Source organism: Suricata suricatta, chromosome 8 (genome assembly GCF_006229205.1).
Source record: "Suricata suricatta isolate VVHF042 chromosome 8, meerkat_22Aug2017_6uvM2_HiC, whole genome shotgun sequence".
NCBI classification, from domain to species: domain Eukaryota; kingdom Metazoa; phylum Chordata; class Mammalia; order Carnivora; family Herpestidae; genus Suricata; species Suricata suricatta.
The window spans coordinates 123413376-123474868 of record NC_043707.1 but is presented as its reverse complement, the minus strand read 5'-3'; the positions used below and the strand labels follow the sequence as shown (position 1 = coordinate 123474868).

The following is a 61493-nucleotide window of genomic DNA, read 5'->3' as shown; positions in this document are numbered from 1 at the left end:
ATCTCTTTTTAGCGGTTTGTACAAGGTGTGCTGGACATTTAACAGGTAAGAGGTTTTCATTTTATAGACTGAATGGAAGTGGCTGACATTTACATCTGTACTATCTGCTGAGTATGCTGATAAGTGGGCCACATCTAGATTGTATTTGGACAAGATTATCAACGATCTTTTTTTTTTAATTTTTTTAATGTTTTATTTATTTTTGATACAGAGAGAGACAGAGCATGAGAGGGGGAGGCGCAGAGAGAGAAGGAGACACAGGACCGGAAACAGGCTCCTGGTTCTGAGCTAGCTGTTAGCACAGAGCCCGACGAGGGGCTCGAACCCACGAACGTGAGATCTGACCTGAGCCGAAGTTGGAGGCTTAACCGACTGAGCCACCCAGGCGCCCCCAACGATCTTTTGTTTAATGTTTCCTGGGTTTTCATTAAAATCTTCACAGAAATCAAGAAGACTTTTTGAAACTCTACTTTTCAAATCAAAGAACCAAAGAGATGGGGGAACACATTTTTATTGCCGTGGTAGAACACATCACTTGATATACTGTATAAGGCCTGATTACTGGTAAGCTCTCTGATGGAAAGGATCAATACATCTATGATCAAAATTTCCCCTTTTGTTCATCAGGACATCTTAGTTGCAAGTTCTGAATCAGGAAATGTAACTTTACTCAGCTTCATAGAGCAATCAAGGGAGCTATAAGGTAACATGTTCATTTGCGTGGTATGCCCAAGCTAATTCGGCAGCTGCTGTCTTCCAGTGAGCACTGGTGTCTTTTTAGGAGATGCAGACATTTTTAATTGATTCAAAAGTACCGCTTATCTCATCCCAGACTTGTGGAATTCAGTCTCCATGTGTATTTTCACATCCTCTTCTCCACCATACCCAACCCCAAATTCTTTTCTGCATGTTGTACAGCATTCTCTGTTTGGATCATTTGCCTCTCTAACCCTGTATGTGTCCTTCCACCTGTCATTAAAATAACACAGATGTTTAGGCTTCTTTTGTGGTATTGGCTGGGTCACGCTGGCATTGGTATTGTGCTCTCACATTTTCATCATCTCAACTCTTAGAAAACATGGTCACAATACTCACAAAGTTAAAAATTAAACTAGCACTATCTCCATCCAAAGCACAACTGTTACTTGGGGCTGTTAACACCCGTGATTAGAATTTAAGTTGCTCTGAGAGAATGACACAATAGATACATTATGGTCAACCACAAATCATGGCTGCCAGTGTCCGTGGTCAACAGAAGGCAGATAATCACCCTATTCTTTTGTCACTAAAGATGATGTTGTCTTCCTTTTGGGGTGGAGGGGGCATAAGATGGGTGTTGTATCTCTTCCTGTCTCCCACTCATTTTCAGCATTCATTGCTGAAAACCAGGGCTTGTTATGTCCAGGAAGGGTTTCTTGGAATGTGGGATTTTCAAGGACAGTCCCAATCTGGTATGGTTAGTCAGTAAATATAAAGTTGCTTACTCTCCCATCTTCATGAGTGAGAGCTTTTCTTGTATTTTCAGATCTGCTATTTTGACATTAGCAAATTATATTTAGCTAGAGCTTCTGTAGGTGTAGTCTAAGGTAAATCAAATAAAAATGGTTAACCTGATCTTTCAGGCAATAGTTTTTTAGAAAGTTTTGTTTGGATTAATCTGGCTTATCTTGAACTTTGCATTATTTGGTACAGCTCTTCCTAAGTTTCTTTCTTTAGCTACAGGACCAGTTCCAAGACTGGCTGGCAAGTCAATGTAGGCTATTCCCAAAAAGCCATCTGCACTGGCTTTTGCTATTTCTAATAGCCCCACTGTACCTACAAAGGACAAAAATAAGCAGTCATTCTACAGCGTATCCCAAAAAGGCTAAGAATGACAAATGAAGAATGTACTTTATTATAAAAGCAATATAAAGATGCTTGCTTATGTTTATAAAATATTTGACAATCATGTGAACCCCAGTAAATGTAAAAAAGGGTGGAGACAGAAAAGAGAAAGGAAAAGTTAATTAAAAAGCTTGTATCGGGGTGCCAGGGTGGCTCAGTTGGTTAAGCTTCCAACTTGGCTCAGGTCATGATCACGTAGTTGTTGAGTTCCAGCCCCATGTGGGGCTCTGCCTTGATAGCTCAGAGCCTGGAGCCTACTTCGGATTCTGTGTCTCCCTCTCTCTCTGCCCCTCCCCTGCTCGCTGCTCTCTCTCTCTCTCTCAAAAATAAATTAACATTTAAAAAAAAGCTTCTATTACGAACTGCCTGCATTAGAATCTGCCACTGGGAGCCATTTAACAGTCACAATTAATCTTTAATCCTGAAGGGTAAGAACAATGTCCTTTAAAAATAGGCTATGGATTGTATTATACAGTTTTGCCTACTAATCAGCCAATGCCTCCCTCCCTAAAACACAAAGCTACAGATTTTATGCATCAAAGAAAATCAAATAAATTAAACGACACAACAACCTTGGTTCCTAGTTTACTCATACACTGTACCCCCACATGTAAAAAAAAAAAAGTGAACCTTGCGCCCCTTTGAGGACAAATGACTTAGGAAACCTTTCACTTAAGCAAAACGAGGTTCTGCTCTGCGACCTCTCGCTGGATCTCTTCCTCCAACCGCTGTGTTCTTTCGGGTACACCCTAGGGTACAGTATTATACCCTAAGCCATAGTACTGTTGCCCCTGAGTGATCCCTTAGTCATACAATCTTCCCGCAGAACGCTACCTGCTGCGAAAACTCGACCAGCTCAGTGAGTAACACCGCGAGTGGCGCCCATGCTTTCTCTGGTGGCGCCTTCTGGTCGGACACCTGGACCTGCTCCTCCTTTTGGGTGGCTCTGACTCCAAGTCAGAGTCGATGGAGCAAGACCAAGAGCTTCTTGGAAGAAGAGCAGGCCAGCCAGGCCACAAGTGGTTCTTGTAATCAAGACTTCATTGCTTCCTGCTTTTGAAACGGATCACTTCCCCCAAACCGAGATTCTCTCCTTAACACCGCCTCTAATCTGGATGATTCCTTTCCCCCGCCCCCACGGGATATTTGGCAGTCTTGAGACATTTTTGTCTGTCACAGCAGCAGGAATAACCCTTGCATCCTGCGGGCAGAGGTCAGGGATGCTGATAAACACCCTACAGTACAAAGGACAAGCCCCCATATATACAATGATCTGGCGCAAAATGTCAGCAGTGGCTAGGATGAGAAACCCGCCTTAAAGCAAAGGTGGTGGAGGTCGGGTGGTGGTAATCAAGCCCCAGAAGAGCGTCAGCGCAGGATTAGAACTGCACAGTACTCCCTGCCCTCCCCTGGGACTGACCCCGCCCCTCCGGAAGTGGAGCTACAGTGGGGGCGGGGCCAGGCACTGAAAAAAATAAATAAGACTTAAAAATTTAAAGCTTGGGCATTCCTGGGTAGCTCACTCAGTTGAACCTCTGACTCTTGATTTCTGCGCAGGTCGTGATCCTTTGGTTGTGGGTTCACCTGCTTGGGACTCTCTCTCTCTCTGCCCCTCCCCCGACTCTCTCTCCCTAAAATAAATAAAAATAAAGAAACAAGAGCCCCCAACAACTTAAAGCGGGGGCGGGGACTGCAAACCCAGAACCACTTTTTGCACCATGCGGACCTGGCACTTTTTCCTGCCACGCAGGCCTGAGATAACTGCAGGGCCCACAGCAGCCCTAGATTTCCCACCTCACACAGGACAGATACAAGGGCCCAACAGACGCCTTCCTGTTCGGAAAGCATGAGTCAAAGGGCAATTTCTCACACTTCTCCCGGGAAGGTGTATTTAGGCTAGGCCGCCCGAACACACATCAGCGCCAGGAGCACCTGCCTACTTTGGCGCGGGGAACTTGTTCCGGCCACCGGCCCTCCCTCTGCCCCTCCTCCTCGGCGCCGCCCCGCCCCGTCTCCGCCCAGCCCTCTCCGCCCCAGTCTCCGCCCAGCCCGCCCCGCCCCGCCCCGCCCCCTCTGCCCCGGTCTCCGCATGCGCGACTGAGCCCCGGGGACGGTGCTGCTACATCCGGGTATCCGGCGGAGGGTGGCTGTTTTGTTTTCTTGGCTGCAAACTAGGAGAAAGGGAGGCGGCCCCGCACGGCGTGACACCTGGCTCGGGACCCGCTCCCCTGGCGGGCTGGCCGTAAGTGCCTGGCGGGAGTGGGGCAGGGGGTCTCCGCCACGGGCCGGAGAGGGCTCGGGCCCGGGCCGTCTGCCCGCCGGTGCCGACCGACTCGTTGCCTCCACCCTCTGGGAGGCTGCGGGCTCGGGATGTGCCTCCCTGGACCCTTCCCGGACGCTTCCTCCGCCCTGCTGCGAGACAGCGCCCTTCCCCCGGACGTCGCGGGGTCCCTGCACATCTCTGTGGTCCCCTCCTCTAGGGTTGGAGAAACAGCTCCCGAGAAGGAGTGTCTCCGGCGGGTTCACGCGGCAGAGGGTGGCCGAGCTAGAGCGAGTCCCCCCATCCTCCCAGCCGGTGTCCACAGCCGACCTAGACTCCCGAGTCTGGGGGCGGCGGGTGCTGGTGATAAACCTGAGGAAAATGGACTCGGATGGGCTCGGGGCGGGGACAGTGAGATGAACCGAAACTAACACTAGCTGGATTGCTGTTCCTCCCAGGGAAAAACAGCGGTGAACGGTCAAAACTGGGCTTGCCTTAAAAGCATATTAGTACTGGTTACGATCTCAGTTTTTAATATCTAACGCTTAAAAAGGGGTGTTAAGATTGAACTCTTTGCTCTTTTTTAGAATATAATGCTTTTGGACCGTCAGGATTGCTGGCTACGTAGAAATTTAACAAACAGGTTCAGAGTCGCTGTAGGAATTTGGGTGTGTCTTGATAATTAGCAAATTATACGTAATTCAGGCTTTTTCTTGCCCTGAAATAGAGATAATCCGGATGAGTTTTAGGCCAGATCTGCATAGGTCAGCTCGCAGTAATGTTTTATGTAATTTGTTAGGTCGGGTTATGGTTAGTTCATTTATGGTAATTTAACAGTGGATATTTTTTTGAGTCTGAATTAATATTAGCTTCAAATTTTTGCTTTCTTTTGGCCGGAAGGCATCCGTTAGAATTAGAGACAGAGATATTAAAATGAAATCGGTGTTCTTTACTAGAAGTGACACCAAAAACCAGGGGTGGAGAAGGAAAAATAATGAAGTGAAAGGAAGGGATGTGGGAAGAAGACCTGCAGTGCAGTGTTTAATTTCTTAATCTGAGTATAAAGAATCACATGTTCTATGATAAAATGTGAATCCTAAGACATATTTTTTCATCTGACCACATGCTTTAACTCCACCAAAGTTTACCATTGTCTCTCCATTATGTTAGTGCTCCTGGATTGTAAATGTTAAAATCATATGATAACTTACTTTGGAATTAAGATTAACAATCATAATTATAAAGTTTTTCAATATTTAGATACCCACCTGTGTTCCTGTTTCTTAAGTGTACTAAACCCATCTTTGAAATTTAAAAAAAAAGTTAACATGAATCCAAATTTTGTTTTCCAAAGTTTTGATATGGAAATTCATCAAAAATTAAATACTCTGATGAAGCACATGTAGCCAGAATAAAGTATTTCACTTTTATTAAATTATTCCTGAACTGTTAATTATTTTGTAGGAACAGAAGTCATGTTTGAAGCAAGTAAATAGAAATACTTAATGTAGTTGATTTTTCTGTTTGTTTTTTTAAGTGACCTGAAAACATGTCTGGATTTCTAGAAGGCTTGAGATGCTCAGAATGCATTGATTGGGGGGAAAAGCGCAATACTATTGCTTCCATTGCTGCTGGTGTTCTAGTAAGTGTCATTGGTAATTTGGGCATTTGTTATTTTGGTGTGTTTGTTTTTATGTGTTTTGAATTCTGTATGTGGTTTTTAAATATGGACTATTTATCTTTGGCCGCTGAATTTATTTTAATAAATGTTGATGTTTTGTTTATGAGGGGGTTGAGTTACTCCATTTTAAGAGTTGACATTATGGTTTGATATTGATTAGTCCAGTGATTGGTTTCCTTTTAATGCATTTTAAGAAAGAAAAAGGTCAAAACCAGTGGAGAGAGATGATTGTACTTTTTCATAATCCAGAGTTCACTTTCTTCGCAATCTCATTAAAAAACAAAAGACCAAACAGGAATTGTACTAAAGTGTATTGCTGAGAAGTAATTTATAGTGTAAAATTTTTATTTGCATTGCAAATCCCTCAAGGCATCTGATACTTGTGTTTTATGCTCTTATGTGGTCATGTGCTCTAAATAATGGATTTTAGGGGCCCCTGGGTGGCTCAGTCAGTTGAGCGTCTGGCTTCAGCTCAGGTCACGATCACATGGTTTGTGGGTCAAGCCCCGCATTGGGCTCTGTGCTGACAGCGAGCTCAGATCCTGGAGCTTGTCTTCAGATTCTGTGTCTCCCTCTCTCTCTCTGGCCCTCCCCTGCTCATGCTTCCTCTCTCTCTCTCAAAAATAAATACTGAAAAAAATAATGGATTTTAAATAAACAAACAGAAATCTAAGTTTAGGGAAGTCTGGCTGGCTCAATTGGTGGAGCATACGACTCTTGATCTTGGGGTTGTAAGTTCAAGCCCCACACTGGGTGTAAAAATTTCTTAAAAATAAAATCTTAGAAAAAAATCTGAGTTCAAATACCTCCTCCTTGCCTAGTCTCTGACATTTATAATTTATGAAAAATGGTTATCATATATTTTTCCAAAGTAATAATAAAATTACTGTAGAGGGGCACCTCGATGGGTCAGGCAGTATTGTGTTGAATTCTTGATCTCAGGGTTGTGAGTTCAAGCCCTGCATTGGGCAGAGAGATTACTTAAAAATAAAATCTTTTTTTTTTTTTTTTTTTTATGGAGCCAAGAAAGCCTTTATTGGGATCTGCAATTCCTGGGCGAAGTTCCATGACTCCAGGAGTGGGGAGTCAGGGAAGTTGCCAAAAATAAAATCTTAAAAAGGAAAAAAAAAACAAAACAAAAAACCTCCTGTAGAAATTTTGCTTTTACAAACATCCAAAAAAAAAACCTTTACATTTTAGTCTATGAAGAAAATATCTTGAATAATACACTGAGGTGAGGATAAAAAAAGTACAAATAAAAGAGGTACTCGGGCTAGCCAGTAAAAATGTCATTAATAGAATATGGAGTTGTCTGTAACCTGATAAAAATAATTCGATTAGCCTAAAGTATTTATTTTTAAAGAGTACTCTTAAGTTTGTGGTCAGGTCATATTTGTGTAGTTTTAATGTTTTTCCTTATGTATTGGCCCTTGATCATATCCAGAACCAAATTCAGTTAAGATAAATGATAATTTGGTGTTTAAATTGAACGTAGCATCACACGTAAAAGCATCTGCTTTAACTCCCTTCAGCAAAGGGAAAAACGGAACTGCAGGGCCGTTACTTAGCTCACGACACCCCGAGGACAACTGAAATTCTGTCACCAATAACTCTCCCCCATGTTGTTTTGAATAACTTGTTTTCATTTTCAATGATAACATCCTTCTGGAAGCTTATAACATATCAGCAACAAGCCACTCCTCCTGTCTGTTAGAATGTGAATCACTGTTTTCCTTTCTCCTGCCATGAGATTATTCTAGCTTCTTTCCAGTGTGCACTATAAGATGACAGCCTTTATTACAATATTACAAAACAATGCCTGAAGTGGGCTTAGAAAAGAAGTTCGTGTTACATAGTCATTGCTGGCCGACTTAAGGGTATCTTATATCTACTCAGATATTAAGCCACGGGCACATTTTATGCTAGAAGCTGCTGGAACATTTAAGAAGATTTTGAAATTCATTTAGAAGGCGTCTCTCAGATAGCTTGCTTTCTTTTTAGCTAGTATGTTAGGAAATTACTGTAATTTCTCATTAGTGTCACTTTTTTTTTTTTTTGGTTTGCTTTAGTTTTTTACAGGCTGGTGGATTATCATAGACGCAGCTGTCATTTATCCGACCATGGAAGAGTTCAACCACTCCTACCACGCCTGTGGCGTCATAGCAACCATAGCCTTCCTCATGTAAGCGTCCTTGTTCACGACTTACTGTTGATTGCCACAAAAGAAAAATGCCTTATGTGTAGTTGAGTAGAGTTCATATTTTTAAATGTCATCAGCGTATTGGACATGGATTAAAAGTCAACTTGCAGAGGACCTAAAAGGAAAAGCAACAGTTTTCATTCCTAATCCCCCTTCCACCTCACCTCTTCCCCCAGCATCTGCCCCACCCCCAGCATCTCTCCGCTCCCTTCCTACTTCTGTTCTGCTCCTGATTGTGACTTGACTTTAGGGTCAGAAACCATGTCCTTTGTCTGAGCGCCTGTCTATTCACTTAGCCAACAAATCTTCATTAAACTTTTATGTTCCTAGGCTCTGCTCTAGGTAGAGGAAATACAGCAGTGAGTAACACAAGAGGAAGTCCATGCATTTATGGAATTTATACTCAAATGAGCGAGGCAGAGAGTAACCAAGGAGAAATAAATTTTATAAATAGCCTGCTAGATATCAGGAAGTTACAGAGCAGGGAGACAGGAGGAGGGATGTCAGCAAGGGTACAGAAATTTTCAGTAGGGTCCAGGAAGGCCTCACCAAGAAGGCACTTTCGTAGTAAAGACTTGAAGAAATGAAGGAGCTGATTGCGGGGATATATAAGAGAGGTCATTCCAGTCCTGTGGAAAAGCAGGGACACAGGTGCCATGGCAAGGTGACCAGGATGGCTGGAGCAAAGGGTCAAGGTCGCAAAAGCCAGAGGAGATTGTGGAGGCTAAAGAGGCATGAGATAAAACGTATCTGTCTCATGATTCTGCTCTTTTGCTCTTAAGAGCATTATTGGGCCAACTCGGGAACTGGAGTGAGGTCTGAAGGTCAGATGGTGGAAGTGCATCATTGATAGTGTCCCGGTTTCGAGGCTTGTATTGTCGTTCTGCGGAACTGCCTTGTCTGTGGGAAACAGACACGTTGTTAGGGTTATAGGGCATCAGGTTGGCCACTCTCAAAATTTACTTGAACCATACTTGAGAGTTTTTCTGTAAGTTTGAGATTATATGTGAAATTAGTAATACCAGAGAGCAAATGGAGATTGTTCATTTCAGAATGTGCCCAATGGTGGAGACTGACCAGACAGGGGCACGGCTGTTTGATGGAGGGCTAGAAAGTTTACTCAGGTGCTTCAGCAAGGAAAAATCAGGAGCAAAGAAAGAACCAATCACCCAAGAGCGTCTGCAGTTTTTAAAAATACTAAGCTTCTTTGGGGCGCCTGGCTGGCTCAATAGGTTAAGCATCTGATTTTGGCTCAGGTTATGATCTCACAGTTTGTGAGTTCAAGCCCCACGTCGGGCTCTGTGCTGACAGCTCAGAGCCTGGAGCCTGCTTCTGATTCTCCCTCTCTCGCTCTCTGTCCCTCCCCTGCTTGTGAGTGTGCTCGCGCTCACGCTCTCTCTCTCTCTGTCTCTCTGTTTCTCTCTCTCAAAAATAAGACATTTTAAGAATTTTTATTTAAAAAAAGACTAAGCTTACTTTAAAATGTATTTATTTTGTGTATTGGATAATGTGGTTGATAATAGAGATCACAGAATGTAATTATGAGTATTTTGATCCTTCTAAAACTTAGATTTGAATGAATAAATTATGACTTCATATTATTTAAAAAGTTAGGGATCACATAGCACCTGCTGTGTGCCAAGGCCTGTGCTAGGCACTGAGAATAAAAATGGGAAACAAAGTAGACACAGTCCTTGGCCCTCATGAAACTTACATCCTAGTGGTAAGCACAAGTGCACATGAGTGGAGAGGTAATAGATACAGATATACACACAGATAATTGTATAAAGTTTCATGTACTTCTTAGCCTGACACATTGTTTACATTGTCCTGTGATGATTAAATTTTTGAATGACTACTTTTAAAGAAAGTAAGGTTGTCTCAATTTAGAGTGGTTCTCTGTGAAAGTTAACAAAAGATTTCCTATTTGGAACATGTATCAGGGGTTTAAAAAAAAAAACAACCCAACATTTTACCACTTGAATCCCTTGGATGATATGATGTCTTCAGAGCAAAAAGCTATTGTTCAGTGAAGGATACTTATTTCTCCAGACATTGGACATTAGTACAGAATTATCACCAAAAAACTGTTTCCAAAGCCAATTTTAAGTACTTTGGGGTCGTCTAGGGACCATGCTCTCTCTGTTTTGTCACACGTGCGTGTTACAGGTTGAGTGTGTCTGACGCGCACACATGGAAAGCTAGGCAGGACCAAGCTAAAGATGGCTCCATCTTACCAAGACATAATTTTGAGGATTTCGCTCTCAAACTTTAACAAGTGAGACATAACTTTGAAAATTTTGCTCTCAAACGGTAGTAAGCGTCAGAATCACCAGAAGGACTTGTTACAACTCAAATTGCGGGGCTCCTCACCCAGAGTTTCTGCTTCAGGAAGTCTCGGGTGGGGCCGGGGAATTTTCTCTCTGATCAGCGCCCAGGTGATGTTAATTCTGCTGGTCTGGCTCTGTCACCACTGCTTAGACGGCATCTGCCTCAAGGGACTTGCTGAGGTTTGCGTGAGCCCAGTACTCAAGAGTCACGAGCCTAACCGGCAGTTTCAGGCCCTCTAGCTTCCTGGATCTGGTAGTTTGATGTCATGGGTAGTTTCCTCTTGGAGTCAAAGACCGTGATACCTTGGCTTTATTTTATTCACACAGGATTAATGCAGTATCAAATGGACAAGTCCGAGGTGATAGTTACAGTGAAGGTTGCCTGGGTCAAACAGGTAAACAGGTGTAAACGGCATCTGACTGTGTATGTACATCCTTGAGAGAGAGAACTCCACGTGGAGGGGCCGCCCGTCTAACCCCTGCAGATCGCGATAAGATGGAGGTCTGTCTAGAGCCAAGGTTCAAGGTTTCAAGGCACAAGGGACAAATCAAATTTAATCGAAGTTGGCTGTGTAGACTAGAATACACAGGGGTCTTGAGTATATAACCCCGTGCAGTAATACATAGGTGGACAGTAAAAGGCAATACATAATGAAGAATACACGCGCCAAATAGAATTTATAGTACTTTAAGCTATACCGTATAAATTATTTTCTTCTCTTTTTTGCCAACCTTCTTTGATTGGACTGGCATTTTGAAATAGTTTAGAATCCTAGTATTTGGGGTGTGTTTTGATACATACAACATAAAATGTACCGTCTTAACCATTTTTAAGTGTATAGTTCAGTAGTGTTAAATGCATTCACATCCTTTTGTAGCCAACCTCCAGAACTCTTTTCATCTTGTAAAACCGAGTAGAGTAACAGAATTTTGGTGCTTAGGTCCTCCCACTCCCTTCCCTCTCCACTGAGACTCCTGTCCCCTGGACCCCTGGGCCATGCACCCGAGGGAGGCCAAATCAGCCTGCGTGTGGGGCGGCTTCCTCGAGAGTCCAATACACGCAGAGATTTGAGGGGACATTTATGAAGCACTTTAAATGGCAAACAAAATATTACATCCATACAGAAAGGAAATCTATAAATAAATAGGCAAAATTCAGGTGACTTTTTCTTTTTTTAATGAAACAGGAGAAGCTGCAGGAGTCAGCTTCGATCTACACGCTCAGACACTCTGGTTCACTCGCTTTGTAGATGAACTTAAGTAGCAGAGATGACAGGAGCCCTGACCTGCCATAATCATGACCGATAAACGAGCAGACAGACATTAGCGGCCCGCACTGACACTAATAAGCCAGTGATGGCTAGAGCCAGAACTAGAGTATGGCCCTCACATCTCTAACATCTGTTAGACCCACACCTCTGGGGGTCCAGAGTCCATTGTATTTAATACCACATCTCTACCTATCAGCTTATGATTTTCATAATGCTCTTATGTTTTGGAGATGAAATCAGAAATCAAATACAGCATTCTGTTTGCTTTGCTTTATTGAACAGGGCAGTGTTTTCATTAAAATGTATTTGTGCTAATTAAAGAAAGTCCTCTCAGTTCATCTAAGGACTGTTTGTTTATAGCAGATCTTCATAAATATTATATAAATGTGATTTAAAACTTGTTTGTCCTCTTCTGTTAACATAATTTTGGTGGAGCTTTCCTAAGCGCCAGTCACAGTAAGTTTGAATTTATTTTGCTGCCTGACTTACCTAGTCACCTATCATTGAATATGAATTTTTTTGTTAAGTATACCCATGTTATTGCCTCAAAGTTCTCTTGGAGGAGTCTACATTTTGGAGTACAATTTCTAAAAATATATGGAGAATGAGCTTGTACATACGAAACATATTTTGTGAGATTTTTATAGGCTGTTTGAGGAGTTTTTCTCAGTATTCATATTTAAGGAGATTAATTATAGGCACTTAGAATACAGACCAGCCAACAAGAAAAAGGCCAACGTCTGCACTGATGCAAGATACTCAGCACATCTTCCATTCTTATTTTTAGACTTTAAATGGCAGTTATACATTTTATCTGTTTTAGTTTTTGCTTTCCTTTTGAAAAGTTCATTGAACTGACTGCTGCCATTTGAGAAGCAATTCTCGTAAAATGTGATTTCTTTTAAGGTGCTCGCATCTGGCTGTTCATTGGCTTCATGCTGGCCTTTGGCTCTCTGATTGCCTCTATGTGGATTCTCTTTGGAGGTTATGTTGCTAAAGGTAAGAGAAAATAGTTTACATTTTACTTCCGTGGATTACTGACGTGTGTTAAAGTTGGTTATTTTAAGTTTACGTATTTTGAGAGAGAGTGAGTGAGCACACACAGGGGAGGGGCAGAGAGTGAGGGAGAGAGAGAATCTCAGGCAGGCTCTGTGTTGTCAGCTTGGAGCCGGACACAGGGCTCAGTCTCAGACCATGAGATGTGAGATCATGACCTGAGCCAAAACCAAGAGTTGGATGCTTAAGCGACTGAGCCACCCAGGTGCCCTTGAAGTTGGTTATTTTATTTTTATTTTTATTTATTTATTTTCTATAAGTTTATTTATTCCGAGAGAGAAAGAGAGACAGAGAGACACAGAATGAGCTGGGGAGGGGCAGAGAGAAAGGGAGACACAGGATCCAAAGCAGGCTCTGTCCTGAGAGCAGAGAGCCCAATGTGGGGCTCTAACTCATGAACCAGAAGATCATGACTTGGCGGAAGTTGGAGGCTTACCTGACTGAGCCACCCAGGGATCCCAGGTTATTTTAGAATAAAGCTTTTTTTCATCTAGATGAGTCAGCTACTAGCATTTATGCCTGGGAACTCCCTTCACCCTGTGTTTTGTTTTGTTCTATTGGTATGTTTTTGGTATTCTTTCTTCTGTTTTTTTTCTTCTTCTTTCTTCTTCTTCTATTAGAGCCTAGAAGTACTGGGACACAGCTCCAAACCTTGCTTCTCTTTGGCTTCCAGAAACCTCAAAAGCAGAATATATATGTTCTCAAGCCATTTGGCACGTTTTGACTTGATGAATGATGTCTCTGCTAAGCTCCAACATCCTAGAATTAACATTTATTGAGCTAAGACTCCCTGGTACTGGGACATCCACTCCTTTTAGATAGAAAGTAATGAGTGCTTACTGCACACCGCAGTGCAAGGCCGCCCGAAAGCCAGGCCTACAGGAAAAGGCCCGCTCTTAGATCCCTGCTTGAAATTTCACCTTGAGGGACCCCGAACTGGGAACACGAAAATCCCTTAATGTTCCAGGTATAATTAACTATGCTTCTCAGAGTAAAAATATGGTGTTAATGATCTGCAAAAACAAGACCGGCAGACAGCTAATCTAGCCTATATTTTAGCTTTTTATTTCTTTGAACAAAGTGTAATTCTTGGATTAAAATCACGGGTTTCCTGAATTTCTAATAAGATCTTTTAAGTCTTATAGACAGGAATGATAGGCATTTTAAAATATATATGTTTTTGTTGTTCATATAATTTATTACTCAAACCATGTTACCAAAAATGTAGAAAAGAAAAAAGAAATCATAGCAGCCTATAATAACATACTGTTCTTAAATGTTTTGGTATATTTCCTTTGGTCTCTTTTGTGTTTTTGTGTAGTTGTAATTATACTATAAATATAATTTTTTAAAATTTAATTTTATTTAGTTTTTATTTTTTTATCAATATAATTTTGAACCCAGGCTTTTGCATTTTACATGATATTCCAAGTAGTTCTCTTGCTACTACAAAATCTTTTATTGCCATATTTAAAAAATAAAACTGTTACTGTTTTATCATGTGAATTCCATAATACTTGTTTATTGTAGGATACTGAAAACATAAAAGAGCTCAAAGAAGAAAATAAAATTATATGGAATTCTTCTTTCCTAGATACAACTGTTATTAATACAGAGACTCTTTTTGTAGAAATGTGTTTCTCTCAGAAAATTTTTAGTGATTTTTTTTTTTTCCTAAAGGCTTCTGGAGCCCGGTTATTGTTTGAGAATTATTAGCAGGAATCTGTAATTTTATAAGTTGACTTTTCTAATTCCTTCACGAGCCATTGTCACCACTCATAGGGAATATTTAATGTGGCATCGTAGTGAAGGCCCGTGCACACCAGCTGTTACAGTAATCGGATTAAGTTAAAACTGTTGTGAGAAGAAGTTGATAATTCGTCTTCATCACAACTTGGTTTGTCACATACTGGGTAATCATTGACGGCTCCAAGTATAGGAACTTATGAGGATCTCAGCCTCAATCTGGGATAAATTGGAACAAATGTTCCCCAGCAGTCTTGTTCATCTTCACTAATGGCTACTCTGTCCCTCCCAGTGTTCAGGCCAAAAACTTCGGTGCTTAAGGGATACCTCTTGTTCTCTCTCGCCCTCCATTCAGTCCTTCAGCAAATCCTATTGATTCTTCTGTTCAAAAGATCCTGAATCCCACCACTTTATTTTAGTAGGTTTTATTTTTAAGTAATATCTACACCCAGTGTAGGGCTTCAACTCACAACCCCAAGATCAAGAGTCACAGGCTCTACCGACTGAGCCGGCCACACATTACCCTGAATCCCACTTTTTACCATCTCCATTACTGCCACCCTGCTTCAATCCATTTTAGTCTCTTTTCTGACTGCCTGAAATAGTTTCCTTGTTGGTCTCTGTTTCTCCCCACCCCCTTTCCTGCCCCCACCCCCTCAGCACGGCAGCCAGAGGAATCCTTGAAATACGCCAGCTCATACGGCTTTTCTGCTCAGACCCTCCACTGGCTTCTCCTCTCTCAGAGTGAAAACCAGAGCCCTCACCATGACTGCAGAGCTCTATAGGATCTTCACACACACACACACACACACACACACACACACCCACACACACACACACACACACCTGCCCAGTTTGCCCCTCGTACTTCTCTGATCTGTCTCCTGCTTTTCTCTCTGTTGTGCACTGGCCATTCCTCTGATGTGCCAGCAGGTGCCCACCTCCCGGTGTTTGTGCCCTCTGCTCTGCGGCTTCTGCGTGGTCCCTGCCCTCACATCCTCGCCACCCTTATGCCAGTGTCACTTTGTCTTGAGGTCTTCCTGGCCACCAGTATAAAATACCATCATTCAAGGGGCGCCTGGGGGTGCCTGGGTGGCTCAGTTGGTTAAGCGTTCAACTCTTGATTTCAGCTCCAGTCATGATCTCACAGTTCACGGGCTCAGGCCCCACTCCGGGCTCTGTGTGGACGGTAGGGAGCCCGCCCGCCTGGGATTCTCTCCTTCTCCCTCTGCCCCTCCCCTGCTCACATGCACTCTCCCTCTCAAAATAAAAAAAAATAAACATTATTTTTAAAATGTCATCATTCACTACACTTCCCTTACCTTTTCCTGCTTCATTTGTTTCTCCTTACTTATTCTCTACGTTGTTTACCTTCATGAAGATGAAAATATTTTGCCTGTTTTACTTATATTCTCAGCATATTGCAGTGCTGAACGTAACATGCACTTGCTAAATCTTTGTTAAATGAAGGGATGGAGCCATCACTTCCTAAACCAGCACTAGACTCCGTCACGTGTCCTGTGTCATTGACACATACCCAACCATGGTCCCTGGAAGATTCAGTTACGTAAGGCAGGAAAACTGCTGTTCACCAGGACATCAGACACTAAATGTTTATAACTATTTTTACAGAAAAAGCCGTCGTATACCCTGGAATTGCTGTCTTTTTCCAAAATGCCTTCATCTTTTTTGGGTAAGTTTCTTTTGCGTTCTTCATCCTATTTACTGTTTTAAGTCCTTTTTTATAATTGTTTCTTTAAGTCACTTACTATATTTAGTTGTTTAAATTTACCCTGTCCAGTGCCCCTCCCCCATGTTATGTCACAAAGTGTGAAGAATGAAGCTGAGGAAGATATTTTGATACATAGGTTGGTTTCTTGCCAGCCTTGGGAACTTACACTGAATTTTTTTTAAACTGCCACCGTGTCCCCTTTAATGAAGAACTATGATTTGTGTAGATTTAGTTACATAACCCTGACAGTGTTCATTTTGCTTTATTTTTTTTATTTGCCTACATTTTTTTCTTTAAAAAGAGTGTTTACATTCTTTTTTTTTCAATCAAAATTTATTTTTTTCAGGAGTAGAATTTAGTGCTATTCATCACTTACATACAACACCTAGTGCTCATCCCAACAAGTGCCCTCCTTAATGCCCCTTGCCCATTTAGCCTATCCCCCTCCAGCAACCCTCAGTTAGTTCTCTGTATTTAAGAGTCTCTTATGGTTTGTCTCCCTCTCTGTTTTTATTATTTTTGCTTCCCTTCCCTTATGCTCATCTGTTTTGTATCTTAAATTCCTCATATGAGTGAAGTCATATGATATTTGTCTTTCTCTAATTTCGCTTAGCATAATATCCTCTAGCTCCATCCACATAGTTGCAAATAGCAAGATTTCATTCATTTTGATTGCTGAGTAATACTCCATTGTATATATATATGCCACGCCTTCTTTATCTGTTCACCCAGGACAATGTTCATTTTAAATCTGTATCTAAGTTTTCGGTGAAAGGCTGCTTAAAACCTTTTCTCCTTAAAATTTTGTTTCTGAGTGCATTTTATAGTTGTTTCTATCCGTGGTGTTACTAGAACTTGTGTGTGAGATTTGGGGTGTGGAGGAGTCCTAACATTGTCTGTCCTTCTGATACAATGACAGATTGCAAAATTGCCTAAAAACCTTAATACTTTCATCAATAATCTCTAATGTTCATTCTTCCCTGGATGCCAAGGGTCTGCCCTTTTCCCTGCCTTAGCTCCCCCCCGCACTGTCCCCCACTCCCCCCACCCCGCCACAGCTTCTCTTTATCCTTTGTGTCAGGGATTCTTAACGGTCCTTCCATGAGTGGGGTTCTGAAGATGGGGAACCACAGACATTTCTGTCTGTAAGACCCTGGGGTATCAGCTTGTTTCTGGGAAGAGAGCCTATGGCTTTTCTCAGATATGCAGAGAAGTCTCTAATCCAAAAAAGGTTCAAAAACTGCAGTGTATTGTAGGAGAGTCTATCGTCAGACTTTCCTTCTCTGCCCCTTCTTTCCCAGCCCCAAAAAGAAATCAAAGCCCCATATCTACTTGAGCCACTTGTGAAATGCTAACTGCTGCCATTCAGTAACATTCAGCAGTGATATTCAGAGTTCTTCCTTCACCAGGAGTTCTTTCAATCTTATAAAATCAGTTTGGAAATAAGAAAAATGTGAACTTAGGGGCGCCTAGGTGGCTCAGTCAGTTAAGAATCTGACTTTGGCTCAGGTCATGATCTTGCGGTCTGTGAGCTGAGCCCCTCCGTGCTGTCAGCATGGAGCCTGCTTCAGATCCTCTGCCCCCACTCCCTGCCCCTCCCCCGCTGGGCCTCCCTCCCTCCCTCTCCCCTTGCTTGCTCTCTCTCAAAAATTAACTTAAATTTTTTTTTTAATTTTTACTTATTTTTGAGAGAGAGAGAGAGAGAGAGAGAGACCGTGTGAGCAGGGGAGGGTCAGAGAGAGAGACACAGAATCCAAAGCAGGCTCTAGGCTCTGAGCTGTCAGCACAGAGCCCAACGCAGGGCTCGAACCCACGAACCATGAGATCATGACCTGAGCTGAAGAAGGACACTCAACCGACTGAGCCACCCAGGCGCCCCTAAAATAAACAAACTTTTTTTTAAGAAAAGAAAAATGTGAACTTAGATGTGGCAAGATGCACGTCTTTGGGTCATTCCTTACATCATAAAACTAGTTGAGAAAACCCAAATGAGTTAAACAACCACAACAAAAAGTAAAGCCACTGATTTTGTGCAGAAAGTAATCATGATCAAAGTTCATGGAGCAATTATTATGCGCGAGGCACCTTTCTTAGCGTTTTACCCCTCTGTTCTCAGCTAATCCCGGCACAGCTCTGCAGGGGGGCCCTTTGTTATCCCCAGTTTGTATGTGGGAGCAAGCCCAGGGAAGTCAGGGTCCTCGTCCAAGATCGTCTGGCTAGCACTGAGGCTGACTGAGTCCAGGCTCCAGCTACCAGGATGGTGGCTTTTGAAATTTGGGGTGAATTCAGTTGGCGTTTCCTCCTTTTGCTGTCCACCACCAGCCGAGTAGCGTGAGTTCCGTTCCCCTCCCGCCCCGTCCTTTTAGAGCATAAGTAACACTGTACTTCAGAAGCGCGGCCTGAGTAAACCTCACTCCTCAGCTTATGAAATAAAATGTGAGCGCCTTCGTTGTTTTGTGGGGCAGTGCAGAGGACGGCGTTGTGATTAGGATTTCTTTTCCTTTCAAGCTGCGGGGCCGAGGCTCGGGCACCGGTAAAGCCCCAAGCATCCTGAGCTCACTACTCCCCATGCGGAGAGGTGCTCGGAGAACTCCGTGCCCCACAGCTGCAGCCCCAGCGAGGTGGCGTGAGGTGTGGAAGCAAAGCTCACCAGGGAGGGGGCTTACTGAGAACCAGCCAGGGGAGGCAGACGGCAGCCTACTTGATCGTCATTTCCTCCGCAGTTCTGATAAAGGATAAAACAAGTTCCACCTTGAGATTCTAGAGGAGTCACTCTGTCATAGGATCAGAGGATGGAGGGGAAGATTGTCAGGACCCGTGAATGATTTCCAGTGAGGGAAGCAACACAGAAGTTCCCACAGCAGTTTTCAGGGGTCACAAAACCTTGGAACCCAGTCATCAACTTGTCTCAAATTATGATAAAGCCTTTCTATAGGCAACAAGTTTGGTTAGTTTCTCATTTCGTACTGTTGTCCCTGTTAGGTCTCATACTGAGTTTGGGTTTTTGAAAATACTATAAGCAGAGTGAAATCAAATTCAGCAAACAGGCACCGGTACTAGGATAGTTGTGGCAGATTGCCTACCCTTCTGATTTGTAACACCAGCACTCAGCAACAGCTGAGAAATTCCGGTCTCAGAAACCAGACACAGACGTCCGTACCAAAGGTGACCATCTGACAGTGTAGGAGGGACTGGCTTTTGCCCAAGAAACTCTTCAGATTACAACTTCCATCTGTTGAGTAGTATTGTGAAGTGTGTCTCACTCAAGCTCTCTGGAGGGTAGAGGCCTCATATTCACCAGAAGAGCAGAGACCAGATCACTTTTGGGAGCATTTAGGAAATCCTTTATAAAGAGAAGTTAACATACTTGCAAGAGAGTGTATAGAAATTTCCTGGTTGCATTTTTGCTTTCATCAAAAACCACTCAAGTGTTTACTTTTCTAAGGGCAAATCCATCATTAGGATTGCAGGCCTACCTTAAGTCTACACTGGTCACTGGGAAACCGAGGAGAAGACAAAATGGAAACCACCATGTGCCACTGGTGTCTGCTTCTGTCTTCGGTTTCCGCCTCATGCTTGCCCCCCGCACCCGAGGCCTGTGGGACCTGCCTCTGAACGGTCTCAGGCTTGTTCCCTTTCTGTCCATCTCTCCTGTTCGGTCACCGCCATCCCGTCCTGAGCAGGTCACCTCCCTAATTGGTTCCTCCCTCGAGTCCAGTTTTCCTGTGTCACTTTTCCTTCTAGAACCATGGCTCTCATCCTGTCATTTCCCATCTTAAAATTTGTCACCACTTGGAGTGGTCTCCAGAACTCAATACTCGTGGCCATCCAGCCAAACGCTGTCCACAGTTCTGCCTTATTTATCCTGTACCATACTTTCTGCCTTATTGAGCCGATGTTTAAAAATCAAGAGATTTTTTTACATTAAAATCTGAATATTTGGCTTTTCTGCAAAAACTGGAAGATCTGATGATCCTGAGCCTTGCATTGCAACAATCAGCTGGAGGCGATTATTGGGGAGGTAGGGGTGCAGCTCCGCACGACCCCATTTCACCAGTGGCCCCTGGAGTAGAGCACACAGGCTGGCACCTGCCCTCCTGACTCACTTAAGACACATAATGCCCCTGTGGGCAATGTGCCGCCCTGGTCACTGTGCTCACCAAGTCCCTGCTACCTCCACTCCCTGTCTTTCTGATCTCGTAAGCTATAATCTGGCCATACTAGTCTTGGACCCAGACAGGTGTCTTCTTATGCATGTCCTTGCGCTCCCGCCCTCTTAGGGTGAAAGCTTGAGGACAGCTGTAGATAGTTCGCACACCTCAGCCGTGGGTTGTGAGTCCTGCGTGGGCCTGTCCCTGACGCCCCAGCCTCCTGGGCTTTTCCCGAGGCCCCGTGCCCCTTTATTCCTCTGGGCCTCTTCATCTGCCGTGTCTTCTCTGGAAACCTCCTCCTTCATCAAACTAGCTCCTTTCCCTACCAGTCTCCGGGTCAGACTCCTGCTTACTCTTCAAAGCCCATCTCAAATATTCCTGCCCCTGTAACTCCTTTTCGGACGCATTCAGCCTGGACAAATTCGGTGGGTTTCTGTGCCCCCTCAGCATTCGGCACGTACACCTCTTCCCCCTTCCTCATGCCGCTCTGCCGTTACCACGTGTGTCATCGAGAACGTGAGCAGCTTGAGGGCAGGGATGCCACAGCTCCCGTCCTTATGGCCATGGCATCTAACACACGTACACTCGAGAAAGGCCTGCTGAATGAATGTGACAAAAATCAGACATAGGATGGTGACATACTAAACATTGGCTAACTTTTTAAGAGTGACCTGCATCCCCAGCACTGGAGGCCAAGGAAGTGGTGGAGTTGGTGGTTAATCGGACACGATCAGTGTCTGTTCTGATACGTCCCGTGGCTTTTTTCATAAAACTCGTCAATTCTTCGCTGCTAGTTGCCCACCATTCTCCACATCTCACATACTCGTTTTATGCCCAAACCAACTAGATGTGATGTTTCTCATTTCATTTGCAGAGGACTGGTCTTTAAGTTTGGCCGCACTGAAGACTTATGGCAGTGAGAACATCCGGTTTACTTCTGCGCAGCGGCCCTGCATGCGTTTTTTACTACTCACTCCCAGTGTTTTGTAACGCCATTTTCCAAACCCAGTTTTGAGTGTGGTCTCAGCTTTAATTCGTGTTAATACTAAAATCATGAGAACTTCCTGTGTAAACAACAAAAATCTATGGCGGTATGCATTGGACTTACTTCTAAAATGTTGGAAGTATGCCACATGAGTAATTTTTATTAAGTTTTATCATGGTATAACTTGTAAACACATGTTACAGAAGAAATTATGGATGCATCTTAGGTGAGCATTTGTCATCAAAACTGCAATTCAAGTGCTCTGAAGATGTAATGTGTCTGTGTAAGTGTGGCCTCTTCTGTGTCAGATGTTAAATAAAACATCAACATTTTCATGTTTTTAAATCTGCGCAGTGGTCAGAATTCTTTCTTGCTATCCTTTGTGTTTGGTTTCTACAGTTTTGCCAAAAATTCTGTGAACATTTCCGCGTAAGAAGCCACTGAGGGTCTCCCAAGGGGTGAGTGAACATGTCAGAGAGAGAAGCTCCTGATTTCAGCCACGAGGTTGTCAGAAGTGTCCCCTGAGTGCCACTGACGGGGGAGTGGGGGCCAGCAGTCACTCGGCTGTGACACACGGCCCTGGCGGGACGCAGTCACTCACTCCACATCCACCATTGAAGGAAAGAGGAAAAGGATAGAGACTTGACACTAGGCTTTGCTCAGGCGACAAAAGTTCTTGTTGGTTTGACAATCAGTTGGATTCCAAGTTCCATCATATGTCTGTACTGAGCCACCGACCTCCAGACAGACCAGCAAGGTCAGTTAGAATTACAAACATGACCTCCTGAGAATTCTCATAGTCTGTTTCTCTTTGGAACCCTATTACCTGTCAGGCTCTCCCCGAATCCGATGGAAAATGGGCGTCTTTTTTAAATGAACAAGTAACTACGGGATCCATGTTCTTCAGAACTACAGCTTGGAATGTTTTCTTTCATAAGCTTGCTACAGTTAGCCCTTCCTGAAACACAAACTCTCTCTTAGATGACTTAAATGTGTGGCACTCTTTTCTCCACCAGCCACGTGGCCTTCCAGCACGCACGCCTGTAGCACTGCCCCGGCACCCCCCACCCCCACCCCCGCTCCCCCAAAGACACGGCCGCCGTGCTGCCGCCGCCCCCACCCAGCCACTCCCCGCGGCTTCTCAGAGAACCGGAGGGCATCTTAGAGGTGGAAGGTCCACCTTCTCTTTTTACAGATGGAGGAACCAGAAGGCGGAAACTCCAATTTCTCAAGGTCGTGTGTAGAACTGGTTTTTAAATCTTGAGACCGTGTGTCTCCACAGTTGACCACAGCATCGTCCCCTGTGCTCAGGGAATAAGAACTACTTTGTGAAATTGCTGGGATAGAAACACAGTGTCCACATTATAGGCCTAAATATAAGTGAATTTGTAATTTTTCCCTGTTTTCTATCATCTGCCCTGCCGATGTAGACAAGAGTTCCCTGGGTAACACAACGTACTTTGTTGAGCATGAGAAAGAATCTAAGAATTGTCAATAAAATTGAACACAGTACTGGGCCCCCTGGGTGGTTCAGTCAGTTGAGCATCCAAGCCTTGATTTTGGCTTGGGTCATGACCCCACAGTTCATGAGATCCAGCCTCTGACAGCACAGAGCCTGCTTGGGGCTCCCTCCCTCCCTCCGTCTCTCTGCCCCTCCCCAGCTCTCACATGTGCACACTCTCTCACTCTCTCTTTCAAAGTAAATATTAAAAAAATTAAAGCAATGAAGTAAAGTTAAATGTGTATGTTTAAAAGAAAATATTGAACCAATACCTTAACGTGTCTGCACCCAAGAAAATACTGATAGCATCATCTTTAATTAAAACAGACATTTATTTTAAACTATTATGAAATTACCATTTAAACAAATTTTAATCTTTTTTAAATATCAAATTTATCTCTGACCTTGTCTCACTGCATGTAAGGAGACTTCGCTGTAAAGAGTATGTGTCATTCACAAAAAAAGGTGAGCAACAATGAAAGGAGGCTGTCTCGACTTCGGACAGGACTTCTCTTTCTCGGATGCTTTTGCTTAAAATCCAACAGCCAGATGAGGAAACTGTAAAAGCAAAAGCAAACATCTTTATTACAGAGGAGCCCTTAGACTTTTAAAATTTGGACACATATGGAGTCTGGTCTTTGGGAACTTACAGGTGGACCAAAATGCTGTCTCCTCACAAAGATCTTAGAGGGTCTTTCATAAAACCTGAATTGGAAAAGCTCTTAGATCCCCATTCTTAAAGCTCTTTACCCAAGTCGTGCATGAGTAGTGATCAGCTTTTGTTTGAATGTCTCCAGTGACGGAGGACACGCTACCATACAAAGCAATCCATTCCATTTTGCAGACAAGTTCAAATTGTGAAGCATTTACACAGCATTGCCCACTGGGCCTCCTTAAATTCTTTGGAGAAACGTAGAAAAAAAAATAGTTTTCTTTTTCTACAGGACAGTCTTTGAAGTATTTGAAGACCATCCTTAGGTCTCCACTGGGTCTTCTCTTCTGCTCGCTGAACATATCCTAGGTTCTTTGTGCCATATCACACCCGCCGTCCATCACTGTGCACCGAGTAACATTGTCACAGAATTCTAGAACCGGAAATCTGAGCAGCTAACGTTTATGGGGTGTTTTTTCAGGGAGCCGTGTGCCACCATTTCACACACAGTATCTCCTTTAAATACTTACCACCACCTAGTGAGGTATTACTCCCTCCATGTCAGAGAAGGGGGCACTAAAGCTCAGAGACCCCAGGACACGAGGTGGTAGAACCCAGATCTGTCTGACTCCAGGACGTGGAATTTGAGCCCATTTTACAAACGAAGAAACTGAGCCTCCCCCAAAGAAGGAAAGTGACTTGCCTGAAGGCACTAGGCTGCCAGTGGGTGAGCTGGGACTTGAATTCAGATCTGCGTTACAGAGCACTGCTCTTTTTCAGGGCCCCGCTCCAGGAGGAGAGGAGTTGGTTGGCAGGCTCCTAATCTGTTTTCCTCCTTTGCTCTAAAAACCGCCTCTCCTCGTTTTTGTTGAACAAGCGTTTGTTGGATCCTTACTGTGTGTCTAGAACATTTATTTTAAATCAGAAGCAGGGGTGATACCCGTGCACGACAAGGCCAGGTTTCGAGAATTTTACATAAAACGGCAGGAGGAACTCTTCACACATTCTGAGGTATTTCCCATGCTAAATCAGCGCTGGTGTTTATGTTTCTTGGCAATGAAATCGTGTTAAAAATAAACTGCAAATACTTGTTCCAAAGCCAGTGGATGATCTTCAGCATATCTGCACTCATTTCAGAATCCATCCTATAAGCTTAATCTTATTCTACTCAACTCTCAAACGGGATCTCTACCTTTTCCCCACTGAACCTTCTGGGAACTTCCAACTGCCTGAGGGCAAGTCAAATGGCTCCAGCCTACCTTTCCTCCTTCCCTTCACTGACTCTCTGCTGAGCGGGTGGCTTCATGCTCCTCTGTTCTTGCTCACAAGCTCCCCCTTGCCTGGAATGTCTTTCACTTCCTGTCACTTAACCAAATCCAGCACAACTCCAAGCTCTGTTTTCCCGGACCTCCCCAGACTCAGGATCTTCCCCTCCTCTCCTCCTTCCAGCGGCTACTGCCACGGTCATGTCCTCAGTTCTGAACAGAGCTGTGCACATAGAAAGATCCTGTCCCTCCACGGGCCAAAAGCCCTAGCTTCTCTGAGCCCCTCCCCGCCCCCAGTACCCAGAACAGGGGCTTGCCTGCGGCAGACTCACAACAAAACTCTTCTCTGCAGAAAGGTTAACTGTGGGATTAGTTTTAATAAGTGGATGTCAGTGAGTCCTTGTGCTTCAGGAAGCACAAAATGAAATCCATGGGTTATTAAATTGAACTAAAAAGTTGAAGGAAGGAATTTATTCACTTAGGGCAGGCACAAGCCACATGAAATATTGTGCTATGAACTGAATTTTTCCAAGTCAGTATCTGAGTTAGGTTCATTGTCATCTATCGGAAGACGAGACTAGTATATGCAGTTTCTTGAGACTTAGAACTATTTCGCTCAGATTTGTCTCCCTGGTTCTTCACACAAGCTCTGTCATGTATTAGGTAATACCTTAAATGGAATTAATTAGTGGATAAATGATGAATTGGTAATGGAGCCATCCGAGGACGGGACAGGGGGCCTTCCGGAAATAGCGATGTCCCATTCCCCAGACCGCCAGGCACGGTCTGGGCAACCAGCGGAGGAATGGCCTTCCAGCCCCCAGGGGTCTGGTTCCCTCAAGTGCATTAGGACATTCAATGATGCTTAAAAGTTCTTTCTGGATGTTGTACCAAAAAAAAAAAAAAATCACCCCTGGATCTATCAGCTTTGAAAGTTTGAATTCTTGCCTCTTTAATGGATATTTGGCTTTTCAAATGAAAGCTGTGTTATACTTCTGAGTACATGGCTCTACTCAGCTGTAAGAAAGTAACTCAGAATAGCGGGGCGAGGAGTCCTCCACAACTGCCCCGACACACACCCCAACACGCCCCCCCCCCCCACACGTCGGAGCCAAACACCAGTTCAAATCCTCCTTTTCCATTTACTTACTAGCGCTATCATTTTGGACAAGTTACTCCACATCCTTGAAACAGGGATCCTTACTCTTGGGCACAGTTATTGTGAGGATAAAAGTCAGATAACGCTGAAAAGCATCTAGCACAAAATTGGAAACTGGAGGCTTACAATAAATGGTAACTATTATGCTTACGCATGCCTTTGTGGTTGGCTAACCCCCCATTTCACATCCACATGGTGTTTTCCAATTTGCAGAATATAATGAGAGACATTATTACCTCGTTGGGTCTTCCAAACAACCCAGTGAGATTCCCACTCTCATTTTACCAGTGAGAGAGGTTGAGGAACTTGCCTACGTGACACCTTGCAGAACAGGTCCGCATTCATTGTCCCACGTCACCTGCTGCTGTAGTAGCTAGTGGGTGGGGGGCGGTTCCTTCAATTTCCTTCATTAAGCCAATATTGCAACTCAAATAACTGAGCTGGGCATCTGTCCTGTTTGTGGCATATCTGGTTAATTAGCAGAATGCTTGGCATACAGTAGTCACTCAGTAAATACTTGAGCAATGAATGGATGGGTTAAACCAGTTTTCTGAGTAACTCTTTAGCTAGATTACCCTGCTACCACCAAGGGGGCAGGAGCACTTGCAGGGACTGGGAGGGACCGGCTGGAGGGAAGAGCTGGTACAAGATGAGACGCTTTGCAAGCGCCCGCATAATGGGGGACCTCACAGAATGATTACGCTGATGAAAAGATGCCAGACATAGAATGTTCCATGTGGTTCGTTTTTATAAAATTGGAGAAAATGTAAGCCAATCTCCTGGACAGAAGGCAGTTTGGTGGTTGCCTGGGGACAGAAAGGGGCAGAGCAGGGAGGGAGTGGTTTCAAAGAGGCATGAGGAAACGTGGTGGTGATGGCTTTATGGGCATATAAATATGTTTAAATGTATCAAATTATATATTTTAAATATGTGTTCATTGTCAGTTATGCCTCCATAAAGCTGTTTGAAGAGGAAGAGAAGGAAAGAGAAGAGAGAAGAAGGGAGGAAAAGGAGAAGAGGCCAGTTCTGTTTGGCCTCTACAAACACTCATGCCAAGGCCCGTCCATTATAAGGCTGGGTCTCTGTCCCTTTCATGACCAGTATCTTGGCATGCCAGGTGGAGAGAGGGTCAGCTTGGGACTGAGGAGACCTGGCTCCTGGCCCTGTCTCTGCCACTCACCGCGGTCGGATGCTGGGCATTAGCCTGACCTGTGCGCCCCACCCTCCCATGTATAGTTCTGCAGAGTTTGCCCAGTCAACCTCGGCATCAAATGGAAGTTACCCAAGGTGACACGTATCAGAGTTCTTAACCAACTGAGCCACCCAGACGTCCAGTTCTCAGTGAAATGTAAGTGTGGGTCAAAGGGAGGAGGCAGTGGGGTCACAGGAAACGAGCCCTGACCCTCTTTCTAGCCTAGTCGCCATAACAAATGCTACGCGGGCCACAGAGACCCGCAGCGGCAGCTGCTCTGTTTGAGCTCCCTGTTCGTTGGCTAAATGATCCCAGACTCCTATAGTGTAAGTTTCCTTGTGGCCACTAGCTAGAGTTTCTCAAGAGCTGTGTTCTAGATCAAGCTGTGCCACACTTTCACCGGGGAAACTTGGAGGGTCATGGCTCCACTCAGTGCGTCTGTCAGATGCGGGGAACGGACTTGCCGGCCCCCGCCGGTCTTCTGGCCCTTGCCCTGCAGGATTCTCCCACCTTCATGTCAAACTGTTTGCCTACTTTGATGACTCCACATGGGAGAAGTATGGCCAGCGGCCACTCTCACATCTCTGACCCTCCATGACGTTGAGAATCCAGGGAAACAGTAACCTTTACCACCTCCCCAACCCTCACCAACACACGTGTACACACGCGCACCCATGTTCTGTTTTTATTTTGTTCTCACAAACACCAAGTCAACATATGAACAGATGGAACAGATATCTTTTTGGTTCATTCAGTCAAAATCTATGACATGAGGTAAAAAATCTTACCTTCCAGTAAAGTTGGTCATCAAAATAGTTAGACATATGAGGTCCTTTCCATATTTTGAGGTTTAAGACCAAACCTGTTAAAATTCATAATTACATGTGAAACGTTTAGAGCACGGCATTTGTTATCTCAAAATTAATAAAAATATCCTATGCCAGCTATGGTTACCTCCACAAAAATCCCTTCTTTTCTACAACCAGGAGACAGACAAATTGGAGCGCTGTCCTTCCTGGACCAGCTTAGTTAATTCTATAGATATCTTTTTAAAGAAACTGGCAAGAGCAATTATCTCCAAAGGATTAACATGACAGTGAGAGGTACGCAACAGCCATGGAGCTGACCTGCTTCTCAAGACAGAAGAGCGGAGAGTGCCCCTACCTAAATGTGGACCCATTTAGAACACAGGAGCACCATGGACAGCAACTCCAATTAGGTGCCCCTGTAAGTCACCAGCTCCAATAAACTCTCCATGACCTCAGCTCAAGATTCCACTTACATAGTTAGGAAAGTAGTTTATACAACTTGCTTCTGTGCCTACTCTTCTTTCCACCTGTCCTGCCCCTGCCCAGAGAGCGTGGCCCTGTGCCTCCCTCCAGCTGCACAAAGTTGGCTGCATTTCCAAAGACACATGAAGTGACTGCTCCCCTTTTCTTTTTTTACCCCCATGTTTGTTTATTTTTGGGAGAGAGACAGAATGCAAGCCAGGGAGGGCCAGAGAGAGAGGAAGACACAGAATCCGAAGCAGGCTTCAGGATCTGAGCTGTCAGCACAGAGCCTGACACAGGTCTCGAACTTAAGAACTGCGAGATCATGACCTCAGCCGAAGTCAGATGCCTAACCGTCTGAGCTACCCAGGTGCCCTTATCTGTGTATTTTTAATGATGGTTGGTCCTCATGTATTAAATAGTAAGATTAACAAGAGTAGGCATGTACTTACTCACATTTTCCTTTTGTAGGGCACGCCTTTAACTGATACTGGTGGGGGCAACTAGCGCCCTTCATTTAGCTAGAATTACTCAGAAATGACCTCTAACACCTACATGAACATTCCAGATAGCTGAGCCTTACTCATAAGTGATGAAAATCCATTCAAATTATACTATATTTTCTTGTCTTACGAGACAACACTAAACACATTTAGACTTTTTTTTTTTAATCGGAACTATTGTGAGGAACATCTGTTTATGAAATGCACTATATAATGCAGAGAACGTATACATCTGCTGGGCTTGTTGGCTTCTCTCTCAGCAGCCCAAGCTTTACACGTTCCACCGTCTGGCTTTAAGAATTTCTTTTCTTCTGTTAGGCTGTATACTTTGACCTCTAACTTCTACCAGCGTCCTTACCTCTAGAAACCTACCCCACCTCTAACCTGCCGTTTCTAATCTGCCTGCACTGGGAAGCCCAGTAACCATGCTTGATAGGACTGTTTCTTTTTTTTATTAAAAAATTTAAAAAAATCTTTTTTTAATGTTTTATTTATTTTTGAGAGAGAAAGACAGTGTGAGCAGGGGAGGGTCAGAGAGAGAGGGGGACACAGAATCCAAAGCAGACTCCAGGCTCTGAGCTAACTGTCAGCACAGAGCCCGAGTGGGGCTTGAACTCACAAACTGTGAGATCATGACCTCAGCCGAAGTTGGACGATCAACCGACTGAGCCCCCCAGGTGCCCCTAAAAACATTTTTAATGTTTATTTATTTTTGAGAGAGAGACACAGAATATGAGCAGGGGAGGGGCAGAGAGAGAAGAAGACAGAATTCAAAGCAGGCTCTGAGCTGTCAGCACAGAGCCTGATGTGGGGTTCAAACCATGAGATCGTGACCTGAGCCAAAGCCGGATGCTCAACCGACTGAGCCACCCAGGTGCTCCCATAGGATTGTTTCTTAAGTAAAAGGAGACAGGCCCCAAATCAGGGGCATCTATATAAATAAAATTCTTGGCTTAAGGGAGTCAGTTTGGTGCTATCTTGGCTGCTTAATGACCTTTCCCCTTCCACTGTTCACGTTTTTCTTATTCATCAGCTTAAGGGTTAAAGGCACATGGAAAGAGGAGCCCTCACTGGTCTTGACTCCTAAAGGGACACAATGAGTGTCTTTTCCTCCATTCTCTTGTTTGACTCCAGTAAAGTATAAAAAATAAATAAATAAAAAGGCCCTCCCAGGTATTTTATAGGACGGTGCACATCAGCGTCACTTTGTGACTACTAGTGACGATGGCGAATGGTGTCAGAGTCCAGATACAATCAAGATGCTGAGTTAATTCTGAATTAAAAAAAAAACGGGGCACCTCGTATTTTCACTCACTAAATCTGGTATCCCTACTCAGGATTGGACTGCCACCATGAAGAGGCTGCCAACTTACATTTTTTCTCATCTGTATGTAATTAATCACCTCGGCTCTGATGAAAGTGAGGCCAGTCAGTATATTAAAGTGACTCTAGTCAGTCTTGCTGTCTAAAACCACCCAGGCCATTCCGAAAAGTACCTTCATATTTGTTTTGGAGCAGAAAAGCAGCCCAGTGATTAGTTACCATGGCCCTTTCGTTTTGCATAGAAGCCTCCCAAGGCCCAGGCACAGAGAGAACAAACTGATATGCCTGAGGCCATACAACTCCTTTATGTCTGTTAATGCTATTTTCTCCCTTATTTGGCATTCATTTCCTGCTAAGGGAAACAATATATGAATGTCTAACCAATAAAGCTGTTTGCTTGTAGAATAAAGGCGAGCAGTTCTGGACAGAAAGTGTCTTTTCACCTAGCATATAAATAAGACTGGCAAGTTAGGAACGCCCTGAGGTTCTGTGCTATTCTGTGATATTGCAGGAGCAAAAGCATACTTCAGTCCTCTGTTTAAAGGTTTCTAATGGCTTCCCATCTCAGAATGATCTGGCTCCTTCCTACCACTCTGTTCTCAACCCCTGCCACTCTCCCTTCACTATATCCATATCAGCCACACTGAGCACCCTTTGCTCCTGCCTCAGGGCCTTTGCACGTACTCTCCCTTTTTATGGAATGCTCTCCTGCCAAATAAACACATGGTAGGTCTTGTTCCCTCTCTCTGTTCAGGTTTCTGCTTAAAGATAAAGGGAAGATAGATCTTCCCTTCCCATACTTTTAAAAAATATTTATTTGAGAGAGAGAGACTGAGCAGGAGAGAGTCAGAGAGAGAGTGAGAGAGAGAGAGAGAGAGAGAGAGAGGGAGGGAGGGAGGGAGGGAGGGAGGGAGGGAGAGAGAGAGAGAGAGAGAGAATCCCAAGTAGGCTACATGTTTATTAGCACGGAGCCTGACCTAGGGCTTGATCTTACAACCATGAAATCAGGACCTGAGCAGGTATCAAGAGTTGGATACTGGGGCGCCTGTGGGGCTCAGTCGGTTGAGCATCCGACTTCAGCTCAGGTCATGATCTCATGGTTTGCGAGTTTGAGCCCCGCGTTGGGCTCTGTGCTGACAGCTCAGAGCCTGGAGCCTGCTTCCGATTCTGTGTCTCCTCTCTCTCTGACCTTCCCCTGCTCACTCTCTGTCTCTCTCGAAGTAAAATAAAGATGTAAAAAATTAAAAAAAAAAAAAAAAAGAGTCGGACACTTATCCAACTGAGCCATCCATGGGCCTCACCCTTCCTCCCCTTCTAGGAGAGCACCCCACACTCACACTGACTCTGTGCTCCTCTACCCTGAGTTACTTCTCTTCATAGCACTTATCACCTCTGACATAGTAAATATTCTACTTGTTTGTTTATTGCCACGCCTCCACTAGAATATCAACCCCATGAGATGAAGGAACTTGTTTGTTCACTCTTGTGTCACTAGTGCCTAAGAATAATGTCTGGCCCATGGTACATATCAAATAAGTATTTGCTGAATGAAATAATGCTGTAAGTATTCTCAGGGAACAAAGGTAAGACTTTTGGCAGAAGGGTTTCCTTGGCTTTCTGCACAAAATTGGGTGAAGTCACCAGCCCTGGGCTCATGAGGCGGCAGTGTCACCACTCACCCCTACTTATAACCTCAGGAATGTCTCTCACTTTCTCTGGCCCCCAGAGTCCACACCTACAGCAAACGGCCTCTGAAGGCCTTTCCAATGCTGAATGATGAGATTCTGTTTTGTTGTTAATCAAGGTCTAGCACTTTGCCTCACTTGGCTGGAGCTGAGGCAGTCCCGGAGAAAGGGATGGGTACACACGTCCAGCCCCGGGGCAGGCGCACTCTGGACCCGGGTCCTGTGCCCTGCAACACAGGGGCGAAGGGTGGGCTCATACTTACCTGTCAAAAGACCAATTATCAGACCCATAGCCAGGGCCAAGCTCAGGGCCCCAATGTCCAAGAGCAACTGGTATTCAACCCTAGAAATGACAAAGCAGAATGCAGTCACACTGAGGCATGAAACTGCAGAGATCATTGGGGTCAAAAAGGACTGTCTGCGTCAGGAGCAATGCTGTCAGAAGAACAAACGTCCCCTCCCCAGGCCTCCCCCCCCGCCCCCGTCGTGTTCCTGCAAAGCCACACAGGCCTGTAAGAAGGGAAGGGGGGATTCTAAGATCCTCTTTGGCTTACTTCAATTCTCAGAACTCACGCATGATGAACTAGATCAGGAGGCAGAAAACCCAAGTTCAAGTCCAAGGACTGTCACTAGCCGCAGAGTCATTTAACCTTTCTGAGCCCCAACTTTCCTTCCTCATTACGCAATTAAAAATAAAATGCCTTTCCATCAGGGCAGCGTGGAGTGTAACTTGCTAAAAGGCTCATCTCCCTTGCCCGCCCGGGTTGACCACGCTTCCCTGTCGCTCCAAGACAACCCAGGGACTTCACTTTAAGTGAGTCGGTGGCCTAGGAGGACATCTGTATGCCTTGCAGGAGAGAGGCCTTTCTTAAACAGAACACGCCAATGCAAAGGGAACAATGATAAACTGGACTGTAATAAAATGAAGAACTTCTGTTCATCAAAATGTACCACTAAGAAGGCAAAAGATAACCCGCAAAATGGGAGAAGATATTCAGATATCTGTATGTGACAAAGGCCCTATGACCAGAATTCCTCCAAATCTATAAGAAAAAAAAGACCCAACCAAAAAAAATGGGCAAAAGAGCTTGGATGGACATTTCACAAAAGAAGATACTCAAATGGCCAAAAAGCATATGAAATTGGTCTATTTAATCAGTTATTAGGGAAATTAAAATTAAAACGGTAAGTTTGAGGGGCTTCTAGGTGGTTCTTAAGCCTCCAACTTCGGCTCACGACTCTTAAGTTCAAGCCCCATGTAGGGCTGTCTGTTGTCAGCTCAGAGCCCGCTTTGGATCCTCTGTGGCCCCCCCCTCTGTCCCTCCCCCACTAGCGCTTGCACATGTGTGATCTCTCTTTCCGAAAAATAAACATTAAGAAAATAAAAACAAAATGATAAGTTTGATGTCTAGGAGCACCTGGGTGGCCCAGTCTGCTGAGCGTCCGACTTCAGCTCAGGTCATGATCTCACGGTTCGTGGGTTCAAGCCCTGCACTGGGCTCTAGGCTGACAGCTCAGAGCCTGGAGCCTGCTTCAGATTCTGTGTCTCCCTCTGTCTCTGCCCCTCCCCTGCTCACATTCTCTCTCCTTCTCTCAAAAATAAACAAACACACACACACAAAAAAATAATAATGGGGTGCCTGGGTGGCTCAGCCAGTTGAGTACCCGACTTTGGCTCAGGTCATGATCTCATGGTTCGTGGATTTGAGCCTCACATTGGGCTCTGTGCTGACAGCTCAGAGCCTGAAGCCTGCCTCAGATTCTGTGTCTCCCTCTCTCTCTGCCCCTCCCCTGCTCACACTATATGTCTCTCTCAAAAATAAACGTTAATTTTTTTTTTAATTTAAACATTAAGAATAATAGTAAAATGGTAAAGTTTGAGCCTAGGGACACCTGGGTGGCTCAGTCGGTTAAGCATCTGACTCTTGATCTCAGCTCAGGTCTTGATCTCAGGGTTGTAAGCTCAAGCCCTATATTGGACTCTGCACTGTGCAAGCCTACTTTAAAAAAAAAAAAAGAGATAAGTTTGATGCCTAAATGGAGAAAATTAAAAAGACGAAAAATACGGGGCATCAGAGAATATGTAGGGTAAAGGGAACTCTTGGGTCCACAAGTGAAGAAACCAGCACAGACTAAGGCAGCAGACTGGAAGTTTCCTCTAAAAGGGATCATGGGAATACTACAATCTAACAATTCTGCTTCTAGGCATTTGCTCAACAGAAGTGCATTTGTATGTTTAAAAAAAAAAAGTGCTAGAATGTTCATAGCGGCAACACTAGGATATTCATAATAGCTCCAAACTGGAAAGAACCCCAATGCTCATCAGTAACGGATACATAAATTGTGCTCTATTCACACAATGGGACACTTATTGTAACTGCGTTTCTTGGATCCGGGTATTTGTCTGCTTAGCGCTCATTTATCACAGGGCCCAACTAACTGCTGAAATTATTTGCTCCTTTCTCTTCACAAGTCAGCTTTCACGAGCGTGCAAAATTCATATCTTAACTCGCCCAACCACGAGCTCTAATACAGGCTTTGTCTTCCGGCCCAATCGGAGACCTCCCCTCTACTCATTACCCTACAGCTACCAACCTGAAGACAAAGCCTCAGTTCCAAACCCTCTCTCCCCCTCTCCCTCTCCCTGCTGCCCGGTCCCTGCCTGTGATAATGTTCTGCGGAGCCCAACGTGGTGGTACGCCATGCCTCTCACTTCCGGGAGGACTGTGAGTAACCTTCAGCGTTCCCTTCAATGACATTGACCTCACCGTGTCATCGGTCATCCCTATAAAGTAAACCCAAGCACAACTCAACATTATCCCCCAAGGAAAGCGAACCATCATCTACAGAGATATGGGAGGTCTCACAACAGTGGAGTAAAGGCCAGGCACGCGAGAGCACGGACTCCCGTGTGAGCTCACATACGGGAGGGACAGAAGAGGGCAAAACCTGATGGAGGGTGTTAGAGGTCAGGTTCACGGTTGCCCTGGGATGGGAGAGAAAGGGGTGCTGGGTGCTGGTTCCGTGGGCCGGTCAGAAATCTCATCAAGTGGCACCCGTATGATATTTGCACTTTTCTGGATGTGAACGACACTATGAGAAAGGTTTTTATTTATTTTTTTTTTTAAATGTTTACTTAGAGAGAGAGAGAGAGAGAGAGAGTGAGAGAGTGAGAAGCAGGCTCTGTGCTCATGAGTTTGAGCCTCACATCAGGCTCCAAGCTGTCAGCTTGGGATTCTTTCTTCCTCTCTCTCTGTCCCTTCCCCACTCACACTCTGTCTGTCTCTGTCTCTGAAAAGTGAATAAACCTTAAAAAAAGAAAAAAAGGCAAGTCTGACTCCATGAAACATTCTTCCTCACCATGACCCAAACTGCCAGCGGTGGTAAAACAGACTCGGCTGGCTCAGGCCTGATTGACCTGCTCCGCCAGGTCCCCTGGAGGAGCCTGACAACTATCTGCCTTTGCCCTAAGCTGTCCTTCCTGGGACGAAGACAAGGCCTGGAGAGGTAAGGGCTCTGCGGGATTTATTAAACCAGTCTGCCCACAAGTATTTGCCGAGGCCCACCCAGCGCCTGGCTCTGGATGCGTGCGCCTCAGCGAAGGGATCATTTCTTCCTGAGTGGGTGGGGTTGTGCAGGCGATAAGCCAAGTGACTTACCTGGTACTCTTGGTCCAGTCGTCTTGAAGCGTTATCAGCACAATGTGGGCGATCTCCCCAAGGAGACCCGGCAAGCCGAAGGTGTAGTACACGCCGCTGGTGTCATGGAGGTCCAGCATGTTGTTAAAACGCATCTAGAACAAACGTCACGTAAGCGGATGTACGTGCAGGACTGGGACTCTCTTCCCGGGTTTTCCACAGACCCTTGGCCTCCAGGGTCACCCAAAAAGGTGACTGGGCTCCCTCCAGAAGCACTTCTCGGACCTACGTGTGCCCAGGCCTCACGAGGGGAGCCTGTTAAACTACAGAGGCACATCCGATGAGCCTGGGGCCTGTGATTCTGCATTTCTAACGAAGTTGTGCGTGATGCCCCATTGATCAGCCTCTGAGAGGGGAGGGTCCAGCGCAGGCCTGATAACTCTGTGTGGTGACAAGTCCGTCCTGTGTGTCGTAGCGTGTAGAAGCACCCCTGGGCTCTCCCTGCTAGATGCCAGGAGCATCCTGCACAGCGTGTCAACCAAAAACTGTCTGCGCATAATGTCAGGTGTCCCTGGAGGGTGACTGAGACCCACTGGTCTAGACCAAATGTGACTGCCCTCACAGGGCAGGCCTAATGAGATGAAAAGAATCGGCCTGCCGCTCCAGACTTATCCTCAGCACTCCCTCCCCTCCCCCACTTAGCCTTCCAGAGGGCCCTGAGCCAACAATCATGGAAACAAATGCAAACTCGAACAGGCTCGTTCCCTCCTTAGGACCCTCTTTGCCTTCAGAATAGAAATCCCGGCTCCTCGACCTGCCCAGGGGATATACCTGGGTATCTCCCGTCTCTCAAGACCATGGTCCCACCACACTTCTGGGTGAGCCCAATGGTTTGGTGTCTTTTCTCCCCATGGAGTCTTTGAGCACACGGTCTTCTGCCTGGCTAACATGAGTCATTTGTCAACACGTGCCTGGGACCTCCTCCGCTGCAGGAGGCATTTCCTGATCCATCTCAGGCTGGATTATGAGACCAGCGTCCACAGCAGCAGCCCTGTGGTGCTGTGTTTATTTGCCCATTTCCCTCACTACCCTACAGCCCGGGAAGCAGGAGCAATGTCAAAACGTATATACTGAATGAGTGAACGAACAAACGAACCAACACATGGAGGGAGGCAGGAAGGAATGAATCATCTCTGAATCACTCCCACAGTGAGAGAGTCAAGGAAATGGTGGAGATGGCCGCATGGCCGCCCAGCCTGATGAGGACTCGTTCTGCAGTGCTCGGCGGTGCATCCCACCTCTCATAATCGGGCCTCGACGCAGAAGAGCTAAAAGACATTTATTCTGGTTCCAAAGATGAGGAGCAGACTCCCCCGTAGCTGGTCAGATCAAATGGTCGGTACACCACCGCCACCCCCCCACCATCTTGGATTGAAACCACCTCCTTGAGTATCCATTATTCATCCAAATTCAGCTTTTTAAAAGTCTGCTCCTTTTTCTTCTACGAAGCCTTCAAACACATGAAGGGTTGTTGCTCCTAAATATTTTTCTTAGAAGTGTATCAGAACCAAGTGGCTATTTTGGGGGATTCTGGTGTTATTAGTACCTGCTGAGTATGGCAGGAAGAAAAGTCCATCTGCTTAAGAAGACGAACTAAACAATCAGAAGTGGACGGGCGTAGGTTGGCCCAACACCCTTCTGGCGGCTACCCCCCCTCCACCCCCATTCATGCGGCTCATGGGCTGCAGCCACGTATGTATGTTCTGCTCCAGCCCCCCTCACCCCAGCCCAAGCTAAACGAACGAGCCCCTTCTCCAAAACACTTGGCAACAGGGCCGAGAGATTCCACCTGTCTGCTTTCCTGAAGAGCAAGACTGCATCTCCACCATGTGGAGCAGGAGGAGCAGAGGTGAAAGCAAGTCTACAGAGTGAGGGTGGAGCAGATTTCCAGGAGAAGCAAAGAAAGAAGAAGGGCGGGGACTTCCTGGGCTCCTCACAACACTCCTGTCCCTGGTGTCAGCCATTCTTGGGTCCCCAGCAGTGCCTGAGCAAACTTGATAGATTGTTATTTGCTCCCCAAATCCTAACAAATGCACCATCCAACTCGGGTGGGTCTCTGACCCAAGCTTTGAAGCCAGCCTGAGAAGCGGCCGATGCCTGCCTAAGTCAGCCCGTGGCACCGCATGCCGGCCCACGGTGCGCCCAGGGGCCCTGGTGGTCGAAGCCAAATCAGGGTGTTGGTTGCCCATCTCTTACCGTCAGGCTCAGAGCTCCTCCGGTGGAAATGAGTCCGGCAACAAGGCCCAGCACCATGGCGAGCCAAGGGGACCTGATCAGGTAACACGAGGTACCCACAGCCACACCTCCGGCCAGTACCGCATTGTGGATATGATGCTGCAAAGACACAGGTTGTGGGCGAGTGAAGTGAGGCCCAGAGAAGGCAGCATCTTGCCCAGAGTTACTTGGTAAGTGGGCAGCAAGCCACACCGTAATGTCTTCCCCACTTCACATCCCCTCCTCTCCGTTGAGACTACGTGAGCTTCGTCAATGGTCTTGTCTTACTCCGCTTCTCCGGCTCAGGGAGCCGTCAACCCGACTGGGAGGCATTGAACTTGAAAGTGCATCCTAGTCACTCTCCCACTTGTTAGTGATGTGTCCCTTGAGCACCTAACCACTCATGCTTCAGCTTTTCCACCAGAAGAATGGAGTGTTGAAGGTACTTACTTAACATGGTTACTGGAAGGTTAACAGACTTACTACATGTAAAACTCTGAGCCCCGGGCCTGGCTTGGACCGTGAGTAAAGACTCAAGAAATATAAGCCATTATTACTGCTTTCACTTTTTTTAAATCATTATTATTGGGTACTTAGTGCTTCTGCCACCCTGTACTCTGGACCTAGCTTAGTAAGCTAGCCCTTGTGGGGGTCCCTGGGGGCTCATCAGTTAGGTGTCTGACTCTTGATTTCAGCTCAGGTCATGACCTTATAGTTCATGAGTACAAACCCCATGTTGGGCTCCATGCTGCTGGTGCGGAGCCTACTTGGGATTCTCTCTCCCTCTCTCTCTGTCCCCCATGCATGCACTCTCTCTCTCTCTCTCTCTCAAAATAAATAAACTTAAAAAAAAAAAAAAAGCTAGTCCTTGTCCCTGGGTCACATTTCTGCCATGTCCTTTGTTCCTCTCGAACCGGGGGGTTCTTGCTACTTCGCTCTGCTCCCCTCGACTCTAACCAGGTCTTGGAGCTCTGGGCCCTGGGGTCACCTTCTGGCTTCTCTGATCTTCTGGCCACACCTGCCTCCCTGGATGTCCCCTCTTTGTCTGATCCTAGACTCCCTGTCACTGTGGAGGTCCCCCAGAAAGACACTCACACCCGTTGGTGTTTAACCTGTCACGCATGGCCACATTCTGTCCACTCCAGGCCTTGTTGTCTCTCTAGACTTTCTCCCACAACCTCTGGTTGGCCGGCCCCATACCTGATCTTCATGGGAAATTGTTTTTGTGTCTTTAGCTCTACCTTTTCACCTGTCTCTTCCCCCAAAACTCACACCCAGACCCCCTGGCTACACTGGTAATAGTTGGGTATGTTAGCCATGGAGCACTTTACCAGCATGGTCTTGTACTTCCCTCTTTACATATGAGCCAGTGTGGCCCAAATGTTTAAGTGGCTTGAGCACGGTCACAAGGCTAGAGTGACATACGTCTTTACCTCTGCTTCTATTCATTCCATTCTTGAAATTTCTTAGGGGAAGGGGAGTGGCTGAGTCCTACTCTACCTCTTCTGTTGACTCTCGCTCATGGTGGCTGGCTTCAGTAACTAGCAGAAACAGGTTTCACACTTATATCTGTTTGATATCAACACTGATAGATTTAATCACTGCTCTCAGAGAGCCTTTGATCATTTCACAGTCTTTACACCGTACTTCCCATTTTGGTAAGCCAGTGCCCTTCCCCAGTGCTCCGTGACACTGCAGACAAGACCAGGTCACTTGGCATAGTCTTTCCCACCCTGTGGGAACAGGAGGCATGAAGATGTGTCCAGCCCTACAAGACCCAAGTGCTGCCCAAGGGGCAGCCCCCTCCTCACCATGTTGATCTTCCCTTGGGGGTGAGCCAAGGACGACACCGAGATGGCCGTCACCGTGCTGACCGCAAGAGCATAGTAGGTGTTGAACATGGCATTCTTCCTTTCGTTCGGCAGCAGAGCAGAGTTGAAACTTGGCCAGAATATCCACAAGAAGAGGGTTCCTGCGGGCCAGAAAGAGTCATTGCCAAGAACCAGCACTCCTACTTCAAAGTCTGAGACTGTTGGGGGGCTTCCTGGAGCGGGCAAGTCTCAGCCTGGTCACTTCCTAGCTATGTGACTTTGGGCAAGTCATGTCTTCTCTGAATTCTCAAGTTGGTAGGGCCCAACTAACATACTTTACGGGCAAAATAATGAAGGCCCAGAGAGTTGAAATCACCAACTCCCAGGCCTCCTGGGCCTGGCTTATGAGGGCCAAATGCTTATTTTGAGAACGTAATGTGCCAGTTTCATCTGGCCTCATAGCCGGCTGCTGGATCACCTGCTGCCCAGCCCACTCCCTGATTTCCTCTCAGCCTCTCCTGGGAGTCGGGGTTCCGCATTACTGCGGCAGCTTGGCAAGACCCACCAGCATTCCCGTTCTTTTCCTCTCCCTGTCCCTCTCTCCACTGCTGGCCTCCCCTTTCTCCACTAATCCAGTTCCCTCCCTTAACTTGAAGACCAAAGGACTGGGCAAACCGACTGCAACTCAAGTACATGAGTCTTCCCTCTCCTTTGGATATTAATGAAGAGCATAGCCCTAGAAGGGATTGCGAATCCATCCAATACTACTCCGGGAAATGAGTCATCGTGGAGGGGCTCTGAGCCCTGGCGGGCTGGTGAAGGAAAGAGAGATGTTTCCCCAGAGCCGCCCGGCAACCTCTCGCTCACTCCAGAGGTGAGACATCCCCTGCTCCCCCACACCCCATGCCCCACCTTTGTCCTCACCCAGCATGCCGAACAAACTGGATCTCTTTTCTGTCTGATATTTCTCCATCATTCTCCCATGCAGAGGCCTCCGGAAGCTCCAGGCCACCATCAGCCCAAAATAGGCCGCAAACACGTGGATGTGCATCATGTTTACATGGTCGTCCTTCTGCAACAAAGGCAGTGAGTACTCACAGCCGCCGCCCAAGGGCCAACCCCCGGGAGACAGTTCTGAGCTTCACCTTAGAGGTGTGACTTGGAGTCATGAGGCTGGCGGTTGGCGCTTACCCCGCCCAGCAGTTCCTCCTTCAGAGAAGGCCTGGGAGTAACCCCGAAGTCCTTCCAGGGAAGCTGCTGGTTGGCCTTATCTGTAGCTCTTACATGCTTTTGGCTGGGATCCACTTAAGTCGGCAGAAAACCACATGGACATGCACCCCCACCGCTTCCTACTTTTTGGCAGAATTTATGGAGAGATGAGTGATTTAAACTTTGCAGCATGAAGCAGCTACACATTTTATAACACTGAACTAATAATCTTTCATAAATTCTAGACATATGCTAATTGTGCCTTACGAATATCAAAGTTAGTCATCCTTAATAACTCACTCAGTGGACCACTCGTAAGTCCTGTCAACTGTGCCTTTAAAAAATTTCCAGAATGGGCAGCGTTTGTACCATCATGACTCACTGACCCCGCCTTGATCTAAGCCCCACCAGCACCACGACTTCCAATTATTGCAATCACCTCCTAATAACTGGTCTCCCCATTGTCCCCCTACTGACTCCTCTCCACATGGTAGCCACAGTGACCCTGTGAACATCTACGCACATGGCCATCTGTTTTCAGAATCTTCCAGTGGTTCCTATCTCGCTCATGTCCAAGTCCACGTTCTTGCTATGACCTACAAAACGCTCCGTGGCTTGCTCTCTCCCTAACCTCCCCGACTTCACCTCCCGCTCCACTCCTGACCCACTCTCCTCGCTCTTCCTCAGACCCACAGCTGTGCTCCCATGTCAGTCCCACTTCACACCGGCTTTTCCAATGCCTGGAATGCAAGGTGGAAGGAGTGAGCCACCCCGGGTGCAGGCAGTAAGACGGTGCACTGTCTGGAGAGAATTTAGAACATGAACAAAAGTGATTAAAAGTCTGTCCGCTTCTTATTATCACCAGGTGCCAACAATTCTAAACAGGGTGGGTGATAAAATACTCTTGGAAGAGGCAGACCACTCCCACCGCCCTGCCCTTGACCCGTCTATACTCAAGTCGCCCACGTGGCTTTTACACCTGCTTCAGGTCTCTACTCAAAAACTGTTCACTCAAGGAAACCTTTCCCTGGCCACCTTATTAACATCTTATCCCTCTCTCAACTCTTCATATCTCCTTTCCCATTTTCTTTTTGCTCTATAGTATTTAACACTATCTACCAGGCCATCCCGTTTGCCTATTTGATGGTTTACTGGCAGTTTGTCCCTCTGGAATGGAAGGTCCAAGCAGTTGCATTTTCCCACTGCCTAAAAGACGCCTGGTACATAATAGACATGGAATAAGCATTTGTGAAATGAACGAGTGAATCGTAAGGATACATTCACACATTTCACTCACACATGAAAATGAAAGTCTGTGACAGTCTCTTGTAAAACCTGTTTGAGGTCCCCCAGGAATCCAGGAACCACAAGCCGGGATTGTTGGCAAGTGGAATGAATACTGTACCCACTTCTCCGGTTGCCTCCACTGAAACAGCGCTGGTTGCTGCCGCTAGTTTCTTCCACCCAAGAACCCAGGCTGAACCGAAGTTTCGAGGTGAAGCGGCCAACTCTCAAAATCTGTACGAAACCTTCCTGTGCACCAACTAAACTAGCGATTCGAAGCCGCAGAGAAGAGCGGAGATGGCCTCGAATTACGGCGACCTTTGAAAACAATCATTACGAGGACCGCGACAAAGCAGGAAACGGTTTACACGGAACTGCACACTGCGCGGACAGCTGGTCTGGGAATTTACCTCTTCTCTGAACTAGCCACATGTTTACTCTATGACCAGCCTACGCTGGCTGCAGCTGATTGGCCCAGAGTAGACATGTGACCACAGGAGCCAATCAGATTCTCTCTTACTGGCCCATAGACCTGGGACTAGTTGAGAGAGAAGAGAGCTGTTTCCTGCAGGATCTGGGACTTAGAGGCCCGTAAACAAAAGCGGCAGGAGAGACCTGTTCTCCGCTAAAGAGGAAGCTGATGTGCACTGAAGTTAGAGGGATAGAGAAGAACGGAACCAAAAGATGGAGAGCATGAACTATACCTGGGGTCTTAGCGACTCCTCATACCCAGTTCCAGTCCTGGGACTGGCTGCTACCCTTGCCCTGGGTGGTCCTTGTGTGACATTCCCCTCTTTCTGTGTAAAACAGCCCCAGTGCGGTTTTCTTCCTCGAAACCAAGGCATGGGAGTGAATCCTTATGGTGAGCAGAGAGAAGAAACAAAATGGAAGTGTGCCTGGGTGAATCCCTGAGCCCATAGTGATGTAAATACATAAAAGCCTGAATGGAGGAGAAGAGAAAATTCTTTCTTACAGCAGAATGGTAACTAATGGATGTGGAAGGGAAGGTGGAATTAGGAAACCAATATTGGGGGTGCCTGGCTGGCTCAGTTGGTAGAGCCACACTCTTGATCATGGGGGTATATGTTTGAGCCCCACCTTGGGTTTTAGAGATTAGAGATCTCTAAATAGAGGCATTTAAGTAATACATGATTTAAGTAAACAGAGATTACTTAAAATCTTTTTAAAATAGAAAAAATACTGGCAATCATCATAGTACTGTTTTAGATACACACACACACACACACACACACACACACACACACACACACGGAGGCCAAAACCAGTGGGTAAAAAGTTTGATAAGAAACAGGATATTATCTTCCTACAAAATGTTTATTAATTATAAAGGGGAAAATAGTAACTTTGCAATGGAAGAGCCGGGCATCTTAACGGGTGATCAGAGTTAACATCCTCAGTAATGGGACAAATTGACAGCATGTGTCTCTCAATACTCTGCACAGAGTAGGACACAACATCGCTTCTGGGTAATTCCTGCCAAAAATGCATGCTCTCCAACTAATCATGAGGGAATCCTACACAAACCCACATTCTACAAAATAAGTGGCTTAGCAGCAGCGTTGGTGGGGACCACAGCTGCCTTCTAAAGTTAATGGCTTATCACCTCAAAACATGTCTGGTTCATGAGAGATAAAGACTAAGAAACTGTTCCAGATCAAAGAAGCTGAAGGAGACATGAGAAATGAATGCAAAGTGTGATCCTGGACCGAAAAGAAACATATATATACACATATATATGTATGTATATGTATGTATATATGTGTATATATATGTATATATATATTTTAAAACTTTGCTGTAACAGGATATTATTGGGAAAATTGGTGACAGTTGAATAAGATAATAATATTGTATTAATGTTAATTTCCGAAGTGTGTTAACCTAACAGCCGTTATGTAATAGAATGCCCTTATTTATAGGAAATACACACTGAAGTAAGGGTTAAAATAAAGTCCTATAGACAGATGAGGAGAACCAAAAAGTAATAAATAGTAAGAACTTCCTATCAAAATTTCCAATCTAAGCTGTTTCTTCTCCCTCTCCAAATGTCCCCAGCTCCCTTGCAAGACCCGCCTGGGGACTCTATGCTCCTTGCTGATTATCTGCCTTCCTGTTGGTTACTGAGGATTTCAGCACCTGCCTCACAGTCTTTCTCTCCGTCACTCCTCCAGGTCATCATCTTGGTCCGTCCAAGTCCCTCTCTCTGTTCCTCGACCCTTTTTCTTCTAATATCTTTTTCCTGCCTTACACTTCTGTCACCCACATCCCCTGTCAAACCTCAGACCTTATCATCACAGCAACTGAGCCACCTCCGGTTAAAGCCATTAGGTTGCTATGTTTAAACATTTAGCATAGATCATGCTTCTGGAACCCCATTTGGGCCTGTATTATTTTAAATCCCAGAAAACCCAACAAATGGGAGGTAGTATTCCACACACACCCCGCCTCTGGACCCTTCCTTTCCCAAGTCCCCTCCTCACAGCACTGTTACTCACAACGAAGTACTTGGCTTGGATCATCCTCATGACGCCAAAGGCTGTCACCTCCACCAGTGCCATCAGCACCAGCTGCACCAGGTTGGCCTTGCCTAGAACGGCACCCGCTGAAATGAGCACAGACATGGCGCTCATGGTGGCCAGCTTAATACTAGGGGAGAGAGAGAGAGAGATGGCTGAAAAGGATCCCCTCATTCATTCGTTCACTTATTCCCTCATTCGATAAGCCTGGTGCTGTTCAGGAAGCTGAGGACATGATAGGAGAACAAGAAGACAAGATTCCACCCCCGTGGGGACTGATGATGCTCCACCTAGGGTCTCCCTGGGCTCCTTCCCCCATCAGGGGGACATCAATACCTGAGAAATTGATCCACACATACTCATCCCTACTGAGGACACTCTGATCCCCAGTGTAGGAATTTCTTGTAGGAAAGTCATGGTGAGTTACAGAGGCTGATTGTTCCCTCAGGGCCTCCTTCTGGGGTCTGACAACTGGGGTTCTGCTCCCCCAGCTTCTCTTCTGCCTTCAACTCCCAAAGATGTTCAATAGAGGGCGCTCTTCCCCTGTGGGCCTGCCTGCCAGTCAAGCACCAGCCTCTCCGTGGTAGTGGAGCCTGGGTTTAGAAGTAGGACAAGCCTGGCTTCCAGTCCCAGCTTTTCCCCTTAAGCAGCTATTTAATCTCACTGAGCCTGTTTCTTCCTCTGTAAAATAAGAACAATGATGCTATTTCTCTTGTGGTAGTGCTGTGGGGAGTAGGAGTATTTGTACGTGTGTGTCTAGCACCGTGATTGGCCCAAAGGACTAACTCAGGAGTAGAGGTCTGCTTTATTAGCGCTATTACTGACTACTTCCTTCCCTTGACGAATGAGCAAGTTTAGTGCGGGGATTGAAGAGGAGAAAACAACTTGTTTTCAAGGTACTTAAGATCCAGCTGAGGAGATGGGGCTGACACCGTGAGTCTGTCCACGGAGACTCTCCATGATATCACATGGCTAGAGGGATTCACTGGAGGGAGAAAGCAGTGTGGACTGGGTTCATCAGGCAGGGCTTCCTGGGGGAGGTGGCACTGAGCGGAACAATCCCTGGTGGTTAGACCAACCCACCCTCCCCTGGGCACCTTGCTCAGAGACTCCTTCCTCTCCCTAATGCTACCACCACCACCACCACCAGTACAAAATAACACAATTTATTGAGCATTATGTATAAAAGGCTTGCAACCACACCCCCTCATTTAAATTTTAATCTGGGGTGCCTGGATGACTCAGTCGGGTAAGCGTCCAATTTTTGATTTCGGCTCGGGTCATGAACTCACAGCCTTTGGGCCCGAGCCCCATGTCAGGCTCTGTGCTGGCAGTGTGGAGCCTGCTTGGGGTTCTCTCTCCCCCTCTCTCTGCCCCTCCCCTGCTCGCTCTTTCTCTCTCTCAAATAAATAAACATTTAAAATAAATAAGTAAATAAGTTCTCATTTTCTAAGTGGCACTCGGTAAGTGGTGCTAGGGTACCTCCACATTCCAGAACAGGACACTGAGACTAGAAGAGGGACTCGTTGGGCCATAAAGCTAGTTAATAACAAAGCTTGAGGCTTTGGATCCAGTTGGCCTGGATCCAAAGCCTGTGGTCTGAAGTCTGGACACAGGCTCCTCAGCATCTGCCGCCAACATAGTGTCTTGCTTAAGGCTCAAGGACTTCAGAGAGAAGGTCAGAAGAGGACCGAGGGCCTGGGAAGGAGTCTCATGGGGCTCAGGAATTATTTAGAACAGGAGTTACTCAAAGTTTCACTGCAACTGGTCGTGTTATGTCTTTTGGGTGAGTGGTTATTTAATTGGCAAGGGCCTGTTCCAGAGGACAGGGACCTCTGGGATTCCAGACCCTGGGGGCCAGTTGGCATGGGGCAGGGGTTGAGACTGGGAAGTGCAGTGTTTGTGAGTGCAGTCTCCAGTCCAGCCGGCCTAGGTTGGAATCCGGACTCAGCTACTTCCTGGCTGTGTGACTGTGGGCAAATTGCTGAACCACTCTGTGTCTCTATGTCCTCGTCTATAAAGTGGAGGCAAGGCCCATGAAGCTGTAGTAGGGGTAAACTGAGCTAATGTCGGTCAAGCACAATAAGAGGGTTGGTTCTTGCCTCTCTCCCATGGGAGCCCTCCCGGACTTTTCAAACCACACCACTAAAAGTATCACAACTTTCAGGGTTCTTTTTGTTTTCATTTTTGTTCCAATACCCATTTACAAAGTCTTCACTACGTGAGGAAAACAAAGGACAAAGCTGAGTGGGACAGGCCCCTGCCCTGAAGGGACTGGTCATCGGTGACTCAAAGCAATTCTGTGCCAAGTCAGGCTGCACAGCTGGGGGGAGGCCAAAGAAGAAGGGGGGGGCACTGTACTGGAGGCAAGCCTGGGCCCCATCCCCAGAACCGGCCCAGCCCCTGGAAAGGTCAGGAAGGAGCTCTTTTGTTCAAATCTGGGAAGCCGGTCCCGGGGGGGGTGGTCACAGCTGGGAAGATCCCAGCGGTCAGAGGCGGGGCAGGGAGTTCGCTCAGGCTGCAGATGGCTCTTGTCTTACTGGATTGAGTCAAGAACAAGTTGGTCCTTGTGGGCGTGGCACTTCAAAAGGAACAGCCCAGAGATGCCTGGACGGTAAGGTGCAGGAGGCTAAAGGTCTGAGTGACATTAAGCCAAAGCAGCAGAAACGCCAGACCAGGGCCGCTGCTGTCAGAGTTCCTCCAGAGAGTGCTCTTTGCCTCTTCCCAGATGTTTCTTGGGGGGCTGGGGCAGGGAAAGATCGAATCCCCATGGGGATTAGCCTAAAACTTGTTAGAAGTAAAAAACGTGGAGGTTTTATCCAGGGTCACTTAACCGAGTGACCCTTGATAGATGCCTTATGCTCTCTGAGCCTCTCTTTCCTTCCCGGTACACCAGTTAGGCCCCTGCTGAAAGGGTTAAACAAAATACTGTATGTGCACTGCCTGACCCAGTGTCTGGCTCATGGGAGATGCCCAACAGCGGTGCTCAGAGATGCAGTGGGTCTCAGAGCAGAAGACGGCTCGGCCTGGAGAGCTGGCAGGTTTCCCAAGATGTCTAAGATGGTTTTTATCATCATCTGGGCAGGACAGAGATTCAGAGTTGGATAAAACCAAAAAATAATTTTCAAGGTAAGTTTTACCTAGTTTCTGCTGTCATGTGCTAACGTCTTTTTTAATTAAAAATTTTTTTCCTTTCTTTTTTTTGGCTTGGCACCATGCCCAACGTGGGCCTTGAACTCATGTCCCTGAGATCGAGGTTTGCATGCTCTACCAACTGCTCCTTCCTAATCAATAATCATCGCATTCCCCATATAACCATTATTCGGACCCCAAGCAACATGGGGAGTTTTGCTGCTTCTTAGAATTTCGTATAAATACATCCAAATGGATCCACGTTAATTTAAAGGCTTGCTATTTCTTCTTCACCAACATTTGCTGACTGAGAGTATTTCTTTATTTTCAAGACACTGTGCTATTTCTATTTTTTTCCCTGTAATCTCTATTCAGTTTTCTTTGAACCCATGCTGCTTATGTCATACTCAGTAATAAAGAAAGGACGTGGGTAGGGCTGGAGATCTGAGCCCACAGTTGTCAGAGAAAATACAGGATTCCGGTTCGATTTAAATTTTAGATCACCAGTGGATAATTTGTGGATGTATATGCTAACATTGCATGGCTTCAAGGGGACAGCCCAGCTATTCTAGAACAAGCTCTCTTGGGCCCCGTACCCTCAGGGATCCCAAAAACGATCCGGCCACTGTCTGGTTACCTGGACAGTTTGATGACCACTTTCTGGGGGGAGAGCTGCTCCAGGAAGCCATTTAGCAGGACCGCCCACTGCACCGTCAGCGCCAGCAAGAACAAGTTGAAGGCCATGCTGCTCCAGCCGTATCTCCGCAAAGACGAGTTGATGAAGCCAAAGCCAAGGGCCATCATGATGGTGACATCTTGCAGGACTGCCCAGGACCAGATATGGAGAAAGGAGAAAGGGAAGCAGACAAGATGGAAAGTTGTATGAAATTGGAATTTATAGAACTTAACAAATCAGAATTCATATATATTCTGTATGACTTTGCGGGGTGGCAGCTGAAAGGGATCATTAAAGAGTGCTTGGGCAAGTTACTTTGCCTCTTTGAGCCTCCGTCTTCTCAACTGAATCATGGGGATAATACCCACCAGGGAGGGTTGAGGTAAAGAATCGATGAGCTAATGCTGGTGAAGCACAAAGGCAGGGCTTGGCCCAGAGTGAGTGCTCAGTAAATGTAGCAATTATTGTTATTACTAAACTTGATGAAATGAACATGGGTAAACTATCTGGACCAGTGCTTAGCACATGGTTGACATTCAATAAAGGTAATTACTGCTGCCATGGAGAATCAGATTCAACCTCCTGGTCATGCATGTGAGAAAATAAGGCCACATGGGCCACCTGGGTAGCTTAGTTGGTTAAGCATTTGACTTCAGCTCAGGTCATGATCTCATAGTCTGGAGCCTGCTTGGGATTCTGTGTCTCCCTCTCTTTCTCTGCTGCTCCCCCACTCGCACTGTGTCTCTCTCTCAAAAATAAACATTAAAAAAACATTTTTTAAAAAAGAAAGAAAATAAGATCACCGAACCCAGTACTTGGCCCAGCAAAGAGGTGGCAGAAGCACAGGTCCAGAGGCTTTGTTGACAAGAACCAAATTACCTCTGCAGAAAACAGCTCTCTTCCTTAGTCCCTTGTTGAGAAGGACCCAGTGGGCCAGCAAAAAGCACCAGGGCCTTCTGAGTGACCCTCACCTTTTCCCAGTATTCGACCCTGTTCAAGGCCTGCTGTGAAAGGTGAATGCAAGAGACTTGCCTAATGGCAGGGGGGCAGGGGTCCAGCAAAAGGAAAAGGGTGGACACTTTTATTTAACTCCAAGCTTGACAGATGCATAGCAACTTGACAAATGTGGGTTCAAATCAGGGCTCTGGCAGTTTCCAGCTGTGTGGCTTAAGCTGGTTATTTAATGTCTCTGAGCTTTAGTAACAGTCTACATATAATAAGGGTGCCCCATATGGCAACACTTTTTTGTGTGTCTTTTTAAGTAATCTCTATGCCCAACGTGGGACTCGAACTCATGACCCCGAGATCACGCTCTCCATCCAGACTGAGCCAGGGTTTTAATCACCTCACACCGACTCACTTATTTCTCACAACCACCTTTCAAGGCGGGTGCTGTTATTATCACCATTTCACAGACGGGAAGACTGAGCCATAGAGGCGTTAAGTAACTCACCTCAGCTTGTACAGCCAGATTTAAATCTAGATGGTCTGCTCCGAGCCTATGCCTTCACCCACCACTGCTCTTAGTTTTCTCACCCATTCTGTGGGGAAAAATGATCACACCCTTGCAAGAATCCTCCCCTCCCCATAAATACTATCCTCTGGTTTGGGGAGAGTTTACCTTTTTTTTCTTCTCCCATGTTTAAATTTTCTACAACCAGCACTTAGACAGTGAATGAAAACAAACAAAAACACACACACATACACTTCAAGTTTAGACAGTTCTGTTTGGTCCCAGCTCTGTCATTCCTCATTAGGTAAAACCATATTAAAATTGCCAACATCTGATCATTTTTCACCTATAAAAATGAACGTTATATGCTTCAACCTCATAGCTGTGTGGCCTTGGAGGTGGTGTACCTTCCTCGTCAGCTACTTAAGGGCAGTTATACCCACCTGGGAGGGGGCGGGAGAGCTGAAGGAAGTGGTGTTTTGTTCAAGTGCTTGTCACGAGTGCCTGGGAGAGGGTGGACACTCCGTAAATGGTGGCGATTCACCAGCTCCACCATCATTAACTTCACCGTCACAGTTACAAGACCCCGCCCGCTCTCCGTGGGCCTCCAGGCCTGGCTCTGATGACAACGAGGAGGCACTCGTTTCTAGAACTCTCCAAAGTCTCAGAAAGCCCCTTCAAGTTACAGTGAAATCCACTTTCATTGAGAAATGCACATGCCTAAGGTTGTGCACATCAAATTTGGGTGGGTCTTGACATTCCCCAAAAAATCTGATCACACCAGGATGTTGGGGACCCCTAAGGACCCCAAAGGGCCTGGGAATTTGGGGAGCAGGTAGGTGAGAAATGGCATTGATTCAATTGCTTGCCCTTTCTCCTCTGACATGGGGGGAGAGGAAGATGCAGGCAATACTTCAGTCTCCTGCTGACGCTCTCTTAGGAATGGAGGCGACGGCACATTTTGTATAGGGAGTTCTTCTTGGGATTGCTCAGACTCCTTCGGGAGCCAAGCAGGAAACCATATGCATGAAAGGTGTGATGCGTATTCGGGAGCGGGAGGGCCTGTGGCCAACTAGAGATTGCGCACCCCACTTTCAGTACTCAAATTCAATCTTGTCTTAAACATTGCGGTTATACCAAACACGCGTGCCATTTACCAGCAACACTACTTGCCTAGGGTCCAGACTTACAGATTCCATGAGTAGGGAGACTCTTTCATTTTCCTCCCCTTGTACAGAAGCGGACCAGAGAGAGCCTGTGACTTCCTCAAGGCCACACAGCATGCTAGCAACAGAGCCCAGCTCTGAACCCTAGACACAGTGCTCTTCCACCGGGCTAGGCTTGCTTTTGCTCGTTTGCCCCGCCTCACTAAGGGATCTCAGGCGAGGCCCTTGTCCTCTTTGGCCCTCCATTTCTCTCTCTGTAAACACGTAGGAGTTGGACTTGGTATTCTCTAGAGACCTTCAGCTCTGGTATATTCTGAGGAGAGGAGCAATGGGTCTGGAGAGGAGAGCAACCAGGCTAGGGCAGAGGCAGGGCCCTAAAGATGAGAAAGTCAGGGGATCTCGGGTGGGGGGCTTTATCAGGCACAGCTGCTGTCCCTGTCACCGCTGCCAGGTGCTGGAGCTCAGGGCCTTCCTCCCCAAGGCCCCACACTGTCCCTGAGGGAGGAGCGGTACTCCACCCAGAGGGATAAAGTTAGGGTGGCACTTTCTGGGAGCTGTTGACAGAGCCCATTCACCCCAAATGAATCAGTCAATGACATTAGAGTTCCGGCCTCTCTGCTCCCTGCCCCCTCCTGCTTTCTCCCGGTCTCCTAGAGCTCTAGGCCCCCCTCTGACTCTTCCTAGGTCTCGGCACCTGGACCCCCACTTCAGGCCAGGTCCCAGCTCAGGGCCTCCCCAGTGCTGTCAGCCTCCACGTCTCAGAGCCTGCGCTGCGCCCCACATCAGCTGCTGGGCTGATAGGCTAATGGCCTGTAAGGTGTTCAGGGGTGATAAGGAATGGCTGGGCCCCAGAGGGGAATTTTACAGTCTAAGACAGGCCTTCGGAGGATTTTATGAAAGCCCTGGTGACTTGCACAAAGGGTCTAACCTGAGAGTCCAGTGTTGAGACGAGGCGCTCATTACCAGCATTATAACAGCAGCCACATATATGATGACCCCCACCCCCAACGACACCAGGCACTGTTCTAAGTAACTTACAGCTTTAACCTACAGCAACTTCACACAGTACCTCCTATTTATTATCCACATTTTATAGATAGGGCAAGGGAGGCACAGGGAGGTGCTGTAACTAGGCCAGGCCACACAGCTAGCAAATGGTAAACAATCTGAATCCTGACCATCTGGGTTTAACCAAGCGTCTCCATAGAGCACACATAGTATAATGGAGAAAAGTATGGACTGAGCCAGGTTCTCAGGGTCCAGAGCCTGGCTCTACCTCCGTGCCCCAGCTGCCCAATCTGTGAAATGGGTACAAAACAATGATGCCTGCTCAGAGGTTTGCTGTGAACATTTTCACTGGTTCATGCTAATTGCTTACCCTGTGCCTACCACTGGTCAGTTGTGTGACTTTGGGCAAGACTGCTTCCCCCTCCTCTGGCCTGGCTGCCCCTGTGATTCTGGCTTAGTGTTCCAACCCATCTTTGCTCCTTCCTCTGGCCTGAAGACCCTTCAGCACCAACAGCTCTGAAGCCAGACCTGGCTTCTGTCCCTTAGGCTCAAGGCTCGACTTCTGCGCTGTTCTCCCCGCTGCTGATGGGGACCACCCACAGTGCCCCCTGCGGACTTCTGCTCCCCAGTAGCCTCTACTCACAGTCTACCTTCACCCGTACAGCATCCCAGGAATAGAAAAAGGTTTCCCAATCAAGGGAGGCAGCCAAAGCTAAGATGTGGGACGTTCTAGATTGGGGGTACTGTATTTACAAGTCAGTGTCAAGCCCCTCTTGTTTTTTAGTAGCTCTCCTCCATTTGGGGAGTAGGGGGGGCTGGGGAGTATCCACAGTGTGGAGACTAGGATGTTCCCCGGGTCCGGCAGTCCTAGAGGAGGCTCTGGATGTAGCTTATTACAGTAATGGCTCCAATGAATCATGCCTTCCAATATAGGCACCTCTCCCCTGAGTTGGGTCTTGTGATTTGCTTTGGCCAATGAGACATGAGTAAACATGATACAAGCAGAGGTTTGAAAAGCACCCACTGATTGGCGCCTCCCTTCTTTTACTGAGGGAACTATTCTGCTACCATGTGAAGAAGTCTGGGCCAGTGTGACGGAGCCACAGGCACTACCTGCCAGCCAGCACCATCCACCAAACATGGGGATGAGGCCGCCCCCCTCCCCAGGCAAACCTCCAGGCTGCACATGCATGAGAGACCCCAGGACACCAACAGGAGAACCGCCCAGCTGAGCCCAATGAAAATTGCTGAACCACTTAATCACAATCATGAATGAATCAAATGGCTGCCATTTTAAGCCACTAAGTTTGGGGGTGGTCTGTTATGCGGCATTAGATAGCTGATGGACTCTGCTTCCCCGAAACGTCTCGTAGGCACCTCAAGCCCAAGCCCAGAGTGAAGGTCATCGTTGTTCATTTAATGAACCTGCTCCTCCCTCCTGCTTCTCATCGCAGGAATTGGCACCTCCATGTACCAAACCACACTCTGAAGCCATCCTTAACCCTTCACTTTCACCCGGCACAGCTCATTTGATCTCCTATCTCTTGAATATTGTGACTCTTTGCCTCTCCCTCACTGTCCCTGCCCATTTGGTCTCATCACTGGCTGTGCAGACAGCGATCATCAGTGTAGGGAACAGACAGCTCAGAAGATGCTCAGGAAAATCCACAGGGGCTCCTGGAGGAAGATATTCGTACTTCCAGTTCTGTTTGTTTTCATAAAAGTAAAGGAAATTGGGGCGTCTGGGTGGCTCAGTCGGTTAAGCATCTGACATCAGCGCAGGTCATGATCTCTCAGCTCACAAGTTTGGGCCCCGCATAGGGCTCTGTGCTGACAGCTCAGAGCCTGGAGCCTACTTTGGATTCTGTGTCTCTTTTGTCTCTCTGCCTCTTCCTCACTCTCTTGGTCTCTCTCTCTCTCTCTAAGTGAACATTTAAAAATATTTTTAAAAATATAAGAAATTAAAGCCTATTAATAATAAAAGCAAATACTTTTTTTTAATGTTTATTTATTTTTGAGAGACAGAGAGACAGAGCATGAGAGGGGGAGGGGCAGAGAGAGAGGGAGACACAGAATCGGAAGCAGGCTCCAGGCTCTGAGCTGTCAGCACAGAGTCTGAGGCGGGGCTCCAACTCATGAACCGTGAAATCATGACCTGAGCCGAAGCTGGACGCTTAACTGACTGAGCCACCCAGACACCCCTAAAAGCAAATACTCTTAATCAGTCTTTATGTGTTTGTTCTTTCAATCCTTTCAACACATATTGAAAAAGTACTATCATCATGTGATAGCAGTTGATAATGGAAGCAAAGAGAGGGTAATTTGCCCAAGGTCTCACAGCTAAGAAGAGGCAGAATTTGAAGAGTAGGATTTGAGTCAGTGTCAAACTTTCATGCGCATAAGAGTCACTCAGACGGCTTGGTAAAACACTGGTTGCTGGGCCCCACCCTGCCCATTTCTAGTAGGTCGGTACGGACCAGGCCTGGGAATCTGCATTTCTAACAAATTCCTAAAGTGTCAGTGGCTGAGGCAGCTGGTCTGGGGACCACACTTTGAGAACCACTGATCTGGGCGTTTTTTCCTCCAAAGGCCCTTGGTGAAGTTGGCAGCTCTGAAAGTATTTAAGATCCACGTTTTCCCAGAAGCTTCCCCTGCCTGCTCAGGATGTCAGACAGCTTCTAGTCTCCTAGCTTTAGAAGGTGTCCTGGGCCGGGGGGAGGGGGGGTACTGGGCCACGGGGAAGCGGGGACATCTGTTTCTCCATAGTCATCAGGTTGCAGCAAATGGCAGAGTTTTGTTTTACATTTTGTTTTAAATTTGATTATTGATTATGGAAAAGTTTAAGCATATACAAAAGCAGAGAGTCACTTGACAAATGTCACGTACCCATTCCCAGCTTTGATGACTGTCACACGGGGGCAATCTTATTTTATTATCCTTTTCCACTTTTTCCCGTGTGTGTGCGTGTGTGTGTGCACGTGTGTGCGTGTGTGCGTGTGTGGGTGTGTGTGCATGTGTGGCACAAAGCAAGCCCCAGACATAGCCTCATTTAGAAAAACCCAGCATGCTACTCTCAGACTTAACAAAACTGACAACAATTCCTGTTGTCATGCTGATTGTCTCAAAAATGTGTCTTTTTGGAATTGGCTTGTTTCAGTAATGTTGTTGTTCCCATGGATTGGATTAGATAAAGTGAATGGACAGATTAGGTTACCTAGTTCTAGCTCACCTAACCTTCACGGAACGGACACCTGCGTAAAGCTACAGAAAGAAGGCCAAAACCGTAATGGCAGCCAAGCATATGAAAGAAAAAGGCAAAGTGATGCTTCTTGTGCAAACTCTTTATTGATCCCATTCAAAGTTAAAAAAAAAAAAAGTCAGTCTAATTAGATCAGACAGGAAGCCAACCAAGAGAATTTGAAATCATCAAGAAACCTCTAGGAATGGATTCCCATTCATTCTCAGTAATGGGAGCAACGGACCCTGCCTTAAGATTGACTGGTCCCATCACAATCCGTAATTTTAAATATTATGTGTTTCATTTGACCTCTTTCAAATGTTCTAATTGTGTGTGTATACTCTTTAATGTATAAAAGATATTAATGTAGCAGCGCTTTGACTGTAACCTGTAAATATGGCGCATGCTTGAAAAATGGTTGCACGATCAGAAGCATTTGAAGCCCTCTGCTCCGTACTGCACACTAGCCTGCACACTGGTCTCTCACCTCACGTCGTGGCCCCTTCCCCTGCCCTTACACTAGCTCTGGAATGGCTTTCGCCAAAACCTGAACCCAAACTTGTCACGCTCCTGGCTTCCTATTAGGTCAGCAGCATGAAAGTCAAACTCCAGACTCAACCCAGTCGGTCCACCATATCTTACCTCCATCCTGGTGCTCCAAGGTTGCAATGTTAAGCCCTAACTAGGTCCACTCACTACGGCTCTTGCTGTCCCTCTCACTACGGACGATGATCCATTGTCACATGGGTGATTCCTCCTGAGCCTCCAAGGCCTGGCTGGGCAGTCACTCCCTTCCAGAAGCCTTCTCTGACACCATCAACACCCCTGCCCGGCTTATGGGCTCTCCTCTGTGCTTCCACGTAAAGTGAGTGTCTGGGGACACTTTATGCTAGCTGCACAGCACAAGGGTGAAGAACACGGACTCCAGAGCCAATCTACAGAGTTGAAATACTGGCTCCTATGCCCACTGGTTATGTGACAAGTGACTCAACCTCATGTAAATGGGGCAGTGCAGCCTAATGGTTAAGCACATGGAAACTAAAACCAGGCTGTATAAACTTAAATTTGTTGTGCAATCGTTACTGCGGGAGCTTGGGCAAATTATTCAACATCTCTGATGTTTCCTTCTATGAAAAACAGAGATCCTAATCCTACCCACCTCATGGGATTGTTGTGAGGGCTCAACGTAAAGCCTTTAAATAGTGCCTGGTACATAGTAGGAGTTCAGTAAATATTAGCTTTGATTGGCATGTGTCTAGAGCCCACACTGCCTGTGATACAGGGTTGAATGTGTGCACGCATGCATTGAATGACACTGCATTGGATTGAAAAGAATTAAGGTAAACTGCAATGAATTGAAGTTGTGCAGGCTTTGCTTGTTAGGACAACAAGCCTAGGCCCGTCCCTAGGTGGCCCCTGAAGTGGTGTAGAGTCTTTCCTCCCCGAATCATCTCTTTGTCCCACTCCTGCTGCTGAGGCGCCAGGGATGTCATCTATTATCATAGAGAAGATATCGGCCCACTGAGATGGCTTGAAACTCATCTCAAGTTTTTTTTAAAAAAAAGCAAAAGCCAGGGGCACCTGGGTGGCTCAGTCAGTTAAGTGTCCAACTTTGACTCAGGTCATGATCTCATGGTTCGTGAGTTCAAGCCCCGCATCGGGCTCACTGCTTTCAGGGTGGATCTTGCTTGGAATTCCCTGCCTACTCTCTCTCTGCCCCTCCCCTCTGCTCATGCATCCTCTCTCAAAAATAAATAAAACATTTAAAAAATAATAATTAAAACAATAAGAAAAGCAAAAGCCACACCACTGTGGATACCTGTCTTGTTTACAGTTGTTCTCATCACTGTCTGTGAATATTTTAGCTGCATATAAAATAACAACCATCCTATACTCCTCAGCCGTACCTTACAGCTCTGGGTTTGCAGATAGACTGTAGACTTCCCGGCCAATAAGTGAGGAGAAGGCTGGGGGTGGAGGAGAGGCAACAGACTAAAGCTACAGAAAGGAGGGTGGTGCAGAAATTAATAAGAGAGACCAAAAAAAAAAAACCAACCAAGAAAGAAAGAAAGAAAAAAAACCTAAAAGCTAAATACCATGAACTTTCTTGCTGTTAAAGAGAAAGGGGAGGAGGGGACAGAGAAGCAGAGACTTATGAAGACCATTTAGCAAAAGAAATTCTGGAAAACAGACTAGGAGGCTCCTCACTGCCCTGACAAATCAAGGAAGACTTCGTGGAAAAGGTGATGTCCACATTGATCCTAAAGGAGAGCCTACAATGTTGGCTGGGTCTTTGTGCAACCTATGGAAGAAGACGTTGTGGAAAGGAAACATCTAGGTTCCTGGAGGGTCACAGACCTCCTCTCCCCTTGTCTCTGCTATTTGTTTCTGTGACCACCTCCCCTCTGGACACTCACCTCGATACGTGTCCGTGAGCTCCTTTGGATCCTGTGAGGAAGTGTCATAGGAGGTGAAAAAGAAGAAGATGACAATGAAAGCCACCACCAGCAGTAGGGTCCACAGGGGCAGGCAGCCCCTCATAGAAGGTGGGTACTTAGAGCCCATCCTGGGTCCCGCTCCGCGTGGCACTTCCCAGCTCCAGGCATCACCTGTCTGCCCCACCCCACTCAAGGGAGCCAGAGGGGAGACACGCGCCAACAGCCTTATCTCAGGCTGCAAGCCTGGCTCTGCTGGCCTGTATATGGAGTTAACACAGGAGCAGAGGGACTGTGACAGGGAGGGGGAAGAAATGCATTAACTCCAACATGAACTCAGTCATTCAGTCACTATTTATTTATTCATTCCACAAGCAGTTGCTGTGTTCCTACTCTAGGGCAGGCCCTGTGCAGTTTAGAAGGGGACATTCATGGGGTGCCTGGGTGGCTTAGTCGGTTAAGTGCCCGGCCTTGGCTCAGGTCATGATCTCGAGGTTTGTGGGTTCAAGCTCCACATTGGGCTCTGTGCTGACAGCTAGCTCAGAGCCTGGAGCCTGCTTCGGATTCTGTGTCTCCCTCTCTCTCTCTGCCTCTCCTCTGTTCGTGCTCTCTCAAAAATAAACGGTAAAAAAAAAAAAAAAAAAAAAAGAGGGCGTTCATTCACTCAGCACCCAAAGATAAGAACCCTCTTTTGCTCTATATCCTCACCAGACAGGTAGAGAAGGGATCAACACTCCTATTTTACAAACGGGGAAACTGAAGCTCAGAGGGAGACTTGGGTTCGCAAAATTTCTTTAATGCCTTACCACACACCAGAGAGGGTACCCAGTGAGCACTTCATAAGGATGTATTGAATGAGAATGAATGAATGAACGGAAGCAAAGAACACTACCAAGCCCTGAGGAGGACACAGACAGGGTCCAAGGGGAACTCACTCTGAAGAATTACACAGTTGAGATGATTTATATTTGAATCTGTATTTATTTATGTTTATTTATTTCTGAAGGAGAGAGAGAGACAGAGTGTGAGCAGGTAAGGGGAAGAGAGAGAGGGAGACACAGGATCCGAAGCAGGCTCCAGGCTCCGAGCTGTCAGCACAGAGCCTGATGCGGGGCTCGAACTCACGAGCTGTGAGATCGCAACCTGAGCTGAAGTGGGATGCCTAACCGACTGAGCCACCCAGGCGCCCCTTGCGTTTGTATTTAAATCTACTTGTTTGTAAATCTTTGAAGGGTAGATGGGTGAATAGAAAGGAGGCACAGGTCCAGCTCTAGAAAAACCTGGCAGGGTCCTAACCCAGCCTAGGCTGTGATGGTCTCCAGCCCTACTCACCCCCTCCCAGAGCAATCCAGGACTCTGCATGGCCATGAGTAGTCGTAGCGCATTGGAGGCAGGCCAGCAGCCTCAGCACCCCTGTCCCACAGCCTTCGATAGTCCCTGGAAATGGGATTTAGAGCACCTGGGATTCAGTTCTGACCCTGCAGCTAACTACTGCAGCTCACATCGCGTGCCTAGCAGAAGGTCTGATCTATAACAAGCATAAAGAAAGAGAGGGAGGGATTGAAGTTTTCTTACCTTCTACACTGGCCCCAGCCACCGGCCAGAGTATAGACTGCATTTGTCAGGCCTCAGATAATATAACTAGACTAGGAGCTCCAGGGAGGCAGATTTCGGCCCAACATGAGTGGATCCTTTAATGATCATCATAGCTGTCCAGTGAAACAGGCTGCTCATGAGGTAGTGAGTACCCTGTCACTAGAGGAATGTAAACAGAAGCTGACGGTTATTTGGCGGTGGTGTCTCAGAAGTGATTCATATGCAATTTGTAGGTGATTTTAATCACCCAGTAGAATCTTGTCATTTTGTTTTTAGATGAAGAAATTCACACCCAGAATATCATACCCAAGGTCATACAGTCAATTGAAAGCAGTTAATTCGTGCTCAATGCAGCTTTATTTGTAGAAGGAAAAAAAAAATTGAAAGTAACCTAGATGTCCAGTAGTAGGGGACTGGTGAGTAAATTACAGGACACACATCTTGGTGCTAATACCATGGTTCTGAACATATGTGGAAAAACCAAGAGGAAATGCTTTTAAGGTTTATCAAAAGTGACACAGAGAATATACTATTTGGTAGAAAAGCGAGTAATAATACACTATGCACAGTATTTCCCATTTTTGTTTTTAAAAAAACCCAATATATTAATGAATGCATAGGGAGAAAAATGTCTGCAAACCAGTGATACCGGTTTCTTTTGCTTCAGATGTTTTCCAAAGCTAACATTTACTAAGCACTTGCCATTGCTAGGCACTATTCTAGGCATTTTTGCATGTATGAACTCAGTTAATGTCCCCGTGAAGTGGGTACTATTAGCCTTATGCTACAAATGAGGCACCCGAGGTGCAGAAAGGTTACGAGACTTGTCCAAGGTGACAGGACTCCTAAGTGGTAGAACTGGGACTTAACCCAGACGCAAAGCCTGGATTGAGCAACCCGGTGTTTCACCACTTAACTGCAGCCCAGATGGCTTCTCAGCCCTCTTCCAATTCTAGAGGTCTAGGAAAGGAGGCTTCCCAGTCCTCTGTTACCTCAACAGTAGCAACAGACAGAAGGTGCCCTGACCCCGAGACCTCAGAGATCGAAGTCTCCACTCCCTCACGGTTGCCCGCTGGTTCTGATTTCTGGCCTTTCTGGCCATCCCTTAAGGAGGGACTCTGCGGTGTGAGGGATAACTAATGTGACCTTGGCTGGCCTGGGTCCTGTACCGGCAGCTTGTAAACCAGGCAGCTGGACCCACCTAGCAGGGGCACCAAATGTCAGCCAGATGCACAGTAAAGGGTTTTAGTCACTTCCAGCCCTGTGCCTGGAGCCCCCTGATGGCTGTTGACCGACCGGCTAACGCGGTGTGGGCAGAAGCTGGTTCCACGGCACCTGAAACCCCTGTGTGTCCTGCTCCTGCCCCAATGAGGGACTGACTGCTCGACAAGAGGACTAAGCTCCTTGCCAAGTAGGCTTTCTTCAATGAAGGGAGGTGTCCCCCACACTTGACCTCTCCCAGCGCCATTTTCTTTCTGCCCCTCTTAACTCTTGCAAAAGGTCCCTGTTTTCTGACTACTGTTCCAGATATTCTCTCTCCAAATCATCAAGGCAGCATACCTGGTACAAGAAAGCACAGGGGATCTAGGGCAGCGGTGTCATAACAAATACAGTGGGTGGCTCAGTCGGTTAAGTGTGACTCTTGATTGTGGCTCAGGTCATGATCTTACCATCATTTCTAACATACACCAGAAAGGTTTGAAAGAATTATACAATGAAAAGCCATGTACGACTCACCTAGATTTGACAATTAGCATTTAACTATATTTGGGTTTTTAAAATTTTTGTTTTATTGTTTATTTATTTTTGAGAACACGTAAGCAAGTGGGGGAGGGGCACTGAGCACCTGCAGTTCATTCTGCCTGAAACCTTCCTCCCGCCAGATAACTGCACCCCCTCTCATCAGCTCAGATCCAAGTAACACGAGAACAGGGACTTTTGGCTATCATATCTCAGTACCTGGTATTTGGTCCATAGTAGGTGAATGATAAATATTTGTTCAATAAATAACAGCTGCCATTCCCAGAATGCCAAGCACTGGACCCAGCATTCTGCACACATTATCTCATTTTCTTTTCCCCTCAAGGCTGTGAGTCCAGGCACAGTCTTTTATGGATGAAGGAACTGCTGCTCAGAAAGGGGATGTGAGTGCTCAGAGTCACACAGCTCATAAATGGTAGTTGGGACTC

The 61493-nt window shown here is 46.3% G+C and overlaps 2 protein-coding genes across 2 annotated transcripts; one reads left to right on the top strand and one right to left on the bottom strand.

The window, feature by feature from the left end:
• The first annotated feature begins 3976 nt into the window (after window positions 1-3976).
• Window positions 3977-21645, top strand: TMEM50A (transmembrane protein 50A). The gene is made up of 7 exons (XM_029948472.1): window positions 3977-4126; window positions 5682-5786; window positions 7895-8007; window positions 10683-10750; window positions 12533-12625; window positions 16061-16121; window positions 21186-21645. Exons 2-7 carry the CDS (start codon window positions 5694-5696, stop codon window positions 21229-21231), a joined length of 474 nt encoding a protein of 157 aa, XP_029804332.1. The 5' UTR covers window positions 3977-4126; window positions 5682-5693; the 3' UTR covers window positions 21232-21645.
• Window positions 21646-23234: 1589 nt separating this feature from the next.
• On the bottom strand, window positions 23235-57853 carry RHCE (Rh blood group CcEe antigens). Its single transcript, XM_029949838.1, has 10 exons — window positions 57691-57853; window positions 48370-48556; window positions 44580-44730; window positions 40495-40642; window positions 39571-39731; window positions 37742-37879; window positions 35507-35640; window positions 32111-32190; window positions 27854-27927; window positions 23235-23355 (listed from the first exon to the last, which is right to left on the bottom strand). The coding sequence occupies exons 1-10, from the start codon at window positions 57836-57838 to the stop codon at window positions 23329-23331; spliced, it is 1248 nt and encodes a 415-aa protein (XP_029805698.1). The 5' UTR covers window positions 57839-57853; the 3' UTR covers window positions 23235-23328.
• Window positions 57854-61493: the final 3640 nt, after the last annotated feature.

Excerpts from the sequence above, each read along its gene's own strand:
- TMEM50A (XM_029948472.1), top strand. The coding sequence starts at position 5,694 with ATGTCTGGATTTCTAGAAGGCTTGAGATGCTCAGAATGCATTGATTGG. Across the intron at positions 12,626-16,060 it reads TGGAGGTTATGTTGCTAAAG|AAAAAGCCGTCGTATACCCT; the intron begins GTAAGAGAAAAT and ends CTATTTTTACAG. Across the intron at positions 16,122-21,185 it reads AATGCCTTCATCTTTTTTGG|AGGACTGGTCTTTAAGTTTG; the intron begins GTAAGTTTCTTT and ends TTTCATTTGCAG.
- RHCE (XM_029949838.1), bottom strand. The coding sequence starts at position 57,838 with ATGGGCTCTAAGTACCCACCTTCTATGAGGGGCTGCCTGCCCCTGTGG. Across the intron at positions 35,641-37,741 it reads GAGGAGCTCTGAGCCTGACG|ATGCGTTTTAACAACATGCT; the intron begins GTAAGAGATGGG and ends CGTTTGTTCTAG. Across the intron at positions 23,356-27,853 it reads ATGACCAACTTTACTGGAAG|TTTCCTCATCTGGCTGTTGG; the intron begins GTAAGATTTTTT and ends TTGCTTTTACAG.